The following is a 72,089-nucleotide window of genomic DNA, read 5'->3' as shown; positions in this document are numbered from 1 at the left end:
CCAGAAGATGGGTGGGCAAATATTTCCCCCAAGGGGTCTGAGACCTTCTTACTTGTGTGCTGCCAGCAGAAGGTCCCCTTGCTGATTGCTCCTTTCATGGGCAGGGTATGGAAGCCCAGTGACCAGACGATGCAGGAGAATGATAATGACTTGCAGTGAGGACAGAGCTCCTCATATCTCCTGTAAATGTCTGACTCCTGCCTGACAAAAACCTGAGCACGACCTGCCACTGAACAGGGTGATCTAGGGGCGATTAGACGCTGAATGGTACATCTTAGCTGCTATTGACTCCTCCAAGGTGGGTCTAACCTTTGGTGCGGGTGGACAGACTCGCATAAACTCCCGCTGATGGCTTCCACATGCTGAGAGAATGCTTCGACAGATAAAAGTCCTGACCGTTGGCCTCAGTTGGCGGTAGTAGGTGGGGAGGGGGGGTCTGCTGAATGGCTGCGTCATCACAATGGGAAGAGACATTCATTGAACATAGAACATAGAACATTACAGCGCAGTACAGGCCCTTCGGCCCTCGATGTTGCGCCGACCTGTGAAACCACTCTAAAGCCCATCTACACTATTCCCTTATCGTCCATATGTCTAGCCAATGACCATTTGAATACCCTTAGTGTTGGCGAGTCCACTACTGTTGCAGGCAGGGCATTCCACACCCTCACTACTCTTTGAGTAAAGAACCTACCTCTGACATCTGTCCTATATCTATCTCCCCTCAATTTAAAGCTATGTCCCCTCGTGCTAGACATCACCATCCGAGGAAAAAGGCTCTCACTGTCCACCCTATCCAATCCTCTGATCATCTTGTATGCCTCAATTAAGTCACCTCTTAACCTTCTTCTCTCTAACGAAAACAGCCTCAAGTCCTTCAGCCTTTCCTCATAAGATCTTCCCTCCATACCAGGCAACATTCTGGTAAATCTCCTCTGCACCCTTTCCAATGCTTCCACATTCTTCCTATAATGCGGTGACCAGAATTGCACGCAATACTCCAAATGCGGCCGCACCAGAGTTTTGTACAGCTGCAACATGACCTCATGGCTCCGAAACTCAATCTCTCTACCAATAAAAGCTAACACACCGTACGCCTTCTTAACAACCCTCTCAACCTGAGTGGCAACTTTCAGGGATCTATGTACATAGACACCGAGATCTCTCTGCTCATCCACACTGCCAAGAATCTTACCATTAGCCCAGTACTCTGTCATCCTGTTATTCCTTCCAAAATGAATCACCTCACACTTTTCTGCATTAAACTCCATTTGCCACCTCTCAGCCCAGCGCTGCAGCTTACCTATGTCCCTCTGTAACTCGTAACATCCTTCCGCACTGCCCACAACTCCACCGACTTTAGTGTCATCTGCAAATTTACTCACCCATCCTTCTACGCCCTCCTCCAGGTCATTTATAAAAATGACAAACAGCAGTGGTCCCAAAACAGATCCTTGTGGTACACCACTAGTAACTGGACTCCAGTCTGAACACTTCCCATCAACCACCACCCTTTGTCTTCTTCCAGCTAGCCAATTTCTGATCCAAACTGCTAAATCTCCCTGAATCCCATGCTTCCGTATTTTCTGCAGTAGCCTACCGTGGGGAACCTTATCAAACACTTTACTGAAATCCATATACACCACATCAACTGCTTTACCCTCATCCACCTGTTTAGTCACCTTCCACCTATTTGGTCACCTTGAGCTGCCATATTCTCCGAGAAGGTTGTGGATGCACCGGCGTTATGCTTCCAGTCAAAACATGGGGGTTGGCTTTGCATGCCGCAATGAAACAAGAGTGGGGAGGCACTTTTAGGGTGTGTAACTGAATTTTAAAAGATTAAAAAATTTAATTTTAAAATGCTGCTAACATTGGTGATTAATCTCATGCTTAACTCACCTATACCCACGCTGTGACTATAATCTATTAACCTTCCCAACCCCAATAGTGCATCAAGGTGTATCCCGAGGATCCACAGCTGAGGATGAGGCAGCCTGTTGACTGCCATGCTCTGTTTCCTAAGATGACCTTGGCGGGCATCTCCAGGAGTGCTGGGACCTCAAGGTTCCGGGCCTGCTTTCGGGCAGCATGGGTGTTGTGGTGTTACTCTCCTCGGTGTGCAAGGCTGGAGGTGTGTCAGTCACAGCAAGGAGGGGGGAGTCAGATGGGCTGGACATCCCCAGGGTCGCCTGGGTGGAAGGCCACAGACTATGTACCAATGATCTTCCTCCTTGTGCATGCCCGGTGGCCGTGGACTCCTCTATGGGATGGAGGGGCAGCTGGATTGAGATCCAGAAGCCCCGCTGTCCTCCTGCGCCGACACTCGTGGATTCCCACTACCACCTCCACCATGCAGTTGAAGCCCTCCACCATGGAACTCATACCCCCAGCCTTGAAGTGCATGACCTGAACCATGGAGTGGACATCTCCCGCCATGGAGTCCACTGATCTCTACTTGATGCAGTGGCATCAAGATCTCCACTGCGGACATCCCCCTCGCAGTGTTGCCCGGGTTGCCTCGGAGTGACGGCACCATTTCCTCGGATAAAAGGCGATGGGATTCCTCAAGTTGGCTTTGTAGTTCAAGGGCTGACATCCCTTACTGATGCTCGCGATTCTGCCTATGTAGTTCCAGCAGCTTTGGACAACCGGACCCAGGGGCACGACATCTGACCAGGGCTCAGCAGAGTTCTGAGCTCTGGGATCCCTCAGTGTTCAGATTCCGTGGGACTTCCGTGCCTCCGACTGCTGTGGATCGTCCGGTGTGGAGTGCTCACTCGTGAGTGACCCAGAGGCCTGACTACTAGTTATTCCCACCGAGGTGTGAGTATTTACGCTGGTGGAGGGTGGGGGTGACAGCTGTGCTGCCTCTTCGATACGCGTCTCCGAGATGTTTCCCTCAGAACTGCTCGAGTCCGTTGTTTCCAGAGGGCGATAGGATGGTCCCGGCTGGTCGACTGATTGACCTGCCAGGGAAGGGAGATGGCATTAGTGCATAACAGGGGCATAAAATCCCGCTGCCGGTCAACGGGTGGGCTGCCTCCCGCTGCCAAGAAGCTCCGTTGGGGGCCCAGAGAATCGCGCCAATATTCTTTAATTCTGCAAATATCCAATTAGGACCATTGAGCCATAACAACTGAATACATCGAACTCTGTCTTTATTCAGCAGTAAGAAGTCTTACAACACCAGGTTAAAGTCCAACAGATTTGTTTCGAATCACCAGCTTTCGGAGCGCAGCTCCTTCCTCAGGTGAATGCAGAGTTGGGTTCCAGAAACACATATATAGACAAAGTCAATGATGCAAGATGTAATTTTGAATGCGAGTCTTTGCAGGTAATTAAGTCTTTACAGGTTCTGATGGAGCGACCGGAGAGAGGGATAATCACAGTTTTTAAAAAATAAAAATTTAGAGTACCCAATGAATTGTTTCCAATTAAGGAGCAATTTAGCATGGACAATCCACCTACCCTGCACATCTTTGGGTTGTGGGGGTGAGACCCATGCAAACACGGGAGAATGTGCAAACTCCACACGGACAGTGACCCAGAGCCGGGTTCAAACCTGGGACCTCGGCGCCATGAGGCAACAATGCTAACCTCTGCAGCTCCATGCTGCCTAATCACAGGTTAAAGAGGTGTGAATTGTCTCAAGCCAGAACAGTTGGTAGGACTTTGCAAGCCCAGGCCAGATTGTGGAGGCTCGTTGGTCTAGGGATAAGATTCTCACTTCGGGTATTGTACACCGCAAATTTGTGAGAGGTCCTGGGTTCAAATTCCGGACAAGCCCTTTGATGTTGTTTCTTACTTTAACCTGGTGTTGTAAGACATCTTACTGTGCCATCCCAGTCCAATGCTGGCATCTCCACTTTATTCAGTAGGATAGTACAATTTCTACAAGCCATTTGGGGATCAGGTCCTGCCATTCGTCCCTTGCTCGACGAAAACAAAAGCAATGGACTCACTGATAAATCCCTCCTGCATTCCAGCCACTCACACCATCAATAGCATGAATCAGTTGATAATAAAGCGAAAGATTGTAAACTATATGCCACTCACTCCACTCAGGATACAGACTCCTGCAACATGGAGACTTCCAAACAAATGTTTTTTTGCTGAATATTATTGATTGTTTTACAAATGCTATATATATCCAAAAATAAAGCTGATACTCGGAAGAAATTCAGAATAATGGCATACAGCCAGAAATGTGATTTAAATACAAGTTCCTTTTGGTTTTTATCTCTTTTGCTCTCCTCTCTCATGGGTCAGCTTAGTTCAGTCAACAGTACCCCCAGCCCCTGAGTCAGAATATTTGGTCCATATTATTGTGGCCCAGGTTATCAACCAATACAACATCTGTTTCAAGGTGTTTCTGAAACTATTAAGACAGGTTGGAAATTTACGGATATTTCTGCCAGATATACGTTGCCTGTCTAATGAAAAAGGACAAAAACTAAGCACGTTTTAAAAACAGGCATTAGACCCTTTTGCATAAGTCTAGAATTTGTGGAATGCTTTTGAAGAAAGGGACTGTTTGGCCCATCGGATTTGTGCCAGCTCATTCAAAATGAAAACCAATCAGTATTCTTTCACTCTCCCTACGGGCGGGATTCTTCCTTTTGGGGACTAAGTCCCCTCGCCCGCCGGAAAACGGGCGAGAATCACTTCGGACTTTTTCCTCGAACTCCGCTTTTCAGGGGGCTTGCAGGACCCCGGCGTGTGTCCAGCCGCCCTGGCTGCCGGCGGGGCCCTGCTGTCCAGACCGCACGTGGTACCAGATGTAAGCCACGCCGGTGGGAGTTCGACCAGTCAACCGCGGAGAATCGCACGGGGGCCTGTTCCAATGGCCCCCGGCCAGCGCCGCGTCGACCCCCCGCGCGCGACTGGTGGGGCCGCGGAGAACCGCAGAAGCCCCGTCGTGCCGGATTTCCGGCGGGAATGGCTATTTTCCGCCCCCCACACCGGGCGTGATTCCGGCGCGGAGGGTCGGAGAATCCCGTCCTATATCTCTGCAATTTGCTTTGCCTCAGTTATTCATCCAATCCCCTTTTGAAGGTTACTGCTTTATCTATACCCACCACCCTATCAGGCAGCGCATTCCAAATCCTAACCAATCGGGGCATGCAAACGATTTTCCTCATGCCGCCTTGAGTTCCTTTGCCTGTCACCCTAAATCTCAAAGGTTTCTCTTCATTTATGCTATCAAAACCCTTCACGACTTTAAACACTTCTATCGGATCTCCCCTGAGCCTTCTCTGCTTCAAAGAGAATAATCCTTCTTTCTCCAGTATATTGCCATCCCTGAAACTGTGCTAGTAAATCTCAGCTGTACCCTCTCTGAAACCTTCAACCCGTTTCTTCGTCACGGGTACTACCGGCGTGACCCAATCACTTACATTAATTGGTTTGCCGGCCCCTGTCTTGACCAGCCTCTCCAATTCCGCTTCAGCCTGATAGCATACGGCACTGACCTTTAAGCATCTTGTTGAATTTCGTCTTTAATCTTTACCTTTACTGAGATCTCCTCCGTGCTTCCCACCTCTGCATTAAAGAGTATGGCATGTTTCTTTAAAATCTTCGGTAGACCTGCTTTAGACTCCGACGTGAGATTAACCTCAGCCCAGTTTAGCTTGATTCTCTCCAGCCAGTTTCTCCTCATTAAGGCTGGGTAGTTACCTTTAACAACATGCAAGGTCAAGTCTGTGATCTGTCCGTTTAGCTGCATACTTACATTGATAAAGCCCCTCAATAGAACCACTTCCCAGTATAGGGTTTTAGTATTGCCTTTGTGGTTCTTCGGTGAAATATCATAGTTTCTCTTGGTAAACAGTTTCTGGTCCCAACGAAACTGCTACTCCAGTGCCCAACCCCATTTTCACCGGTTGTCCATCCAGTAAAGGAGTAGTGGTTTGTTGTACTTGCAATGGCCAGTACTTTAACAACAGTTCGTCATCTGACTATGACTCTGTTCCTTTTTCGCACCATTTTTGTATCACCCGGATCTTTTTTCCTCCATTCGGTTTTACATTTGATAAACTTGGTACTTGCTTTTCACAGTTCTTGTTTGGATCTTGTGGTTTCTTTTCCAACACACACGTTTGATGTGCCCCTTTTTAACACTATTCCTACATTTTGCGTCTCTGCACCAGCAGTCTGCTGCTGCATGCCCAGTGTTTGCAAATCGGTGGCAATTTCGAACCTGTGTCTGTGTTCGGGTCTCAGCCGACATTTTATGGATTTTCATATTCAAACTTAATTATTGGGCTTCCTTAGTTGCTAATTCCTTATAGATCATGACTTCTCAACCCTTCTTTAGGTTTAAGTTGCTTTCTGTTAACGGTCTTTTTTGGATGGCTTCACTTCTGAACCCACACACTAGTCTGTCTCTAATGGTGTCGTTCAAGACATCTCCAAATCCACAGTATTCAGTTAATTTCTTCAAAGTAGCTCCAGACTGTGTGATTGACTCACCTTCTTGTTGGTTACATCTATGGAACCAGAACCCTCGGCGATGACCAAAAGTTTAGGTGAGAGGTAAGTGGCCCTGCAATATTGCCACAACCTCATCATAGATTTTCGAACCTGTTTTTTCTGGCTGCACCAGACTCCCTAGGAGGTTGAATGTTTCCCCCCACCATTGTAAGCAGGAAAGTTGGGATTGCTATATCTGCCACAATTTTATTCGCTTGGAGAAAATAATCAAATCTTTCAGTATTTGAGCTCCACTGCTCGGTGTTCTCATTGTAAGGTCCCATGGCGCCACAATCTCCTACCATTGTTATTATGGAAAGGGATTGCGTAAGTACGATGCGCCACAGGGTTTTCAGCAATACCTTGCTTCATTTTTTCAAACAAGGTATCCCTGAACTTAACCTATTTCATTATGAGTTTTGTAACACTCCCAGCTCTAAACTATTGTTGCAGAGTACTTGCTACTCTCAGTGCTCCCTGTACTGTTCCAGGTCTTTCCGGGCAGGGCACATGGCAAGCTTCTTTTAATTGTTGTTTCCTCCGCAATCCACATTTAAATTTTGGTTCTTTCAAGGCTGCTCTCGATATTTGGCATCCCTCCATCATCAGCTTTTGTGTAGCAAAGTTTTTAGCTTCTTAGTGCTTTTCAGATGCCTGCACATAGATCGACAATTTTTCTGTATTTTTTTGTTACGTCACCGAGAGTCTGAACGTGGTTCCAACCTCCGTGTCGCCAGCTTTCTTTGTAATAGCTTTAAAGGATAGGCTTGCAGGCCATGAAGTTTCAAACAAACAAGAGCTCATAGAATCATAGAATTTACAGTGCAGAGGAAGGCCATTCAGCCCATTGAGTCTGCACCGGCCCTTGGAAAGAGCACCCTACTCAAGCCCACGTCTCCATCCTATCCCCGTAACCCAGTAACCCCACTTAATCTTTATTGGAAAGATGTTTACTTCATAGACTGTAAAGATAGACTGCCCGTTTCCTCCCCACAAACGGCTGAGGAGTTCATCAATAAGTCAAAGGGCAGCACGGTAGCATGGTGGTTAGCACAATTGCTTCACAGCTCCAGGGTCCCAGGTTCGATTCCCGGCTTGGGTCACTGTCTGTGCGGAGTCTGCACGTTCTCCCCGTGTGTGTGTGGGTTTCCTCCGGGTGCTCCGGTTTCCTCCCACAGTCCAAAGATGTGCAGGTTAGGTGGATTGGCCATGCCAAATTGCCCTTAGTGTCCAAAATTGCCCTTAGTGTTGGGTGGAGTTACTGGGTTATGGAGATAGGGTGGAGGTGTGGGCTTGGGTAGGGTGCTCTTTCCAAGAGCCGGTGCAGACTCGATGGCCTCCTTCTGCACTGTAAATTCTATGATTCTATGATTCACGTCATCATACTCTTAAAGTGGCATTGTTCCAAGTCGGAGCAAACATGAATATACAACACTGGTAATATTACTTGATTCATATTCCAGAGGTCCAGGTAAAAGATTTGGGGATATGGGTTCAAATCCCACCACGACAGCCAGTATAAAAAGTTTGCTTCAGTAATCTTGACCATAAAACTATCATTGATTGGCATAAAAATATATTTGCTTCACTAGTGCTGCTCTGGCCTACATGTGGTTCCAGATCCAAAGCAATGCGGTTGACTCCTAACTGCCCTCTGAAGTGACCTTGTAAGCCAGTCAGTTCATGGGCAATTAGGGATGGGTAATAAAAGCTGGCCTTGCCAGTGACACTCGCATCCCAGGAAAGGAAATCATTTCAGGGAAAGAGGCTCTTTGGTCTGGCCTGAAACTTGTTGGCCTTCCAGTGCAGAGTTGTACATGACTGAGCGTTGCAGACTGGCACATCCCAAAGCCCAGAACAACGTACTGGGAGCACACTAAAATTTGGTCTGGCTGCTACAAAGATGCAATGGGGAAAGGTCAGTGAATAAGGTCTTCCCGTGTGGAATTTATTAATTCTCCCCGTGTTTGCGTGGGGTTTGTCCCCCAACCCAAAGATGTGCAGGGTAGGTGGATTGGCCATGCTAAATTGCCCCTTAATTGGGGGAAAAAATGAATTGGGCACTTTAAATTTATTAAAAAAACAATGCAGGATCAATTCCCGTACCAGATGAGGCTATTCACAAAGGCCCCGCCTTCTCAACCTTGCCCCTCGCCTGAGGTGTGGTGGTTCTCAGGTTAAATCACCACCAGCCAGCTCGCCCCCTCAAAGGGGAAAGCAGCCTATGGTCATCTGGGTGTAGAAACCAACTATTTTCTAATACACCTGATAGGTAAAAGATGGCTATTTAGTGTAAAATATTAAGCCCCAGTATTAAATACCCATTTTAAATTCACTCATAACCTCAGGTCATCTCAAAATATATAGCTTCAATAGAGACACAAAACAGCATGGCACAGCATAATTCACTTTTACTGAGCTCCATTGTTCTAGCAAATACATTTGCAAGACAGTGTGACATTAAAACACAAGCCGTACCAGATATCAATCCAAGGACAGGGCAGGCACCATAGCAACATTAAGGTGCTATTGTCTACACCGTGGCTTAACAGCTAAGTCAGCAGAAGTTCAGTTTAAACTGGTCGTGATAACAGCACAGAATTGCATTCCATAGCATGCACAAGTATTCAGACATGAAACATTTAAAGCTAATGTTGCACATTAAAGATTGACAGCTAACCGTCAAATCAAATTCATTTGATTCTAACCCAAACCAATTAGGATGACTTGGAGGTGTAGATAGATGGCTAAAGACTGATATGATTTCCTATAACCGTGAAGGTCTGTACGGCTATCTTTATCTGGATCATTCTATACTTTGATCTAAACTATTCGCTATCTCTATTTTTCACTTTTCAACTCTAACTCTTGAAGTAAATGCAAGCTGTTGTGCTGTGAGCAAGAAACCATTTCTGTATTATTTTTAAAGTTAAATTGTGTATAAGTTGCTTCTCTTTAAGTCCTTTTTGCTAGCCGGACTTATTAGAGAATAAGATTTAAGTGACTCTCAATTGTAATCAAATAGCGGCAATAAACGATTCTTGTTTGCATCCGAGAAGTTTTAACTCAAATTTCAACTGAGTTTTAGTGTCGCAAGTTCCTCACTAATTTCGCATGGTAGATCTCTTACAACTGGGACTACGGCAACTTTACTATATTGTAAGAAGCTGACCTCAATTGCACTTTATTGTTGAATTTGAACTGTTATGTAATGTGTCATAATGTGCACCCATGCACACCATGAGGTGAAAGCAGACAGTGACAGACACCCAGGTGAGCCAATCAACATACAGAACAGAACACGACCAATCACCAGACAGAACACCAGAGGGGGGCTTCCAACTATAAAACACACGAGGCATCAGCACTCTGCCTCTTTCCACTGGTGACAACTGTAGTGACAGTCAGGGTGTACAAATCATTCAACACCTTCTACACGTGGATCTGAGTTAGCCTGGTCTAGATAGTTAATGTTAGTTTACTTAGAGTAGTAGAGAGTCAACCCACAGGCAGCTGTGTGCTTCGTTACTGAAATTCAATAAATCTTATTGAACCAACGCCTACGTTTGGTGTCTGCTTGATCATTTAACTGCATCGTGTTGCAGTCCGTGTTACCCCAGGGTGAATAACACAACATAATGTACTTTTACAGGCTTTATGAATAAAATATATTTCTGGAAATGAAAATGATTCAATTTCATTGTTGCAAAAACGTGATTAGATTTAAAACTATCAGTAGCTGAGTCTTTCCTCATGGGTTCATACACGTGAGGGAGCAACCACTGGCGATTGCTGTAGATTCCTCAGGGCAACTGTTGATGCTTAACAGTTCTGCCCCAGTGGCCTGTTTACCAAAACTGCTTTTGCCCATTTTAGCTGAGGTGTGGCTCACTTCCTCAACAGATACAGAACTGAGCTGCAGTCTGCTTTGCATCCTGCCCGATCGGAGCATGCTCAAACCCTGCAGGCATCAGGTTTTTTAATTTTAAAAGATTATTTTTTGCTTAAAAATAAATTTAGAAGATGAAACTGAACTGCAGACAGCCTGCCAAAACAATCCAGCCTCTTTGTATCAACTGCATATTCTCAACACAGATAGTTCCTTCAACTGAACAAAATGGTTTCAGTTTAAATAACCTTTGTCAAGAGAATAGTAACATTATGCAGAGTAATGCCATAAATATCACAAAATATTGAAGGGCAGGGATGTGTCCCAGAGAAGCCCCTAGCCTCTGAAACAGGCTTTTAGTCGCCAAAATTACTTTATGTTCACACTTTAGGCTGATACTCCAGTGTAGGACTGAGGGAGAGCTGCACTGTCAGAGATGCCAATGGCCAATATCTACCCCTCAATCCAGATCACGACAAACAGATCATCTGATCATTATCACATTGTTGTTTGTGGGATCCTGTTGTGTACAGGTTAGCTGACCCTTTGCCTACATTATCATAGATTATCATAGAATTTACAGTGCAGAAGGAGGCCATTCGGCCCATCTAGTCTGCACCGGCTCTTGGAAAGAGCATCCTACCCAAGGTCAACACCTCCACCCTATTCCCATAACCCAGTAACCCCACCCAACACTAAGGGCAATTTTGGACACTAAGGGCAACTTATCATGGCCAACCCACCTAACCTGCACATCTTTGGACTGTGGGAGGAAACCGGAGCACCCGGAGGAAACCCACGCACACACGGGGAGGATGTGCAGACTCCACACAGACAGTGACCCAAGCCGGAATTGAACCTGGGACTCTGGAGCTGTGAAGCAATTGTGCTAACCACCATGCTACCGTGCTGCCCCGCGAGCAATTACAATCGTGACTACATGTCAAAGGCACTTAATTGACTGTATAGGGTTTTGGAACATCCTGAGGTTGGGTAAAGATGTGCAGGTTCGGTGGACTGGCCATGATCAATACGTGGGGTTATGGGGTTAGGGAATTGGAGTGGGTCCAGGTAGAGTGCTCTTTTGGAGGGCCAGTACACTTTGGATGGGCTGAATTACCTCCTTCTGTACTGTAGGGATTCTATGGATTCTAAGGCATGATAGGAATGGGCGTTTTTCTTAATACCTCAGTTTCTCCAGCTCATACATAAGTTGAAATGAATGATTTAGTTTTGTGCAATATCTAAATGGATAGAGTAGAGAGCATCAGCTAATAAGTATTTACAATGCAGCTGGTTAAAGATGATTTATCTCCCTCTAATTTTCATAGATCTAACAACAACCTTCCTTGATATAATGGTCTGTAACAAAGCAAAATGCCCCAATATACTCCACAGAGGATCGATCAAAAAAGTACAGCTGGATTCTCCCTTCCTGAGACTGTGTTAATGCCTAGGGAGGATTGGTGGAGTTCTACGACAGCAAAATTGGCTCTGCGCCTGGACCAATTCACCGTTCGTTGAGGGGCTAGCACCGGCGCCACGTGGAACATGATTGATTCCAATGGAAAGTGGTGTCGAATTCGCCGGGATCGGGATTGGCACTCAAGAGGCTGACAAGCTGCAGCCACATATGAGCACTCCACTCTCTACACACTCATTCCAGACAACACAATGGCACTGGTTGTGCTGAAGCATGCCTATCCCATTGATGAGTCGACTGGGGCCAGAGGGTACCTAGGAGGGGTGGCTTGTGGGAGCCCCCATACGGCCCGTGGCCCTAAGTTCACAGTGGGCAGCCAGTGGCATGCACATCCACATGGCTGCCTGGCAGGCTGCAGCAGTGGTGGTCCATGCCCGTCCACCCCAACCCCACAGTTCACCTCCAGGCCACCCCACAATACTCTTTGCAGCCACCTGGCCAGCAACACAACTGTCAGCACACTAAACGCTGCTTCATATTGTCAGCCTCACAATGGGATTCCTGACCTGAACGAATCAGACACCTGGGAATTCGGGACTCAGGTGGAACGTACGTGGGCAGCGTGCTGGCCCATTACCATACCATGTATCGCGCCTCACTGGCGCTGCCAGTGGCAACGCGGATATGTGCCAATTCTCTGCTGGCTCCAGCTTAGTATGTGTAACAGAGAATTGCGCCCAGCACCGTTCCCAATGACTAGATACCCCAGCCAATGAATTACTTTATTTTGGAAGTGTAATCGCTGTTGCAGGAACGGATATTAGATATTAGAAAAACTATTATATAACTATAATTTTCCATATCTCCCAATAACCCTCTTTCATTTTGACTTCATTTATTATAGGGTGGAATCCTCCCACCCAGGAGCTGAATCCGGTGGTGGGGACGGGGTTGGGGAGTGTTACCCGCTCTGGAGGCTGACGGGGAACCACACTATATCTTGTGTCCTTAACCTCATTAATTATGCATTCGGAGTTTAGCACCATATTTCTATGCGGGGCGGTCTCGGTTGCATGTGTCCTGCTATCATATCTGTGTGCCATACTTATAAAGCGCCCAGTGTGGTACCCTCAATAACGACGCTTAGAGTGTAAACAGTAAAGAAGGCTTTAATAAACTAAGAACTAGGCTAGAGCCGAGATGTGTGCTAACTGCTGTACTGCCCACAAGGCTGCCCCTTATATACGGCTCATAGATAGGTGGAGCCGGAGGCGGAGTTCCCCAGGGTTCCAAGCTCGGTCTTAAAGGGGGCATCAACTTACATGATGACAAGGGTACAGTGTTACAGTAACCGTTCATCACATTCACCCCCTGTTTAAAAAAGAGTCCGGCGGGGATGAATTGCCATCATTGGTCCACCCGTCTCGGTGGCCGGATCGTCCTCATCGACCTCCTCAGTTCGGACGGTGGTGCGGCTGCCGGTGGTGCGGCGGACACGGACGTCCTGGTTGAGGGTACATCCGGGAGCACGGCGGTCAGAGCTTCAGTCTGGGTCAGGGCAGGGGACCCAGGGCGCAGGGAGAATAGGCAGGGCTGAGGGTAGCGGTGCCGGCGCTGGCGGGGTGTGTAAAGGGGGGGCGCGCGGTAGGTGCTCACCAATGGGGGGTGGTGCTGGGAGGGGGTGTGTTGTAGGGGGTGCTAGGTCCTACAGGGGAGCGGCGCGGGAAGGGGCGTCTGTAGTGGGGAATCCAGCGGGTGCCAGATCCCGGAGAGAAACTGTATCTTGCCTGCCGTCAGGGTACTCAACGTAGGCGTAACTGGGGTTGGCGTGGAGTAATCGGACCTTTTCGACCAGGGGGCCGTTTTATGGCTCCTCGCGTGCCTCCGGAGCCGTCAGGCAAGGTGGAAGCGAGACCCCGGAGGTAGACTTCCTGGGGAAGAAAAACAATCGGTTGTGCGGGGTCTCATTCGTGGCCGTGCAGAGGTGCGACCTAATGGACTGGAGGGCATCGGGCAGGACCTCCTGCCAGCGGGTAGTTGGGAGACTTCTCGACCGTAGGGTCAGAAGGACAGCCTTCCACACTGTCGAGTTCTCCCTCTCCAGTTGCCCGTTTCCCCGCGGGTTATAACTGGTCATTCTGCTCGAGGCAATGCCTTTGCTGAGCAGATACTGACACAGTTCATCGCTCATGAACGATGTACCCCGGTCGCTGTGGATATAAGCGGGGAACAGAGTGAAGATGCTGTGCAGTGCCTTAATCACGGTGGCTGAGGTCATGTCGGGGCAGGGAATGGCGAATGGGAAACGGGAGAACTCATCGATAACGGTGAGGAAATAGGCATTACGATTGGTGGATGGGAGGGGCCCCTTGAAGTCCGCGCTCAGTCGCTCAAAGGGCCCCGAGGCCTTCACGAGACGAACCTTGTCTGGCCGGTAGAAGTGCGGTTTGCACTCCGCACAGATCTGGCAGGCCCTGATCATAGCCTTGACCTCCTTGGTTGAGTAAGGTAGGTTGGAGGACTTGATAAAATGGACGAGCCGGGTAACCCCCGGGTGGCAGAGGTCATTGTGGATGGCTTGCAGGCAGTCGTCCTGTGCGTTGGTGCATGTGCCACGGGACAGGGCATCTGGGGGCTCGTTGAACTCCCCTGGACGATACTTGATATCGTACGTGTAGGTGGAGAGTTCGATCCTCCACCTCAAAATTTTATCATTTTTTATTTTGCCCCGTTGCATGTTATCGAACATATAGGCAACTGACCGTTGGTCGGTGACAAGGGTGAACCTCCTACCGGCTAGGTAGTGCCTCCAGCGTCGCACAGCCTCCACAATGGCTTGTGCCTCCTTCTCGGCTGCACAGTGTCGAACCTCGGAGGCGGTGAGGGTCCGGGAGAAGAACGCTACTGGTCTGCCTGCCTGATTGAGGGTAGCAGCCAGGGCGATGTCTGATGCATCGCTCTCTACCTGGAAGAGGATAGTTTTGTCCACCACGCGTATAGCGGCCTTGACGATATCGGTCTTGATGCGGTTGAAGGCCAATTGAGCCTCAGCCGAGAGGGGAAAAGTGGTGGTCTTTAGGAGTGGGCGGGTTTTGTCCACATACTTGGGGACCCACTGGGCGTAGTAGGAGAAGAGCCCCAAGCACCGTTTGAGGGCCTTGAGGCTGCGGGGGAGGGGGAGTTCTGGCTATAATCCACGACCATCCGTTTCTTATCCCCGGACCGGACTACCACCACTTGTGCTCTCCAAGGGCTGTTGCTAGCCTCAATGACCCCCTCTCCCAGTAAACGCTGGACCTCTGACTTGATAAAAGTCATATCGTGGGCACTGTAGCGCCGGCTTCTGATGGCAACGGGCTTACAGTCGGGAGTGAGGTTCGCGAATAGCGAGGCGGTTGCGACTTTCAGTGTCGCAAGGCAGCATACCGTGAGGCGGGGGCAAGGGTCCGCCGAACTTCAGTGTCAGGCTTCGGTGGCTGCACTGGAAATCCAGTCCGAGCAGCGGGGGGGCACAGAGGTGGGGAAGGATATAAAATTTGAAACGGGTGTACTTGGTGCCCTGGATCGAGAGATCCGCGATACAGTACCCCTTGATTTGTACCGAGTGGGACCCGGATGCGAGGGCTATGGTTTGGGACGCGGGATGGGTGCGCAGGGAGCAGCGCCTCACTGTTTCAGGATGGATAAAGCTCTCCGTGCTCCCGGAGTCAAAGAGGCATGCAGCGTCGTGCCCGTTGATCTGGACCTGCATCATAGAGTTCTGCAGGGGTTTTGGCTGAGTTTGGTCGAGGGTGATCGCTCCCACTCGCGGGTAGTCTGAGTCCTCATCCGAGTCGGACTCATAAAATGGCCGCCGCAGGCTGCGCATGTCGGGTCGAGAAGATGGCCGCCGACAAGATGGCCGCTCCATGATTCACACGAGGCTGATGACGCATCAGAAGGGGGCGTGTCGGGTCGGTGCGCAGCCTCATTGCGAGGCCTGCGGGCCTGAGAGCCTGATTTTCGGGCCGGCTATTCTTTGTTCTTCTGGCCCCTGGGTCTAGCCCCTTCTTCTGCCGACAGGTAGAGAGCAGATGCCTGGCTTGCGGAGTAGCTCGACCGCCTCTTCATAAGTCGTTGCCTTTTCGAGCGTGGCAGAGATTCTGTGACTCACCCGGGAGTGGAGTAGGCGCAGCTTGCGTGGCTCCAGGATGGGAGTCTCTGAGGAGTCCAGGTAAGCCTCGAAGCATCGGAGCCAGTATTAAAACATTTCCTTTGCCTCCGGTGTCCGTGCTTCCAGGTTTAGCTTCTCTGGTCTTAGGCCTGCGTCCATCCTGAAGTAGTTTAGTTTATTAAATTGTGGTACCCTCAATAACGACGTTTAGAGTGTAAACAGTAAAGAAGGCTTTAATAAACTAAGAACTAGGCTAGAGCCGAGACGTGTGCTAAGTGCTGTACTGCCCACAAGGCGGCCCCTTATATACGGCTCACAGATGGGTGGAGCCGGAGGCGGAGTTCCCCAGGGTTCCAAGCCTGGTCTTAAAGGGGACATCACCTTACATGATGACAAGGGTGCAGTGTTACAGTAACCGTTCATCACACCCAGTATCACTGACCCCCCCCCCCCCCCCCCCCCGTTGAAGAGAGAAGATGGACCACCTGAAGAAAAAAGATAAATCTTGAGGAACACAATGCCCAGATCTTTCTATTTTTATTGCCCAGAGCATTAGCCCGGGCCTCTGAATTGCCAATCCAGTGATGGTAACACCGCATCTTCATCTCTCCAAGTGAGATCACAGGTGAAATATGGGTACATAGAAACACAGGAACAGGAGGAGGCCATTCAACCCCTCGGGCCTGTCCCACCATTCATTGAGATTATGGCTGATCTGTAGCCTAACTCCATACCTAGACTTGGCCCTTCATTGAAGTTTTAACAACAAGTTACTTTTGTGCACCATCATTAATGTATAAAAAAATTCCAAAGCATTTCACAGGAGCATTATAAATTGACACTAACCTATTCACCACCACCTCCCCCCACATGTAAGATTAGGGCAACAATTATCATAGAATCATAGAATCCCGACAATGCAGAATAAGGCCATTCGGCCCATCATGTCTGCACCAACCCTCTGAAAGAGCATCCTACCTAGGCCCAATCCTCCTCCCTATTTCCGTTACCCCATCTAACCTTTGGACACTAAGGTGCAATTTAGCACGGCCAATCCACCTAATCTTTGGACTGTGAGAGGAAACCGGAGCATCTGGAGGAAACCCACGCAGACACGGGGAGAACGTGGAAACTCCACACAGACTGTCACCCCAGGCCGGAATCGAACCCAGGTCCCTGGTGCTGTGAGGCAGCAGTGCTAACCACTGTGCCACTGTGCTGCCCCATTATTATGATATTATATTGGCTCCAGAAGCCTTTTCTTACTTCTCCAATTATCTAATACTCCTGTCGGTTTATATTCAGTTTTGTCCCACAAGTCTAACAAGTGTAACTGAGGTACTTATTTCTGTCCGTCTCCTACCCATTGTCACAAAAGATAAATATTAGGCTAGTGAAAAGAAATATTTCCTAAATGCTCGAATTCCAGACTAGCATCTTGAGAAATAAGCAATTTAGAGACAAGGAAACGCTTTTGAAATGTGGGAGGCGTGACAGGCAAGTTCCACACTGCAAATTCTCGTAAACAGCAATGCGATAATAACCAGAACAGGCATTTTTACTGCTGCTGGTTGAGGGATAAATATTGGCTCGGACTCGAGAGAGAAGACTTTTCTGCTTTTCTTTAAAATAATGCTGTGGGGTTTTCTTTGACCTCGCATGAAGGATACCGGGCCGGAGTTTTATGGGGCTGGAAGGAATCTGGAACTATTTAAAAATCATGGGAAGGACATGATTTTAAGATTTCTACCCCCATGCCTGGCGGACCCAGATTTCGCTGGTGTGCGAGCAAGCCTGGCCTGACCTGGCCAGCTCCATTCTGAGTGTAGGCATCTCCTCGGGCAATGAGTATGCATCATGAGGCTTGGCTGAGAGCCCAGACTCTCATAAAAGGATTATCTCTGTTTACACAACAGAACTTTGCTGGATTGACATTTATATAAGGTTGTAATAAGCTATTTTTCTGTGAATGGCTCAATGTATTGTTGCACAGAAGTTGAGAGACGTTAAGTGTTTAAAGCTTTTGTTATTGATACGTTAATGGTCGAGTTGATTGACAATTTTATACGCTTGTAGCAACAGCAGTTTTTGTTTTAAAGAATTATGAATGGGTTTTGTTTAGCATTTTATACACATGCCATAGTTATGTGAGGTTCATTGGTTCTGTACACAATGTATACTGGGTGAATGGGCCTATGAGTTGGCATGGAAGGTATGAGGAGTCATTTGGGATGGGTGGAGGGGCATGGGTTGGTATGGATGATAGGAGGGGCATTTGGGGTTTGGTGGAGGGGCATCCTTGTCATGGTGGTTTGAAGAGCCATTGGACTGGGTGGTAGAGCATGACATAGCATAGAGTTGGCATAGGGGTATAAGCGACCATGGAGATGAGGGTGGATCATGAGTTAGCAAGGAGCTAGCAAGGGAAGTGGGTGGGAGGTGGTGGATATGGGGTGGAGGGCCTAAAATGTAACCAAACAACTGGGATGAAGTCCCAGAGGACCAAGGCAGGGTTTTTAACAAGCCCAATTCTGCGCCCAGCTACCCTGTGAGGGCATTTTATCCACATGCGAGAGCGTCGGGCCAGAATGCACCCCACACTCACCTCCCCAGACCAAAACCAGACAAGTAGGAGAAGTTTAAACAGAAGGGACTCATATTCTATGGTGCGGGGCTTTCTTTTAAAAAATATATATATTTTATTCAAATTTTTCGGTCAAACAAAGACAGTACAAAATTTTCCCCTTTTGCAACTTTAAAACAATATAAATAATGATGATGACCGTTTTTTTAAAAGAATAAATAATATATTAACTAGACGGCAACTGCCAGCAACAAAAATAAAAACTAGCCAATATCCAAAATAATAAAGTCACAAAAACCAATATAAATAACTCATATACAAACACCTGTACAAAACCCCTGAGGGCCCGGATGGGCCCTTCCCTCCACCCCCCCCCCCCCCTCCCACCCTCCCCCCTGGGTTGCTGCTGCTACCTTTCCCATTTCCCTTATCATGCTGCGAGATAGTCGAGGAACGGTTGCCACCGCCTGGTGAACCCTTGAGCCGAACCTCTTAGTACGTATTTTATCCGCTGCAATTTTATAAACCGCGCCATGTCGTTTATCCAGGCCTCCACGCCTGTGGGTTTAGCTTCTTTCCACATAAGTAATATCCTTCGCCGGGCTACTAGGGACGCAAAGGCTAAAACATCAGCCTCTCTCGCCTCCTGCACTCCCGGCTCGTCCGCAACCCCAAATATCGCCAACCCCCAGCCTGGCTCGACCCATACCCCCACCACCCTTGAAAGCACATTCGCCACCCCCACCCAGAACCCATGCAGTACCGGGCATGACCAAAACATGTGGGTGTGGTTCGCTGGGCTTTCCGCGCATCTCCCGCACCTATCCTCCACTCCAAAAAATCTACTTAACCTTGCTCCAGTCATCTGCGCCCTATGTAGAACCTTGAATTGTATCAGGCTGAGCCTGGCGCATGAGGACGAAGAGTTTACCCTACTTAAGGCATCGGCCCACAGCCCCTCCTCAATCTCTTCCCCTAGCTCCTCTTCCCATTTTCCCTTCAGCTCCTCCACCATCGTCTCCCCCTCGTCTCTCATTTCTCTATATATATCTGACACCCTACCATCCCCCACCCATGCCCCCGAAATCACTCTGTCCTGAATCTCTTGCGCCAGGAGCCGCGGACATTCCCTCACCTGATGCCTCGCAAAAGCCCTCAGTTGCATATATCGAAATGCATTCCCCGGTGGCAACCCATATTTTTCTGTCAGTGCTCCCAGACTCGCAAACGTCCCGCCTAGGAACAAATCCTTCAATTTCACAATCCCTGCTCTCTGCCAAGCTTTAAATCCCCCATCTATCTTCCCCGGGACGAACCTGTGGTTGTTCCTTATCGGGGACCTCACCGAGGCACCCGTCACTCCCTTATGCCGTCTCCACTGCCCCCAAATTTTCAGCGTTGCCACCACCACTGGACTTGTGGTGTATTTCTTCGGGGAGAACGGTAAAGGCGCCGTCGCTAATGCTTTTAGGCTGGTTCCCCTACAGGACGCCATCTCTAGTCTTTTCCACGCCGCTCCCTCCCCTTCCCCCATCCACTTGCATACCATTGATATGTTGGCAGCCCAATAATAGTCACTTAAACTCGGCAGTGCCAGTCCCCCCCCTATCCCTACTACGCTGCAGGAACCCCCTCTTCACTCTTGGGGTCTTCCCAGCCCATACAAAACTCATCATGCTCTTATCCACTTTCTTGAAAAAGGCCTTTGTAATCATCACAGGGAGGCACTGGAACACAAAAAGAAACCGTGGAAGGACCACCATTTTAACCGCCTGCACCCTACCCGCCAGTGACAGGGGCACCATGTCCCATCTCCTAAAGTCCTCTTCCATCTGCTCCACCAATCTTACTAAATTTAGCTTATGCAAGGTTCCCCAGTTCCTGGCCAGCTGGATCCCTAGGTACCGAAAATCCCTTATTACTCTCCTCAACGGCAAATCATCTATTCCCCTGCCCTGTTCCCCAGGGTGCATCACAAACAGCTCACTCTTCCCCATATTCAATTTATATCCTGAAACTTCCCCAAACTCCCTGAGTGTCTGCATTATCTCGGGCATCCCCTCCACTGGGTCCGCGACATACAACAACAAATCATCCGCGTATAGTGATACCCGGTGCTCTTCTCCTCCCCTAAGTACTCCCCTCCACTTCCTAGAGCCTCTCAGCGCTATGGCCAGTGGCTCAATTGCCAACGCAAACAGTAACGGGGACAGAGGACATCCCTGTCTTGTCCCTCTGTATAGATGGAAGTGGTCAGATCTCTGCCTATTTGTAGTCACACTTGCCACCGGGGCCCTGTATAGAAGCTGAACCCATCAAATAAACCCCTCTCCAAATCCAAATCTCCTCAACACTTCCCACAGGTAATCCCACTCTACTCTATCAAATGCTTTCTCTGCATCCATCGCCACCACTATCTCCGCCTCCCCCTCCAGCATCATCACACCCAGCAGCCTCCGTATGTTAGTGTTCAATTGTCTCCCCTTAACAAACCCCGTTTGATCCTCGTGAACCACCCCCGGAACACAATCCTCCATCCTCGTCGCCATCACCTTGGCCAAAAGCTTGGCATCTACATTCAGGAGGGAAATAGGCCTGTATGACCCGCACTGCAGCGGGTCTTTGTCTCTTTTCAGGATCAGCGATATCGTCGCCTCCGACATCGTCGGGGGCAACATCCTCCTTTCCCTGGCCTCATTAAAGGTTCTCGTCAGAAGCGGGGCCAGCAGGTCCACGTATTTCCTATAAAATTCCACCGGGAACCCATCCGGTCCCGGGGCCTTCCCTGCCTGCATGCTCCCAATCCCTTTTACCACCTCCTCCATCTCAATCTGTGCTCCCAGTCCTGTCCTCTTCTGCTCCTCGACCTTCGGAAATTCCAACTGGTTTAGGAAGTGCATCATTCCCTCCTTCCCTTCCGGGGGCTGAGCCTTATACAGCCTCTCATAAAATGCCTTAAACACCCCATTCACCCTCTCCGCTCCCCGTTCCATCTCACCCTCCTCGTCCCTAACCCCTCCAATCTCCCTCGCCGCCCCCCTCTTCCTCAGTTGTTGGGCCAGTAACCGGCTCGCCTTCTCTCCGTACTCATACTGCACTCCCTGTGCCTTCCTCCATTGTGCCTCCGCCTTGCCCGTGGTCAACAAATCAAATTCCGTGTGCAACCTTCGTCTTTCCCTGTATAGTCCTTCATCCGGAGCCACCGCATACTGCCTATCCACCCTCAAAATTTCTCTCAACAATCTCTCCCTCTCTTTGCTCTCTTGTTTCCCCTTGTGGGCCCTTATGGAAATCAGTTCCCCTCTGACCACCACCTTCAGTGCTTCCCAGACCACTCCCACCTGAACCTCTCCGTCGTCATTAATCTCCAGATACCTTTCGATACATCTCCTTACCCTTACACACACATCCTCAACCGCCAACAATCCCATATCTAATCTCCACAGTGGGTGCTGTTCCTTTTCCTCTCCTACTTCCAGATCTACCCATGGGGCATGGTCCGAAATGGCTATAGCCGAGTACTCCGTCCCGGCCACCTTCGGGATCAGCGCCCTTCCCAGGAAAAAGAAGTCTATCCGAGAATACACCTTGTGGACATGGGAGAAGAAGGAGAACTCTTTACTCCTAGGCCTAGTAAATCTCCAAGGATCCACTCCTTCCATCTGCTCCATGAAGTCCTTAAGCGCCTTGGCCGCTGCCGGCCTCCTCCCGGTCCAAGACCTGGACCGGCCCAGCCCTGGATCCAGCACCGTGTTGAAGTCTCCCCCCATTGGTGCGGGGCTTTCTGACAAGCCGGTAAAGATGCAGGAATGCCACTTTGCTGAATTTAGCTGGTCCCAAAGTGATGGCAAAATTTCTGATCTGACGATAAGAAAGAAGATCCTGAGATAATCTCGAACAAATCCGAAGCCTTATACCTTCTGGTTAAGAGGCTCAGTCTCAATCGCCATATTTTTCATTCCACCAACCAAAACCCGTACGGGTTTATTGAATAGAACCATAGAATTCCTACAGTGCAGAAGGAAGTCATTTGGCCCATTGAGTCGGCACTGACTCTATGAAAGAGCACCACACCTAGGCCCACTCCCCCCCTCATCTCTGTAACCCCACAACCCCACCTCACCTACACATCCTTGGACACTAAGCGGCAATTTAGCACGATCAAGCTACCTAACCTGCACATCTTTGGACTGTGGGTGGAAACCCATGCAGAAACGGGGAGAACGTGCAAACTCCACAAGGCCATGATTGAACCATTGTTCCTGGTGCTGTGAGGCAGCAGTGCCAACCACCATGCCACACTATTATCTTATGTTCCGACTGGAAGTTTTCGGGCCATTAGGAAATTTTACAGATGAGTTTGTTAGGGATTGGTTGTTTTGCTGAGTAAACAGTGATGCGACTGCAAACAATTACTGCTGTTACAGTCAGCAGTGGAAATGTGCATGCTCAATGAACAGTGGGAGAAATCAAGCAGAGAAGTCAAACGGAAACGGCGCAGTTTGGGTGGGACAATGAGGTTTTTGCAGTGCAGGGGGTGCCTTGCACCAACTGCAGCGGTCAGCAACCTCCCCCCTGCCAAACAGAGCATTTGGAATAAACTGCAATCAATGCATTAAGTGGAACTACTTTGCCAAATGCTGCAGGGCAAAGAAACAACAGCCCCTTATTGTTAACAGCAGAAGGTCTGCGAAGTGATCTCTAATGGCGAGGCACATTAGTAAGATCAATGAATTATAATTTAACCCAAGTAGTACGGTCACGGAACTAACAGCAACTACATATTTTTTAAAAATTTCCAATCAAAGGGCAATTTTAGTGTGGCCAATCCGCCTACACGGCACATCTTTGGATTGTGGGGGTGAGGCCCATGCAGACACGGGGGGTCACTGTCTGTGCGGAGTCTGCACGTTCTCCCCGTGTGTGCGTAGGTTTCCTCAGGGTGCTCTGGTTTCCTCCCACAGTCCAAAGACGTGCAGGTTAGGTGGATTGGCCACGCTAAATTGCCCATAGTGTCCAAAAAGGTTAGGAGGGGTTATAGGGTTATGGGGATAGGGTGGAAGTGAGGGCCTAAGTGGGTCGGTGCAGACTCGATGGGCCGAATGGCCTCCTTCTGCACTGTATGTTCTATGTAATTTGCAACTCCACATGGTCAGTGACCTGGGGCTGGGATCGAACCTGGGTTGTCGGCGCCGTGAGGCAGCACTGCTAACCACTGTGCATCCTGCTGCCCTAACAGCAACTACATTAACCCCTACATTGACATACTGCGTAAGTGTGGTATCTGCTGTGGAAAAGGGCGAGATCTTCACTAGCCTACTCACTAGTAATGTCAGACTTAGAGTTAAAATTGATACTGGGGCGAAATACAATGTACTATCTAGCCACAAACTACGAGAGATAGACCTAGATTTTTTAAGATAAAGATAGATAGTTTTTTGAAGAATAAAGGGATTAAGGGTTATGGTGTTCGGGCTGGAAAGTGGAGCTGAGTTCACAAAAGATCAGCCATGATCTCATTGAATGGTGGAGCAGGCTCGAGGGGCCAGATGGCCTACTCCTGCTCCTAGTTCTTATGTTCTTATGATGCCAGATTCCAACCAACAGTCTGACCTTGTGGCTTATGGTGGACAGACAATCATGACCGAGGGTGTAACTACCCTTCATTGTGCACAAGGAGACTTCGATTTTCACATTGTGAATCAGAATGTAAAGCCATTATTAGGACTTTGAGATAGCATCACGCTCAGGCTCATTAAACTTGGTGCAGAGGTGCATGCTGTACAACTTCAGAGATGATAATGTACAGCAAGGTTTCCGATTGCCAGATCATCGGAAAATACCAGTCGTGTGTCACATGCGATTTAATGACTCAGTTCCATTGACCATCGACAGTTTGTGCTTCAAGAAGAGTCCCAGTAGCCATGAGGTAAAGAGTCACCAATGATCTGCATCACATTACAGCATTGGGCCTGTTCCCCCAGTAGAGGAGACCAGAGAATGGCTTTCAGCAATGGCAGCCATAGTAAAAAGGCACGGTCCGGTCAGGATATGCATCAACTCAATACATCTGAACAAAGCATTACTCACCCCATGAAGACAGTGGAGTTGGTGATATCAGACATTCCACATGCGAAGATATTCATCGTGCTTGATGCAAAATGAGGATTTTGGCAAATCCCGTCAGTTTTGGCATCTTCAAAACTGACTACACCCATCTCTCTGGGAGGCAGATACCATTTTCTGCGTATGCCGTATAGTCTCTCCACCGGCACTGAGGTCTTCAGCAGTGCATGGAGCAACAATTTGCAGATCAACTGTGCGAGATTATAGTCGATGATATCCTGCTTTGGGGTCGTACTGTGCAAGAGCATGATGCGCGCCTTCGCTGTGCTCAGGACAAAGTTAGGGATCTCCAATTGAAGCTCAACCCTGCAAAATGCAAATTCAGGGTAAATCAGATTACAAATGTAATCTTACTCATGGCCGATGATGTGAAACCTGATTCAGACAAGACTGCAGCCAGAAGACAAATGGCTAATCCTGTGGACAAGCACGCACTACAGCGCATTCTGGGCATGACAAACTATCTTTCCAAATTCATTCCGGGTTATAGTGAGGTCACTAGACCACTTCTTCAACTCCTCCTCCAGGACATCGAATGATGTCAGCAAGAACACCACACAGCATCTTTCAAGAGTGTCGAGTGAGCATTCGCAACCCCATCGGTACTACAATGTTTTGATGTTCAGACACCTGTCCTAATCTCGGCAGATGCCTCCCAGTGTGGACTCGGTGCAGCATGCATACAAAATGGCAGACCTTTGTCTCAAGGACATTCGCTGACACCGAGGCTCATTATGCACAAATCAAGAAGGAACTCCATAAGGACAAAGGAGCAGAAGTAGGCCATTCGGACCATCATTCAATGCGATCAGCACTTATTTGGTATGATAATCCTCAACTCCATTTTCCTGCCTTGTCCACAAAACCCTTGAATCCTTTACTGATGACAAATCTGTCCATCTCTTCAACATACTTAACGACCCAAACCCTGCAGCCCTCTGTGGTAATGAATTCCACACCACTACCCTCTGAGAGAAGAAATTCCTCCTCATCTCTGTCTTAAATGGGAGATTTCTAACTCTGAGATTATGTCCTCTGGTCCGAGACTCTCCCACAAGAGGAAACACCCTCTTCTCATCTACCCTGCAAAGCCCCCTGACAATCCTAGATGTGTCAATAAGGTCACATCTCATTCTTCTAAACTCCAATAATTACAGGCCCAACCTACTCAACCTCTCATCATAAGAAAATCCCTCCATACCCGGGATCAACCTAGTGAATCTTCTCTGGACTGCCTCCAATGTCTTTCTTTAGATAAGGGGACCAAAACTGTCCACAGTATTGCAGGTGTGGTCTAACTAGTGCCTTGTATAGTTTTAGTAGGACTTCCCTATTTTTATACTACATTCTCTTTGAAATAAAGGCCAACATTGCATTTTCCTTCCTAATTACCTACTGAACGTACATGCTAGCTTTTTGTGATATATGCACGGAGACCCCCAAACCCCTCTGTGCTGCAGCTTTCTGCATTCTTTCTACATTTAAACAATATTCAGCTCCTTTATTCTATTTACCAAAGTGCACAATTTCACATTTCCCAATATTGTATTCCATCTGTGAATTTTTTGCCCACTCACCTAACCTGACTATATCCCTCTGTAGACTATTTGTGTCATCTTCACCACTTGCCTTCCCATCGATTTTTATGCCATCCACAAATAGTGCATTCTCTTCCTTATTCCCAGTCATTCATGTATATTGTGAATAATTGTATTAAAAAAAAGTTTTTTAAAAAGTGGATAAATGTGACTCCAGCATGGACGACAGCACACTACTATTTACAGTTTGCCATCCTGAAAATGTCCCTTTTGTCCCAACTCTCTGTCTTCTATCAGTTACCCAATCCTCTATCCATGCTAATATAATACCTCCAGCACCATGGGTTCTTATCTTATTAAGTAGCCTTTTGTGCAGTACCTTATTAAATGCTTATATCTACTGATTCCCCCTCATCTATCCTGCTCATTGCCACCTCTCAGAATTCTCATAAATTTGTCAGGTATAATTTGCCCTTCATGAAGCCATGCTGACTCTGTTTGATTATATTTTGCATTTCTAAATGCTCTGCTATTATATCATAGAAACATAGAAAATAGAAGCAGGAGAAGGCCATTCGGCCCTTTGAGCCTGCTCCACCATTCATTTTGATCTTGGCTGATCATCAAGTTCAATACCCTGATCCCACCTTTGCCCCATATCCCTTGATTCCTTTAGCCCGAAGAGCTACATCTAATTCCTCCTTCAAATTACACGTTTTGGCCTCAACTACTTTCTGTAGCAAATTCCACAGACTCACCACTCTCTGGGTGAAGAAATCTCTCCTGATCTCAGTCCTAAATGGTTTACTCCTTATCCTCAAGCTATGAACCCTAGTTCTGGTCTCCCCCAATATCGGATACATTCTTTCTGAATCTACCCTGTCTAATCCTGTCAGAATTTTATACGTTTCTATGAGATCCTCTCTCACATTTCTAAACTCCAATGAATATATTCCTAACTGACTTAGTCTCTCCTCATATGACAGTCCCGCCATCCCAGGAATCAGCCTGGTAAACCTTTGCTGCACTCCCTCCATAGCAAGAACATCCTTCTTCAGATAAGGACACCAAACTGCACACAATAGTCCAGGTGTTGCCTCACCAATGCCCTATACAATTGCAGTAAAACATCTCTATTCCTATACTCAAATCCTCTCGCTCTGAAGGCCAACATACCATTAGCCTTCTTTACTGCCTGCTGTACCTGTATCCTTTATAATGGTCTCATAGACATTAAGCCGTACTGGCCTATAGTTACTTTATTTTTGTCTTCCTCCTTTTTGAATAAAGATATTACATTTCCCAATCCTCTGGGACTTTACCAGAATTTAAGGATTCTTGGAACATTACTACCAGTGCATCCACTATCTCTGTAGCTACTTCCTTTAATATCCTGGGATGCAACCCATCTGGTGCAGGGGACTTGTCAGCCTTTAGCCCCATTAGTTTCCCTAGTGCTTTTTCCCTCGTTATATTTATTGTATTTATTTCCTCCCCCCTCTTCTGCCCCTTGATTATTTAATATTTTGGGAATGTTATTAGTGTTTTCCACCATGAAGACTTATGCAAAGTAGTTGTTTAACTCCTCTGGCATTTCCTGGTTCCCGATTATTATTTTCTCAGTCTCATTCTCTAAGGGGGCAATGCTCACATTGGCCTGTCTCTTACTTTTTATATATATAAAAAAAAAATCCAGCATCGAATCCAATGCACAAGTGCAGTCTATGGGCGCCTGAGGAAGAGTGTTTGAAGATCGAGATCTCAAGTCCAGCATCAAGCTCATAGTCTACAGGGCAGCGATGATCCCCGCTCTCCTGCATGCAGCAGGAACATGGACAATGTACAGCACACACCTCAAATCCCTGGAGAGATATTATCAATGTTGCCTCTGCAAAGTCCTGCAAATCCACTGGCAGGATAGGCAACATATACCACATGAGCGTCCTCTCCCAGGCCAATATCCCCAGTATCGAGGCACTGGTCACGCTCGGCCAGATTTAATGGCAGGCCACATTGCCCGCATGTCCAACACAAGACTCCCGAAACAAGTGCTCTACCCTGAGCTCCGCAATGGCAGGCGATCACTAGGAGGGCAGAGGAAATGTCACAAGGACACTCTGAAAGCCTCCCGAAATAAACGCAATATTCCAATCGACACGTCGGAATCACTTGCTTTAGAGCGCACAAACTGGAGAAAAAGAATCTGCCGGGATACCAATCACCTCGAGCGTCGTGGGGTGGAGTACGTGGAGGCCAAGTGTAAACAGCGGAAGGAGAGTGCAGAATCCCACCCACCCATTTCATCAAATACCACCTGCCAAACCTCTGGCAGAGTCTGCGGGATCCAGGATTAGACTATTCGACCGCAAAATCCACCTTCCAGAGTGGAAGCAAATCATCCTCAACGCTGAGGACAGCTCAAGAAGAATATGCTTAAAGAAACTCTTGCTGTCTGTTTTTATATTTCTTGCTAGTTTACCATTATAGTTTAATTTCTCCTTTGTAAATTTCATTGGTCATCTTTTGTTGGCTTACCACTAATCTTTGCCACATTATATGTTTTTTCTTTCAGTTTAAGACTTCACTTCCTTGGTTAACCATGGTTAATTGGGCACAATGGTTAGCATTGCTGCCTAAGGCGCTGAGGACCCAGGTTCGAATCCCGGCCCTGGGTCACTGTCCGTGTGGAGATTGCACATTCTACCCGTGTCTGCATGGGTTTCACCCACACAACCTAAAGATGTACAGGTTAGGTGGATTGGCCACACTGCCCCTTAATTGGAAAAATAATAATAATTGGGTACTCTAAATTTATTTTTTTAAAAACATGGTTAATTAATCCCCTTCCGGGCAGCATGGTGGCGCGGTGGGTTAGCATTGTTGCCTCACGGCGCCGAGGTCCCAGGTTCGATCCCGGCTCTGGGTCACTGTCTGTGTGGAGTTTGCACATTCTCCCCGTGTTTGCGTGGGTTTCGCCCCCACAGCCCAAAAGATGTGGAGGCTAGGTGGATTGGCCATGCTAAATTGCCCCTTAATTGGAAAAAATAAATTGGGTACTCTAAGTTTATTTTTTTATTAAATTAATGCCCTTCCTTGAATCCTTCTTCCTCACTGGGAGATATTTTTGCTGAGTCATGAACTATTTTCAGAAACATCTGCCAATGCTGATCAACCAATCTTTCCTGCTAAACTCCTTTCCCAGTCCACTCCAGCCAATGCTGCACTCATTCCTTTATAATTACGTTTATTTAAGTGTAGTACAATTGGTTCTGATCCAAGTTTCTCACGCTCAAATTGAATGCTAAATTCTACCACGTTATGATCACTGCTTCCCAGGGGATCTTTTACTCTGAGATTGTTTATTAACCCTACCTCATTACACATTACCAAATCCAAAATAGTCTGATCCCTGGTTGGATCCACAACATATAGTTCTAGGAAACTGTCCCAAAGACATTGTATGAGTTCTTCCTCATGGCTACCTCTGCCAATTTGATTTTCCCAATCTACATGAAGATTAAAGTTACCCATGATGACAGTACTGCCTTTTTAACATGCCCTCATTATCTCCTTATTTATTCTCCATCCCACATTATAGCTACTGTTAGGAGGCCTATAGACTTCTCCCACCAGTATCTTCCTCCCCTTGTTATTTCTTACCCCACCCATCTGAATTCTGCATCTTCCGATTCAAGATCATTTCTTGCTATTGTACTTATTCTATCTCGTACTAACAAAGTTACTCCACCGCCCTTTCCTTCCTGCCTGTCCCTATGAAAAGTCACATACTCCTCAATATTTAGTTCCCAGTTTTGATCTCCCTGCAGTCACGTCTCTGTAATGGCTATAAGATACCCATTTGCATCGATTTGTGCCTTTAATTCATCTATTTTGTTCCAAATGCAGCGTGCATTTCAGTAAGGAGCTATTCATTTTACCCTGTAACCATCTTTTCCCTTTTTGACCCTATTTGTTGCTGATTTTTTTCCCTGTTTGCACGCTCTGTCCCTTCCTGTCACACACTGGGTATCATTACCTAAATAGCTGCCTTGTAATTCTGCCATATCGTTTTGCCTTACAAGCCTATATCCCCTCGACAGAACTGGCACCCCTCTATTTAGTTTGAGGCCCTCTCTACTCCCCTAGTTATGCGGTTTGCAGGAACACTGGTCTCAGCACGATTTAGATTTCGCCATCCCAACAGTACAGCCCCACTTTCCCTAGTACTGATGCCAATGCCCCACAAACCGAAACCCATTTCTCCCACACTAGTCCTTGAGCCATGTATTCATCTCTCTAATTTTATGTACCCTATGCACGTGGGTCAGGTAATAATCCAAAGATTACTTTGGAGGTTTTGTAGTTTAATTTAATGCCTAGCTCCTCAAACACTCTATACAGAACCTCTTTCCTCGTTCTTAGTTGGCACTGTGGCACAGTGGCTAGCACAGCTGCCTCGCAGCGCCAGAGATCCGGGTTCAATACAGGCCTTGGGTGACTGTCTACATGGCGTTTGCACGTTCTTCCTGTGTCTGCATGGGATTCCTCCGGCTGCTCTAGTTTCCTCCCACAGTCCAAAGATGTGCAGGTTAGGTGGGTTGGCCATGCTAAATTTGCCCCTTGATGTCCAAAGGTTAGACAGGGTTACAGGGTTATAGGGATAGGGCGGGGGAATAGGCCCAGGTGTGGTGCTTTTTCAGAGGATCGGTGCAGACTTAAAGGGCCAAATGGCCTCCTTCTGCACTGTAAGGATTATATGATTCTATTCTATGGTTCTACCTTTGTCATTGGTACCTACATGGACCACGACAAAGGGATCCTCCCCCTCCCAATCCAGCCCGGAGCAGATCCCAAACCCTGGCACTGGGCAGGCAACACAGCCTTCGGGGCTCTTGATTATGGCTACTTCTTGCCTTCGTTTTTGTAATTTCATGATTTTGTCCCATTACCATTGAAACAGACCGTCAACCACCCATTAGTGTCACAAGTAGCTTATGTTTACACTGCAATGAAGTTACTGTGAAAATCCCCTGGTCGCCACACACCAGTGCTTTTTCGGGTCCACTGAGGGAGAATTCAGAATGTCCAATTCACCTAACAAGCACATCTTTCAGGATTTGTGGGAGGAAACCGGAGCAACCGGAGGAAAGCCATGCAGACAAGGGGAAAACGTGCAGACTCCGCACAGCCAGTGACTCAAGCTGGGAATCGAACCTGGGTCCATGGAAAAATCTCTCCACACTATGTCTGCATGGCTGCAACGCATGATGTTGAAGTTGAAGCATTATAATTTCAGCATCGGATAGGAACTCTACCTGGCTGATGCCAGAGCCTTCCGGCCCACTGCAGACCAGGATGATCACAACTTGTACGTGGACATAATGGAAATAGAGATGTTGCCCTCTCCTCCTGTCCAGGAGCTCAAGCAGTCTCTACAAGCGGACATTACATGCATACGACGGCATGACATAATAATGAACAGTTGGCCAGAACCAACCAGGGAGCTTCCACACAAACTTTGTGTATTCTTTGCCTTCAGAGAAGAATTAACCATTCAAGATGGCCTAAGTCTGCATGGCCAATAATTTGATATTCCACCTGTCCTCCAGCGGTATTACACCCAACTGCTGCACCAAGGGCACCATGGGTTTGAAACAGTTAAAGAACCGCTGTCCTGGCCCTCTGTGTACACTGATATAGACAGTGAAGTCTCAAGATGCTCACCTTGTAATGCACTGAAGTCGCACCAAGTGAAGAAACCGCTACATCTGCATGAGGATCCTTCCTCCCGTGGGTATTCACAGTGGCTGATATTTTTCTGTGCAACGATAATCAGCACTTGGTCCTCGTTGACTCATATTCTGGGTGGTTCAATGTCGACAACCTTCCGAACATAACCTGCTGTTCACTGACCATAAAGCTCAAGAAACATTTAGCCACACAAGGGGCTGGATTCTCTGTTTGGGAGACTAAGTCCCCAAGCTGGCGTGGAAATGGTGGTGTTTTACGCCAGGCCACTGATTCCCCGTTTTGTTGGGGGTTAGCTGGGCGGCCATGCGTGCTTCATGGCGGACTCAGCCCACAGACCCCGACCGCAAAAGTAGTGCCCCCTTCGGCCGCTCTTGCATCCCGGACCGCCTGCCCACAGTGCCCCCAGCCCCGAATGAAGCCCTCCCTGCTCGCATATCGGCTCTACCCCGACTGTGGCGATGCCGGATTGAGTTCACATTGGATGAGACCACACGAGTCCCACGCCGTCGGGAACTCGGCCGGTTGGGGACAAAGCATCGCGGGGTGGGCCTTAGGCAATGGCCAGAGGCAGTGGATACATGGCACGGCGTACTCCTAGAGTACGCCGCTTTTCAGGGGAATCCGAAAACCGGTGCCGCCCCCGATATTGACATCAAAATGGATTCTCCGCCCCGTTGCTGAACGTGATTTCGCCATCGGGGAGCGGCGAATCCAGCCCATGGCATCCTGCGGAGACTCATGACAGACAATGCTCGACAGTTCACCTCTGAGCACCTGGGACTTTGAGCACATCTCGAGCAGCCCCCTCCACCCTCAGTCAAATGGACCAGCAGAAAGAGCGGTACATTTAGACAATCACCTCTTGGAAAAATGCGCACAGGACTACACAGATTATTATGCTGCGCTAATTAGCCTGCGGAATCTTCCGCGACAGCGTCTGCTCCGTCCACACAGTGGCTTTTTTCTAGGCGCACTGGGATCTTGATTCCTATGGAATCTGTTCCTCTGGAACAGTTGCAGCCCAAAGGTGAATCTAATGTGCCCTGTTGCAATGCAGACTCCACAACAAGGCACTTTATGATCAACATGCTCATAGCCTTAGCCCCCCAGCACCAGGCTAAATGGTCCAGATCAAGACCGCACATGGCTATGACCAGTTGGAGGTGACCAACAGCGAGACCCACAACCCAAAAGTCACGTGGTAGCTTCCAACGCCAATCAGTACGTAAGCATTCACCGTCACTTCCTGTGAGTATCAGAACCATCGCCAACAGCTGACGCTGCAACTCAACCATCTCGCCTTGACTGCAGGTCCTCCACACCCACGTTCATGCGGGTCCCATTGGAGTCCGATGCAGTGGGATCCACATTTGTACAATACACACACAACGTGTCACATGAGTCCAGCAAAAGGAGCACGGACCATACAACAGTCTCCACTCCACCTGTTGGTGTTATCACACCCCCTGGGCCTCTGAGCAGGCCCGGCACACTATATCGGGATTTTGTCAACACGTAGACTGATTGGACTGCTGAACGTTGTTTTGTTCAGTCTTCTCTGTTGTTCCCTCGCACCACAAGCTGAAAGAAGGGGGAGAAGTCGACACAATGGACTATACACCAGGTTGCTGGAGCCTAATTTGTGTTTCATTGTTCACACAAACCATTCTCCACTGTTGTATAGCTAATTACTTTTGTACACACATGTCTGCATATAGTTTTCACTGCGTACACAGTTATTCCTCATACCACCGGAGACCCAAACTAATCGGGGAGGATGTAGACCGGGTCATCACGTGACTACATGATGACGTGGCCACGTCTAGCGTTACATGGCGAGAATGTGTCAGATTTACCTGGGACCCCGGGCAGAGCACAAGTGTTTCTTACAGCTGCAGGGTTGGTTTAAGTAAACTCACTGTTGTACCCGTCCTTGTTGCAGTCAGTGTTACTGTGAACCACAGAAAAAATACATCGCCATTCTCAATCCTAATCTTTAAAGGGAAAGGAATTGTGAAAACAGTCATTTGACAAACCATTTTAAAAAATATTTGGGAAAGGACTAGAGCCACACAAAAAAGCTTCATCATAACTGTGTTGTATTTGTGCGCTGCCATGATGTGTTTTTGTACACGTAGCCATTGAGTGTCAACAAACCAAAAAAGGTTTGGCAGCTACTTTATGAAGACTGCTCACAGCATTTTCTCATATGGGGAGGAAGGGGAGGATCACATGACTCCACCCAAAATGTCTTTGAAAGGAATGGTTGTCATTGTTATTTTTCCTGGTTGGGCAGGCAACCAGCTTTTCTTTTGGGTTTGTTTTTCCTCTCCTTAAATGTCCAGGATAATTCCATCAGCAGGCTGTTGTGCCTTTTGAATGGCCCGTTACTTCAGAATGGCACAGTGACCTCAGTTTTAGACAGTCTCTGTGTGGATGTGCCTCGTTGTTCATCAGACTGCAACTGGAACATTACTGGGTTTGTTAATACACGTGTTGCACTCCAACAAAGATGGGCTGTGGTTGTTTGTCTATCAATGTGTTCTCCTAGATCACATTCTCCCTGATTTACGTAGCGAGACCGATGTCTTGCATTTGCACACTTCCAGAAATCTGGGCCAGAATTTTATGTTGATCGGGTGGGCACGCACCCGACCCAGAAATAGGTTAAATCGCGGGAGACAAAGTTGGGTGGGTGTCCCAATGTCATCGCACACTCCCGCAATATTGTGGTCAGCGGACGCACGCGATGTTGGAAGCCCGCCCGCCAAAAATCAATTCCCCCATTAAGGGCCGACTAACCATAATTTTAAGTGGCCCATCTGTTTTTACAGTTGCCGGGCAACCTGATTGACCAGATGGCCTTTACTTTTAGCTGCAACCTCGATCCCGGGCAGAGTGAACTGTCCAGGCTGAAATAAAATTAACAGATACGTCTGGGGGCTGAGGCCTGTTCTTGATTCTGCAGCTTAGATGCACATGGCATAGTTTTGACACCAATATTCATTTTCCACTGGTTCCTGAGACAGCTCCAAAGAGGCAGTGCGCCTGAGGGAACGCACTCAAAGTGCCAGCCCACGCCCTCCCTTTTCTTGGTGCCTGCCCTTTTCCCACCCTCCCTGGCAGCGTTCAGCCTTTCCCAGAGCGCCTGCCATGCTGGACGGCTCTTAATTGACCAGCCATTGTGAAATTGCGCTCTGGGGCTGACTGCTTCCAGGCCCATCGAGGGCACGTGGCCTGCAGGCAGAAAATCCAGGCCCTGGAATTACCTTCCCTGAATAGGCTGTGGATACAGGTGCAGAATCGATGCTTTCAATATTGACTTGCATTTGTCAGAGGTATCACGGGCAATGGAGCAAATAAAACAAGTAAATGGAGCTAAGGTACAGATCAAATATAATTGTATTGAATGGTTTTCTCACATTCTCAGGATATCCAAAAGCAAACAATGAATTAGTTTTGAAGTTAGTTAAGTAGAAAATATCCACACGTAAAAAAATACACAAATAAAATCAATAATTTGGTGTTGTTTGAAGGACAAATCTTGACCAGGACACCGGGGAATTCCTTGCTCTTTTACAAATAGTGACATGGGACCTTATCCCAAAGAATACATCAACAAAATATACGTCACTCAAAACTGCATCCAAGTGTCGTCCCAGAGCACAGCTGTTAAAGTCCTGAAGGCTATTTTTACCTCAATTGTCCCACAAGAATAATATGACCGGCCACCAGTTCTGTGAGCTACTTACCCTTCTGGGATTCATACCGAGAGGAAGTAGTGTCTGAGAGCATATTGAAATAATGTGGTCCCTTTAATTAGCTCTGTGGCTCACTGAGCTCTCGGGGTCTGGCTGAATTGGATTAAGTGGCCTGTTTTAGCGAGGCAGACAGATGTTTCAGCTGGAAATAGGGTTTGAGTAATCGTAAAGGTTTCAGGACATGTGATGATGGACGGTTTCGAAGGGGAGCTTTAATCTGAATAAAGAAATGTAAGACAGACCTGCAATTATAAAGCAAATGCCATGGCCTCATATCCCAAAGCGCTCGACTGCCAATTAGTTATTTTTAATGTATTCACTATTTTAATGTAGGAAACACTGCAGCCAATTTGTGCAAAGCAAGCTCTGAGAAACAGCAGCATGATGATTAAAAAATGACCATACAATCTCTTTGGGCAGCACGGTGGCACAGTGGTTAGCACTGCTACCTCATGGTTCAATCCCAGCACCATGTCACTGTCCGTGTGGAGTTTGCACATTCGCCCCGTATTTGTGTGGGTCTCACCCACACAACCCCAAAGGGATTGGGAGATCTGGGGCGCGATACTCCGACCCCCCACTGGGTCGGAGAATCGCTGGGGGCTGGCGTGAATCCCGCCCCCACCGTGTCCCGAATTCTCCGCCACCAGAGATTCGGCGGGGGCGGGAATCGCGGCGCGCCGGTCGGCGGGGGCGGGAATCGCGCGCGTCAGTCGGCGGGCCCACCCTCGGCGATTCTCCAGCCCGCGATGAGCCGAAGTCCCGCCGCTGTCAACCCTCTCCAGCCGGCGTGGATTAAACCACCTTTTGAATGGCGGGACAAGGCAGCGCGGGCGGGCTCCGGGGCCCTGGGGGGGGGTTGCAGGGCGATCTGGCCCCGGGGGGTGCCCCCACGGTGGCCTGGCCTGTGATCAGGGCCCACCGATCCGCGGGCGGGCCTGTGCCATGATGGCACTCTTTTTCTTCCACCTTCGCCATGGTCTTCACTGTGGTGGAGGCGGAAGAGACCCCCTCCCTTGTGCATATGCGGGGATGACGTCAACGGCCGCTGACACTCCCGCGCATGCGTCGCCCGGCGAAGACCTTTCGGTGACGGCTGGCGTGGTGTGAAAGTCCTTTCCCACCAGCCGGCGGAGCGAAAACCACTCCGGCGCGGGTCTAGCCCCTCAAGGTGAGGGCTTGGCCCCTAAAGGTGCGGAGAATTCCGCACCTTTGGGGCGGCCCGACGCCAGAGTGGTTCCCGCCACTCCATCCCGCCGGGACCCCCCGCCCCGCCGGGTAGGGGAGAATCCTGCCCCTGGAACTTCTCTTGATATAAGTCTTTTTGTTTGCTTGCCTGGACAACCAATAGAGACTAATATGTTAGTGCAAATTTTCATGCTATAGAGAGTTATAGGTTTCTCGCTGAGGATTCCTGATGGAGGATGAAACCAGAAAGGAGCACAGGATAAAAGAAGGCTAAGGGGTGACTTAATTGAGGTGTACACAATTATGAGGGGAAGAGATAGAGTGGACAGGATTAAATTGTTTCCCTTGGTGGAGAATTCTAGAACCGGGAGCATAAAGTCACGATAAATGGCAGAAGGCGTAGAGGAGACATGAGGAAGAACCTTTTTACGCAGAGGGCAGTGGGAGTCTGGAATTCCCTGCCCGAGTTGGTGTGGAGGCAGAGACCCTAAACTCTTTTAAAAAGTACCTGGATTTGCACCTTACGTGTTGTAAGCTACAGGGCTACGGACCGGGTGCAGGAAAATGGGATTAGAAGGGGCACCTGGCTGACCTCGGGATAGCATGGACAAGATGGCCAAATGGCCTCCTTCCGTGTTGTAACTTTTCTATGTTTCTAGGACAATAATGGATGGAAGAGGTTATTCTGCCCCATTATTATAGCCCCCACAAGATCCACCAGGATGACCCGATTCATCGCTCCACGGGGCTCGTGGAAACTTCCCCGCTGAGGGCGGGCCCAACGGCGTGCTTGTTAATTCCCCAAATTAAAACCAGCCCTGGAAAGAGACGACATCTCAGGATGCTCACGGTTGGGACTTGGGCTGTTGCTGAGTTGCTGTATGTCCTAGCTGTGAGTAGGGAACAAACTACTTCTTTACTCATCTTTTTGGGACTCCTCATTGGCGACAATACCTACAAGGAATCTCTAAATTCATTCCTATCAGGCAATTGGAGAGGAGCTCTGCCTTTTGAAGCTCAATTCACTAAGGAAGCCTTGGATGACCTCTGCCAGTTCCTATACATTGACCTGAAGCACATGTTAATTGCTAGTAAAGCTTTGCTGGTGGCTATTTTTGGCATGAGAGGGATGTAATGTGGATATGTCATTTTTCAGGAATGCATCCTGGCCTGTATTTCTGTGTTTTTTTTTAGATTTCCTGGCTCGGTGGGGTAGGAGCTATTGGAATTACGCCTGCTGGGCAGCTGTTGCTACGAAGTCATATTTATTTACACCAAGTGTAAGTGGAGTAAAAGTGGTGGTAACTGTTGTTTCAGGTCATCCCGTTCGTCGGCATTGCTGATGAAGAACAGAGGAAACTGCTCCCTCTGCACCTGGACTGGCTATTTCAAAAAGTCCAGAAAATAGCAGCAATCCAGTGGGACTGGGGACATTTCTTGGTCCTGCTGCCGTGGGAATGGACGGACAATCTGATGGACTGTTTAAAGGTCCCGGGTGGGAATTTCTAGTCTCGGGATTGGTGCGACTGGAAAATCCCACACTTAACCTAACCCAAAATCCACCCCTGAATACACTGGGCTGGATTTTCCGTCCTCGCTCGTTCCCCCGAGTTTGATGATGGCAGACGCGACCCGCCAATGGCCGGTAATGGGATCTTCCAGTCCTGCCGCTGTCAACGGGGTTGTCAGTTGTTTGCACTCTCGGCTGCCGGGGAACCCGCGGCGGTGGGGTCGCCATTGGTGAAAATGGCCAGAAAATCTCACCCATTCCATCCCTTTCCTGTTAAAAATAGCAAGGAAATTCAAGGCTTGAATATGTAGGTCCTGGACAAGGACTTCAAGCCATTCTGAGATCTATTTCATGATGGGCAATTGGACTGTCGAAATAAATCTATTTGACATTCTTTTATTCTTTTCTTACAAAACTTTCCATTAAGAATTAATGTGCGTCAAAATGTTAATTATTTGTTCTTTTTTTAAAGAAATGGTCCCTGTTGTGTATTACCACACTTGAGTAAATTGCAGACTGAATTATGCGTATTGAAGGCAATATGAACAACTGCAAACAAATGAAATTCTTATCAGCATGGTGAAGGTGATGCTAATCTCCTACATTTTGTAAGTTGACTCCCAAAGGAAAAGTGTTAGAATTGTATTGTATTTCATATTGTATTTGTATCCATGGCCAATCAGAAAGCTCCTTACTGGGAACAACCATAATTGTGAGTTTAACAGAATGTGAGCTAGCTATAAATTAAAATCTCAGGATTTTTTATATGGCCTCATTCCTACGCCACTGATCAGATTGTTTTCAACACCCATCAAAATTATTGTCATCCAGGGCAGCAGGGTGGCGCAGTGGGTTAGCCCTGCTGCCTCACGGCACCGACGTCTCAGGTTCGATCCCGGCCCTGGGTCACTGTCCGTGTGGAGTTTGCACATTCTCCCCGTGTTTGCATGGGTTTCGCCCCCCCCACACAGCCCAAAGATGTGCAGGGTAGATGGATTGGCCGCGCTAAATTGCCCCTTAATTGTAAAAATTTAATTGGGTACTCTACATTTATAAAAAAGAAATTATTGTCATCCATCTGTTTTTATAGATATAATGCACTTGACATGTCAATTACTTTTTTTGATTTTTAAACTCTAATCCTTGTTTTCAAATCCCTCATTGCCTTGCCTTCCCTATCTCTGTAATCTCCTCAAGCTCCACAATCCTCTGAGATGCGCTCCTCTAATTCAATATCCTTGATTTTAATCGCTCCACTATTGGTGGCCGTGCCTTCAGCAGCTTCAGCCCAAGCTCTGAAATCCCCTCGAACACCTCACTACACTTCTCCACCTCGCTTCCCTCTTCTAAAGATATGCCTTAAAAAAATCTGTCTCTTTAACCAAGATTTGGGACGCAATCGAATGGCCACATTCCGCCCGAAAAGCAGCGCGCTGCAGTGCAACATGGCCAATAGAAGCCGGGAGACCCCGCCACCGGGATCTACCTGGCATGCAACGCCTCGCGATATCTAACGTGATCTCGCGAGGCGTTGCAATTTAAATCCCGCCCATTGTGGGCAGGATCGCTTTTAGGCAAATCTGCATATTTTAAAAAATAAATTTAATGTATCCAATTCTGTTTTTCCAATTAAGGAGCAATTTAACTTCGCCAATCCACCTACTCTGCACATCTTTGGGTTGTGGGGGCGAAACCCACGCAAACACGGGGGAATGTGCAGACTCCACACGGACAGTGACCCAGAGCCGGGATCGAACCTGGGACCTCAGCGCCACGAGGCAGCAGGGCTAACCCACTGCGCAACCATGCTGCCTGGCAAATCTGCATATTAAAGTGAGACAGCTAGTCTCACTTTCATGTGCAGTTTCTGAAGTATCCGAGGCATTGGGATCTATCCCCTTCTCTTCGGAGACCTCGGGCACGGGCCATTCAGTACTGGTCTGCACAAATGGGGACCAGATGGGACGGCACTCGTGGGGATCTCCCAGGGGATTGGAAGGCAGGCCCAGGTGCATGCCATTAGGGCAGGGTGGTGCGGTGGCACTTCTGATGTCACCCAGGCACCCTGGCACTGCCAGACTGGTACCCTGGTAGTGCCACCTAGATGCAAACCTGGCACTGCCAGCATAATGTGGATAAATATGAGGTTATCCACTTTGGTAGCAGAAACAGGAAGGCGGATTGTTATGAGTGGCTATAAATTGAGAAAGGGGGATGTGCAATGAGTCCTTGTACACCAGTCGTTGAAAGTGAGCATGTAGGTGCCGCAGGCATAAAGAAGGCAAGTGGTATGTTCATCTTCATAATGAGAGGATTCGAGTACAGGAGCACGGATGTCTTGCTGCAATTATACAGGGCCTTGGCTGGGAAGCACGGTCGCGCAGTGGGTTAGCCCCACTGCCTCACGGCACCAAGGTCCCAGGTGTTGCTAACTTTTGGTTGGTTCAATTGGCTCTGTTTTATAACCTTTGCTCTCGAGTCGCCAGGTATCTTTATGATACCGCCACGAGGTTCAAGTTCAAGTAATGATCAATAACTCAAACCAATTAGTAAGATTCAAATCAAAGCACATTTATTTACACACAGTCAAATCTACTCATGTATAAACTCTACTTTCTAGGCTACTTCTACAACTAACAGGCCTATACTTAGCTTCGGACTGGCCCACCAGGTCAGGGGAACAAATGGCCTTTCGTTCGGGTTCTGAGTCTGCGGGATTCAAAGCTGGTATGGACTGGTAGCTAGGAGCGCCTATCTCGTAGCGAGCGTTGACTTGAGACTTACGGTCTTTTGGCGGCAGCTGAACCGGTCACTGTCAAGGGTTGGTTCGCGTTGCTGAGTGACCCTGTCAAGAAGGACGATTTGAACTTGGGGGCTTGACTTTATAGTCCCCAGGGGCTTCCCGCCTTTCGGGGCGGACCCTGTACCTGGTTCCAGGTGATTAGACTTCATTCCAATCGCTTGGTTCGATTTTTCCAATACTGGAGCGGTTCCCTGATCGATGGGCGGTCTTGAGGTGCCCGTTAACCTCTTTTGTGTTGGCTCCTGCTGGCGCCGGGGAGTCTGGCTTAGTTTTGTTTGTCCCAAATGTTGCGATTGTTCCCGGGGATTGCTCATTAGTATGTAGTTGGCTGCTACATTATTATGCTGATGGTCGCTGGTATCGATGCTGTCTGGGCTTTTGCAGAGTTAAATACACATCAAACTCTGAATTTACCTTCAGCCTTTGCCGTTCGCCATTTTAAATCGGGACTTGGCCCACCCAGGTGGCTACACTCGCTCCTTGTGATCCTAACGTGAAGCGTGAAGGATCACATAACTGCGTTGCTTTCCATTCCCTGACCCGGCGAGCACTCTTCTATGGCCTCGACACTGACCATAACTGTGCAAAAAAAATTTTAACTAACAATTCTGAGGGGCGCTCTGTCAAACAGGGACATGCATTACAAAACAAGAAAGTGGGAACCTCTAACTATCCTTAATAAACTACACTCACTCAAATATTTCATCACACTAACTTCCTAAACCATACAAACAAAATCATAGCAGTTTTATACGCATGTTCCTGGCTTGGCAGTCAAGCTCAGGATCGTACAATCGTTCATGAACATTTCTTTATTTACAACAAAACGCAAATGAATGCTCTTTATTATAGATCGCGGGGGTCTGGGGTCTGGGGAGTGAACCATTAACGGCTGGGGGAGTTGAGGGCAGGGCGTTCACTTTCGCGCGCAACCAAATGTCCATTATAACGATGAGCCACGCGGAGGATGTCCTCATGGTTCTTCTTCTTTCACTTCTCTTCTCTTCTCTTCCCCTCTCCGGTCCTGGAGCTTCTGGAGTTCTGTGTGATCAAGCATAGTGTCTGTTACTACCTTGTGTTAATATCTCGTACGGTAGCCTGTCTGTCCTTTAGTGCCAATTACTCCCTTTATAATTGGTCACTATGTGTGGCTCCCTCATTTTTTTTTTCCAAAAACCGAATTTCAGGACAAGACACACATACAGATAATGAACCAGTGCGAGCCGTCTCGCAGACTGTGCGGTTTACCATCCCAATGTTTCCGGTTGTAAATAGCAGAGGGTTGGCAACCTAAGGGTTGCCTGAAACAAAACAAAACTTTTTGAACCAGATTTTCCGAAATGAGGTGCGTATGGGCCGCGACGGGTACGATTTGGATGGAGTCCCCGGGTAGGACGGCGACCAATGCCGTGTGTGCCCTACCCAAGTGTAGCTGACCAGAGGGGTGTTCCCAGGCAGGGCGGGTCCCAAGCCGTTTCTCCAATGCCTGAGCAACCGACAAGAACGGGCAAGAAATGTAGTCATCGTGAGGGGCTGCCGCATTGGTTCCTTCCTCGAACCAGAAGAGCAGTTATGAACGGGGGTCTGTGTATCTGTCGACAGATGGGTTCCGCTGAACTGGCATCTGAGACATTTACAAGTCCCTGCGGGCAAATTCTCAGAGGTTTCGGCCGAAAATGCGCGGGGCCATGGAAATTTTTTTTTTCCGGTTTGACATACAACATTTAACACACTACAAACAACATAAAACATGTTGCAGGTTCCATCAGAAAGGACACCATTTCTCCCAAGCGGTTCCTTTTAAAACATCATCTGGACACCTCAGTTATCGGTTGCGAACAGGGTCGCAAAGGGGTTCTCGTTTTGGGAGTCAGACTCAAAGTCATCATCTTCTCCCGGATGCCAAACTCTCGTGTATCAGGGCTGATAGGGCTGCTTGGTGTGATTTGGGATCGCTCTCGTCATTCCGGACGAGTCTGTACGAATTATCTCTGTGCCAATAGGTGGTGTCTAGTTCTGTGGGGACGGAATCGGGGTCGTCATTGTAGGTCGGTGGTCGGTGGTGGGGTTTGTTTAGGAAAGTGATCATGAAGGGATCACTCGAATCATGGTCAACTTCGCTGGGTGTGGGTTCTGTTGCATGGGGATAGTAGGGAGCTGTGCTGTGGCTATTGTCCGAGTCACAGTCGCTGTCGCTGTTGCTGCTGTCTGTGGGCATTCCGGGGCGGAGTGTATCTTTCGGGGGTGGAGTCGAGGTTGAGTCCGTGGCTGGGCTGGACATGTTGGGGGATGGTAGGGTTACGTTGGCTGTGGGCGGGGTGTGGTGTGCTGCGTCGAGCATGACGTGGTGTGCGTGGTTAGACTGTGTTCCATATGCCTGCAGCTGGTTGATCTGGAACCACGCAGTCTTTCCATTGGGGTACTTTATTTTGTAGACGGCAGAGCTTACTTTGTCCGCAATGGAGTACGGACCCAAGTACTTTGGTGACAGGAATGTGCTGGGGTTGTATACGGAGAGCATGACTTGCTGTCCTACACTGAACTCAGTCGCATGCACTGTCTTATCGAAACAAGCCTTGCTCTGTTTCTTTCTGGTTCCCAATTTCACTGCGGCTGCTAGCTGAGCCGTTTTAACATTCGCCACCAATTGTTCTACTGCTTTCTCATGTGTGAGGGTCGTCACTTAGGGGCTGGTCAAATCTAAACCTAATAAAAATTCTGTGCCTTTCTTGGGGCGTCCGGTCATGAGAGTGTGTGGGGTGTAACCTGTAGAAGTTGAAACTGTATTTCGCAGAAATATCAGCGCAAAGGAGAGGACTGAGTCCCAAGTGGTGTTGTTTTGCTGGACCATTTTTCTGAGGGTAGATTTTAGGGTCCGATTCATGCGCTCCACGATACCACTTGACTGGGGGTGGTATGCGATGTGGAATTTTTGGGTAATGCCAAATATCGTGAGGACGTTCTTCAAGACACGTCCCGTAAAATGGGAACCTTGGTCGGATTCAATGCTGCGGGGGAGTCGCCATCTTGTAAAGATGTGGTGGGTTAGGATCTTGGCTGTGGTGTTTGCAGTGTTTCTTCTGGCTGGGAATTTCTTGTCCGAATGCTTCTTTTAAATTTGGAACAGGGGAGCTAAGGCGGTGCTGTAAATACGGGTACAGCTTGCGCTAATTTCCCAAGTACAAACTCCCGACAGTTTTGTCGGAACAAAAAATCTATCAGTTTACCTTATAGCCCTGTTAGTTACGCATACATACAGACACTTCCGAATTATGAGGACTGGTCAGAACTGCTTGAACACTTGTGGTTTTCTGTTCCCAATTGGATCTCTAATTCAAATTTTTGGGTTCTCCCGGAGTGGTTAAGCCACTTCTAGTTCGGGTCCCATCAGAATATCGCCAGTAATATGTTGCTAACTTTTGGTTGGTTCAATTCGCTCTGTTTTGTAACCTTTTCTCTCGAGTCGCCAGGTATTTTTATGATACCGCCACGAGGTTCAAGTTCAAGTAATGATCAATAACTCAAACCAATTAGTAAGATTCAAATCAAAGCACATTTATTTGCACTCAGTCAAATCTACTCATGTATAAACTCTACTTTCTAGGCTACTTCTACAACTAACAGGCTTATACTTAGCTTCGGACTGGCCCACCAGGTCAGGGGAACAAATGGCCTTTCGTTCGGGTTCTGAGTCTGCGGGATTCAAAGCTGGTATGGACTGGTAGCTAGGAGCACCTATCTCGTAGCGAGCGTTGACTTGAGACTTACAATCTTTTGGCGGCAGCTGAACAGGTCACTGTCAAGGGTTGGTTCGCGTTGCTGAGTGACCCTGTCAAGAAGGACGATTTGAACTTGGGGGCTTCACTTTATAGTCCCCAGGGGCTTCTCGCCTTTCGGGACGGACCCCGTACCTGGTTCCAGTTGATTGGACTTTGTTCCAATTGCTTGGTTCGATTTCTCCAATACTGGAGCGGTTCCTTGATCGATGGGCGGTCTTTAGGTGTCCATTAACCTCTTTTGTGTTGGCTCCTGCTGGAGCCGAGGAGTCTGGCTTGGCCTTGTTTATCTCAAATGTTTCGATTGTTCCCAGGGATCGCTCATTAGTATGTAGATGGCTGCTACATTATTATGCAGATGGCTGCTTGTATCGATGCTGTCTGGGCTTTTGCAGAGTTTAATACACAGTAAACTTGCACCTACTAGTTTCTGCCTGGGTTGACTGAATTTCCCTTCAGCCTTTGCTGTTCTCCATTTTACATTGGGAATTGGCCAACTCAGGTGGCTACACAGGTTCGAACCCGGCTTTGGGTCACTGACCGTGTGGAGATTTCACATCTTCCCGTGTTTACACGGGTTTTGCCCCCACAACCCAAAGATGTGCAGGCTAGGTGGATTAGCCACGCTAAATTGCCCCTTAATCGGAAAAAATGAACTGGGTACTCTAATTTTATTTTTTATTTATTTATTTATTGGTGAGGCCACACCTGGAATATTGTGCGCAATTTTGGTCTCCTTATCTGAGGAAGGATGTTCTTGCTACAGAGGGAGTGTAGAGAAGGTTTTCCAGACTGATTCCTGGGATGACAGCACTGATGTATGAGGAGAGAATTTATTCGCTGGAATGAAGAATGAGGGGGATCTCATCGAAACCTATAAAATTCTAACAACACTAGACAGGGTAGATGCAGGAAGGATGTTCCCAATGGTGCGGGTGTCCAGAACCAGGGGGTCACAGTCTGAGGATATGGGTAGATCATTTAGGACTCAGATGAGGAGAAATTTCTTCACCCAGAGAGTAGTCAGCCTGAAGAATTTGTTACCACAAAAAGCAGTTGAGGCCAAAAAATTGTTTGTTTTCAAGAAGCATTAGATATATAGCACTTAGGGCAAAGGGGATCAAAGGATATGGGGGAGGGAGAAGGCGGTATCAGGCCATTGAGTTAGATGATCAGCCATGATCATAATGAATGGCGGAGCAGGCTCAAAGGGCCGAAAATGTTCTATATTCAATATTAATATTCCAGTAGCTAGTTATCTGTAAATAGTTAAATAATTCTCAAGATCTATTAGCAGGACACTTCAACTGCAAATCAATATTTACCTCACTTTAATCACTGCCCTAGCAGCCAGACTGTCTGTATTCACCTTAACCCATCTTTTACTGATATTTCTGCAAAATATTCCGCCCTGACTTAAACAATTAGCAATGATTAAAGATTAGCACTCAAGTGGTAAATTTTATCTACAGAAAAAAGGAAGCAATGAAGGATAGCAGTGCAAAGGAAGTCTGGGGCTGGATATCATGGCCCCCACCAGCAGGTTTGAGGATGGGGGAACTCATAAAATCCAGCAGTAGGCCTTCCCACCTCTGACCTTTCTGAAATGTTACAAGGTGAGAGGAGTTGTCGGTTGGCCCTTCTGCCCTTGGGTCTTTTGTGGCCCTTAAGTGGTCCACTAGTGGCCATTTCGGGGCCACATCCCACCTCCGACCCCCGCCCCACCACTATTTTATCCGCTTTGGTGGAGGCCCAAGCCAAACGGGAAGCCTGGCAGCTTTACCTACACAGGCTGGTGTCAGGCAGAGGGTGGGGAGAAGCAACCTCCATCAGTAACAGTTACCCAGAAAAGGTCAGACAAATTAAAACCACTACTAACCCCATGGTAATTATAGTACTGACTCCCTACGGCACTCCTCCCACTCACCCTCCCTTCCCAATAGTCCTACCCGGCAAACATCCCCACCCGCACAACTAACCTTTCCCTTCAAACATTCAACCCTCCCCAATAAACCCCGCTCCCAACCTACAACACCAGAAACCCCCCCCCCATCCCCTCACTGACCACCTGACACCACTCCTGACTGACTCCAATCCCTACAATCCTGCCCACTTACCGCACTTTTGTACGGGCAACCAAGAGTCCACACCGAGTCGGTCAAAACAAAATCTTATTTTATTTTACAATAACCATTACAAACAGCTCCAGTAGTTCTCTACTGGGTGTTCTCTAGTCAGTGCCTTACAGATTGACTCTGTTTATACATAACCAGAGATTGTTTAGGGTTTCCCCTCCCCCTTATCAGGGGGAGCTCGTATTCCGCAAGATCCACAGGGCAGTTAACCATCCCCACCCCGTAAGAGCCTTGCAGGCTATAAAACTCACAAACCTACCTTCTTGGAAGTGGCTGGGCCTTTAAATACACCTGTTTTGTGGCAGCCAGTAAAAATGGGGGCGTGACCTCCTTGCAACTGACTGTGCAGCCCTCGACTGAAGGCCTCAGGTGTCTCCACTACAGTTCTAATCCTAACCTTAACCCTAACTCGGCCTAGGCACAAGGGTCAGGTGAGAAAGGATCACCTGGATTTCGAGGTAGGAAACTAGGAGCAGAGTGGCCACCTGGTTGATTGCTGCTCTGAGGAAGTTCTGGTTCTGTCAATTTGAGCGTGGAATGGTCTTGTAGCACCTGATTAATTCACATTCCTAAAAGGATATGTGTTGCTCGTTTCTAAAATAATTTGGAGTCTTTCCAGTTTACAGTCTCAGTTCCAAATCATTGGCGAATAACATTTTAGGATGTCCAACTCTCATTTTTCTTTTCTTAAATAAATTTAGAGTACCCAATTATTATTTCTTTCCAATTAAGGGGCTAAATCCATCTAACTGCTCATCTTTGGGTTGTGGGGGTGAAACCCACGCAGACACGGAGAGAATGTGCAAACACCTCACGGACAGTGGTGTAGGGCCGGGATTCGAACATGGGTCCTCAGCGCCGCAGTCCCAGTGCTAACCACTGCACCACTGCACTGCCCTGTTCAGCTCTCATTAATACTGCTTGAATGAACAGCGTTCACAGTGTGTGTTTTATATATTCATTGGTGCAGTGAAAAGTACTAAAGGAATGAAAGGAACACAGTGGAATAATTCATGAGGTGATTATAAAACAGCATTATGGATTGTCCACTTCTCCAGCACAACATTCGAGCACTGTTCCCTTGGAGGCAAATATTAAACTTACAGAGTTTATGTTTAACTGCTTTCAGATTTTAAAACATATCAAGACTCTATCTGTTCCCTCTGTTGGGCATAAAACATCCGATATCCTGGCCAATATTTATCGCTCAACCAATATCACAGAAAACAGATTTTCTGATCGTTACACTGTCGGAAACTAGTGCAGGAGACGGTTTGGGGGAACATAACCACATCACCAGGTTAGCCTAGATGTCTCCATTGGATGTACCTGCATTAAAGAGAGATATTAGGCTCTTTAAATGAGCAGGAGAGGAACCATGAAGAACCATAACCAATGAACCATATAATTATAATGGTAAGTGGGGAACTGCTGACAGAAAAAAAACACCCATTCAGAAATATTCTTTGGAAAGAAAGCGGCAACTCTATAGAAGTATCAGACAAACTATTAAAGTGTGAATAACAGAAGCTTCAAACACAACTCTTAATCATACCCAAAGGAACATTGTGGCATTGACAAAAGAGATCACAGAAAGAAAAAACTTATTCCAAGTTTGTCAACCAAGCAATGTCAGCAATTCACTTCACATGTCAAAACAGGTTCCCTAATGAGCTAATGTTTTTACCTGGGCGTTCAGCCAAGGATGCAGAATGAGAACCAAGCCATTTGGGTTTCCAGCTGTTCTAATTTTCTGAGCTACCCACCTCAGTTGCCCATAATATGGCCCGTCCATTCACAAATACACTCGCAAACATACATTCACAAACAGGCACACGGCACTCAAACATACTCACACAAATACACTCGCAAACATACATTCACAAACAGGCACACGGCACTCAAACATACTCACACAAATACACTCGTAAACATACAGGGCGGGATTCTCCGCCCCGCCATGCCACATTCCTGCCCCGAACCGCCGGCGGGATTCTCCGTTATGCTGGCCGGTCAATGGGGTTTCCCCATTGTGGGGCAGTCCCACGCCGTTAGGAAACACCCGGGCGCCGGCAAAACGGACAATCACGCCGGTGGAGAATCCCGCCCACATTCACAAACAGGTAAACAACACTCAAACATACTCACACAAATACGCTCGCAAACATACACACACATGCGCTTTGCTGGTTTAGAAGCACCATTACTAACAATTTTAAATCATGTTGTACAAATTTCCTAAATTGTTTCCCATCATCCTCTGAAAGCTGCCCATACACGATCAGGAGTGATGGGTGAAATATCCCATTCCCACCATCAGCAGAATTCCTGGCGGGCAGGTGCTGAAAATTCGAAATGAGGCTCAACGTCTGACTTCCGCCAATGGGAAAACGAGTCAGAATTTTCCCCTTCGCACTTTTGTGGTGGAATGGTGGGTGGGGGAGGGGTTGTTCGCTTGCCAACTGATCCAGATCGAGAACCCGATTTGCCGGTATTAGCATGTCACGAATACTCTTAAAAATATAAATCACTGGAATCACTTTCTCCCACCCAATTACGCACCATGCCTGCAGGAAATTAGCCCGGCCTGAATCAAGATCAAATATAAGTGGTGTGCAGCTGTCCACCTTCACCTCACTCGTGACTTTCAGGTGAGTGCAACATTCTAAACCGAGCTGCAACAGAGGAGGGTCATCTGCGATGACAAAACTGCTGTGTAGGCTAGGCTGGTGGGGATGTAGCTGGCTGCTCCATGGGTGCTTCGGCTTCTAGCCGCACTGCTCAGTGGATGCTACTGGTGTCTAGTCGGACTGTTCCTTGGATGCTTTGGGTGTCTCGCCGGGCTGCTCAGTGGGTGTTTCGGGTGTCTAGCCGGATTGCTCAGTGGGCGCCTCTGGTCTCTAGTTAGGTTGCACAGTGGGTGACTCTGGTGTCTAGCCGCACTGCTCAGTGGGTGCCTCTGGTGTCTAGCCAGATTGCTCAGTGGGTGCCTCTGGTGTCTCGCCGGGCTGCTCAGTGGGTGCCTCTGGTGTCCAGCCGGGCTGCTCAGTCGGTGCCTCTGGTGTCTAGCCGGGCTGCTCAGTGGGTGCCTCTGGTGTCCAGCCGGGCTGCTCAGTCGGTGCCTCTGGTGTCTAGCCGGGCTGCTCAGTGTATGCTTCGCCAGTCTAGCTGGGCTGCTCAGAGGGTGCTTTGAGTGTCTAGCCAGACTGCTCTGTAGGTGCTTTGGGTGTCTAGCTGGACTGATCAGTGGGAGCTTTGGATGTCTAGCTGGGTTGCTCAGTGGGTGTCTAGCTGGACTGCTAAGTGGGTGCTTCACCTGACCAGCCGGGCTGCTCAGTGGGGGCGTTGGGTGTCTAGCGGGGCTGCTGTTTTTATGCTTTGGATGTCTCGCCGGGCTGCTCAGTGGGTGCTTTGGACATCTAGCTAAACTGCTCAGGCGGTGCTTTGAGTGCCTAGCCGGGCTGCTCAGGGGTGCTTTGGATGTCTAACCGGGCTACTTAGTGGATGTCTAGCCGGGCTTCTCCGGGGGTGCTTTGGGTGTCTAGACGGGCTGCTCAGTGGATGTCTAGCCGGGCTTCTCCGGGGGTGCTTTGGGTGTCTAGCCGGGCTGCTCAGTGGATGTCTAGACAGGCTGCTCAGTGGGTGCCTCTGGTGTCTAGCTGGGCTGCCCACGGTGGGTGCTGTGGATCTCCAGCAGGGCTGCACTCGACCAACACAGACCAGCATGGGGAGCAGTGGGCGGGGTGGGCAGAAGGGAAGACAGGAGGGTTGGTGGGCGGGGAGAGGAGTGGAAAGATCGCAGGCAGAGGGATGTTTAGGAGTGGGGTAACTAGAGTGAATGCAGACATGACAGCGGGTGGGTGGGCTTCATATTGCATGAGTGGGAAAGGATGCTCACACTCTAGAGTAGGAAAGTGGGTGTGGGGTTAGTGTGTACAAGAGGGAAGTGTATCTGCACACCCATAACTGCGGGAGAGTGCAAGGCTTGCACAAAAACCAGGAAGAGAGCACGGCTGCAGGATATCTGAAGTTACCCCGTGAAGTGCATTGTCTAATTGGTATGTGTAGCTTGAGGGGCGTTAGGGTGTCTAATCTTTCCAAAGGTGCAAAGCAGGTTTAATCTCTAAACCAAATCAGGAAATCCCTCCAGTGAGAGTGAACATTGCATGGCTGTGCTCAAGCCTCTTCCATCCTCAATGGCATTGAGATGTCAGGTTGTTGGGGCGGCTTCCTTGGCACCCGTGATCTGTGATGGAGCAGCTCAGCTACAAGACTGGAACAAGGAACGGCGAGTAGTGCCGTCGCAGCTCTAGGATATGACAATGGCTTTCTGGTTGCAAGTGGAAAGGCTGCTAGAGTTGGTCAATCTACATTCATCTCTTGGATGTATCTGTCCACTAGGAAGAAGGAGGATTTAATAACAGAGACAGTGGAGGCTGTCCTCAATGCTACCTTATTGATGGAAGTGCTCAGATTGAGGAGAGGAAGGGCCAGCCGCCATCTAACTCAGCTTAAAGAGGAGCCCCGGCCTAAAGTACATGGTCTAGCGGAGCACCAGGAGAAAGCAAAGGCTGCAGAGGTCAACACATCCCATAGAGTTGACTGGCATGCACAAGGGGCTGCTAAAGACACCCTTCCTGTTTGGAGATGAGTGAGAGACGTCTACAATTGTTGGTGACAGGGGGCCACCTGTTAGATTTCTGGGATTTGCGGCAATCTGGATTTCCCAGAGTACAGGGTGTAATCAATTGTACACATGTGGCTTTGAGAGCTCCCTGGCAGCAGCCCTGATCTTCATTAACAGGAAAGGGTTCCACTCCATCAACATTAAGTTGGTGTGCGATCAACAGAGTCGCCCCCAGGTGCCACAGATATTTGAAGGGTGCACCGCTTACTGGGTTGACTGCTGGGTGACAAGGGGTACCGCAAAATAGAGACGGTTCATGACACTGGTGCATTTTCCTCAAAGTGCATCGGCGGAGAGGTACAATACAGCTGTACGACAAGGCCCATCATCGAGGCGACCATTGGCATCCCGAAGATGTGTTTCCGATATTTGGACCACTCAAGTGGGCCCCAGTTGTACTCTCCACAAAGGGTGTCACACAGCTCACCATCCCAAACCCTGCGTCAACTGCACATGATGCAGACATGGCCTCCTGAACAAGACACACTCGCAGCCACAGAGGTGCACAGTTGGTTAGAGAGACCACAATGGCTGCAGGTCTTGTGGTTTGGTACAAACTATAACAACAGCTCATTGTTGATGAAACAGCTTTACTTGCAACTTTCCAAGGCACATGCATACACACAGTTCTTTGGGGTGTTGTAAGGAATAAAAGTTCCAAACTCAATGTGCAGACAGTTTCAGGAAAGAGCTTGACACAGCTCCCCAACATTACACAAGGGATGAGTAACTAACATGAGTCTGTTAAACATCAGATTAATCTGAGGCTCACATGGCGATCTCAATGTTTCTTAATTTTTCTAACCCTACCGCTATGTCTTAGTGCATCCCCGACACCTGCACCAGAGGTTGAGGCAGCCTTCTGATAGCAACGCCCTGTTCTCTGCGATGATGGGGGGCTGGTACCATTAACTCTCCTTGGCCTGGGGACTTGGAGGTGATGGGGTCACAGGCAGAAAGGGTTGGTCGGACACACTCGGAGTCACCTTGGTAGATGGTCCCAGGTGTCCAGCTGACGGTCCTCCTGTGGGTGCCCGAGGGTGCCCTGCCGGATTCCCTGAGAAGTGGAACCTGGAGGGAGATCCAGGTGCCTCACCACTCTCTTGTCTAGCCACTGATCCCACCTATTCCTATCGCGAGTGAATGCAAGTCCGAGAGCAAATCCGGCAAGATCCGCTGGACCAAGGTCTCGAAGGTGATCGTCACCCTTCCCACGGAGCTCTCCCAGTGCTCTCACATCAGAGCCACAACATCAGACAGCATGCAAACACTCTCCTCCATACTTCACTCTCGTCTGCTGACAGCCTCTCACAATTCTACCTGATTTTCCACCTCCAGCATGTGTGACATGTCCACTTCCAGAGGCTCATCACCAGACTCAGATTCAGCAGGTGCCTGTTCTCCAACAATCCTCCGACTGCTGTGGAGGCGTATCTGTGAGGTATTCCTTGCATTGTGTTCCTGAGCATATTCTACAACTAGGGCCCCCCCGGTGAGTGTGTCTCTGAGGATGCAGGTGAATGAAGTGATAGCTATTTATAAGATGCATCCTCTGAAGTGTCCTATGGGCTGGGGCTCTGGTGATCTGTCTGGGGTTGCTGGTCCCTGTAAGACAGGGAAGATAGCTTTAGTTCATGAACAGGCTGAAAAGACATTAAACGTCACTCACTGTGAATGTCAGGATGTGACCAACTGATGGAAGGTTCACCGATACTGGCTAGCTGGGAGAGGCTGATCACATCTTCTCCTCAGGAGAGATCCCTGCCAACTGGGCCGCATCCTCCTCAAATTCACTAATCTCCAGGATGTCAACTGTCCCTCGTCCAGTCTGGAATCTCACGCTCCTATTGTGGGCAGGCTTTCGCTACGTGAAGACAAATGGATGGAACATGATGAGAAAGGATGGAGCAGACATTGGGAAGCTTGCACGCCTGCTGTTTCTGCCGAGCCCTCCCCAATGAGGGCTGAAGATGATATTTGTGCAGAATGATACATGAGATGCTAGGGATTTTATAGTGTCTGTCAGAAATTCAATGCTGTTATCTCCCCTGCTAAAATGAGAATGGGGGGGGGGCTCCCTTATGTGGTGGGGTATGAACCACATTGCATCATTGACGGGGAGGTGCGGGGGGGGGGGGGGGGAGGTGGTGAACAGGGACAATGTCTACAGGACCCACCGGTGTTTCAGCACAAAGGTATCGGGGGCTCACCCCCATCCACAGCACAATTATCAAGGGATCTCCCCTCCCATTCCACAACGATCACGGCAGTATCGCTAATGCCACCTCCCCTCACTGCCAGGTCCCTCCCCCGTCACTGCCAGGTCTCCCTGTCGATGCCTTCAAAGGCTTGATGCGCTTCCCCCCCCACCATACATAATGAGACCGTCCCAAATTGGGTTCCCCAAAGGTCCCACCCCTGGCACAACCCCCGGCACAGAATGGCATTACCAGTTTTGCACTTCTAGGTTGTCACAGGCTGGCAATGACAGGCTGGCAGTGCCAACCCATGCCAGGAGCACTGCCAGGCCACTGCCTGGGCAAGTCCCTCTCCCCCTAACTCCTGCCCATCCCAGGGAAATACTCACCTTGGCACCCCTGGCTGGATCCCGACTGCTTCCTGCCTTCCTAAAGCTGTTGTGAAGCTCACTGACATGAAGTTCCGTCGGCAAGGTTTGAATATGGTGAGGGGGGATCATGTGATGGATAGGCCCTTTAATAATGTTCAAATTCATAAAAATGTATTTAAGCAGCACGGTGGCGCAGTGGGTTAGCACTGCAGCCTCACGGCACCGAGGTTCGATCCCGGCTCTGGGTCACTGTCCATGTGGAGTTTGCACATTCTCCCCGTGTGTTTCACCCCCACAACCCAAAGATGTGCAGGGTTGGTGAATTGGCCACGCTAAATTGTCCCTTAATTGGAAGAAATGAATTGGGTACTCCAAAGTTATTTTTTTTAAATGTACTTAAATGATGGCGTCATCATTGGGGGATGGAGGAAATCGGGAAATGAGATCTCACTGGCGTGAACCCCGTTTCTGGAATCTCACAGCATTTTGTGTCCATGTCGCCGTTCTCACTGACAGCGAACACAGGTGCACAATTGCTCCAATGGGTGGGAGTTTCTACCTCGACACTGCCAGGCAATATTGCGGGCAGCACTGGAAGGCCTGGAAAGCGATTGACCTCTGCTGTCCAAATTTTATTTTTTATAAATTTAGAGTACCGGATTCTTTTTTTCCCAATAAAGGGACAATTTACCGTGGCCAATCCACCTAACCTGCATCTTTTGAGTTGTGGGCTGAAACCCGCGCAGACACGGGGAGAATGTGCAAACTCCACACAGACAGTGACCTGGGGCCGGGATCGAGCCCGGGTCCTCGGCGTCGTAGGCAGCAGTGCTAACCACTGCGCCACCGTGCCGGCCTTCTGCTGTCCAAATTTTCTCGTCTCGCCTGCAACAATGCCCGTCAGTGCAGGGGTAGAAAGTCTCTCTCTCTCTCTCAGCTCAGTGAGTGTGAATGTGATGTGGGAAAGCCAGCTCAGCCCAGGTCACCATGGCGATGTGGGGCCGACCAGTGCACTGTGATAACTTGCAAAACGCACACCCAATCCACATGTTACTTTACGGGGCATTTCCACCTTTCCACACGGGGGACGAGTTCACAGTACATTTTGGGGTCGGTGAAGGGTGTGGGTGCGGACGTGGCTGGTTTGAAGGTAGACTTTGGTTCTCCAACACAGCAGCCCAGCTCCCAACATCATTTAAAGGCCCCTAAACCTCACCCCCACCCCACTATGACATCTCATATTCCCCCATGCGACCCCATGCCACCTCAAAAAAAACCCCACCCCGGTTTCCCCCATAGCCACTCACCAAATGTGTACTATGTACGGTCTCAGGATCCATGCAGTAGCATTGGAAATGACTAGAAAACCATTAGACCTCTAACAATTTGAGAATATCCTGAATTTAAACTCACTGGATAGAATTTTACGTTTATTGCACTAATTTTCAACTCAAGGGAACATCCTAGCAATCACTGTACAGACTCTTCGGGGCAGCACATTGGCGCAGTGGTTAGCACTGGGACTGCGGCACCAAGGGCCTGGGTTTGAATCCCAGCCCTGGGTTACTGAACATGTGGAATTTGTTCATTCTCCCAGTGTCTGCGTGGGTTTCACCTCTACAACCCAAAAGATGTGCAGGTTAGGTGGATTGGCCACGCTAAATTGCCCCGTAATTGGACAAATAAATAATTGGGTACTCTAAATTTATTTTAGAAAAGTGTACAGACTCTTTATCCTATCCTCCGTCTCCTACCTGTCAACTGTTTTCCAATCAATGTCACAAGCTTAATGTTGATTTATTCCAAATGTGAAAGTAATTTTCTTAAGTCACCTTCTGCGAGAACTGTGAAACAGGGAGCAGGAACAGAACATATGCACAGGTTTCCCAATCTGGCTACAGCTTTAGCCTCATGTATTTGGGGATTTAGAGATATTTCCCTTACAAAACTGTGCAGCAATATGATGAAAGCAAGACAGAATCTTGGCTTCATTTCTCTTAAGTAGTTTCTTGCTATCATGAGGTTGGGACTGTACATAAGGTTTCCCTTTGTTCTTCTGTAACATCAACATTCAGATCAGATCCCCAGCTTCCTTTAAATGATTAGGCACCAGAATCATTAAAGTAGGGCTGGAATAAAGTAACAAGATTGTTTTGTTATCCACTGTATTGAGGGACAGGAAATCCTCCTGAGTTGTCCAAGATCTAGTCGTGTGGGGGCATGAGCTTTTCATTAAAAAAAAACCTGTATCCGAAGGTACTGGGAAGTTTCAGCGCTTTCAAAGTGACATCTTGTTCTGCAAAACCTCACTGCTGTCAAACAACTGAACAATGATTTTAGGATTATTGTGCAAGCTCAGGAAACCCTACCTTGTCATTGTGAGAGTTTTATCAGCAGTGGTAAATTAGCTGACAGCCCCTGGGGAAAGTGAAAGAGGTGACAGGCATCCTCAGAACAGTCCAGACCAGCACTGCAGTCTTTGCAGATCATTGGCAGGGCTGCCATTGGATTCAGAAAGGGAGATTTTGTTCCAATAATGTTCCAACCTGCAGGTGCCAAATCCCGAAGGGAGACTGTGTCCTGTCGCCCGTCGGTTTTGTGGCTCTTCGCATGCTTCCGGAGGATGGTGGGCCCTGGGACTGCCAGCCAGGACGGGAGCGAGATCCCGGAGGTGGACTTCCTGGGGAAAGCAAACATACGCTTGTGAGGGGTCTCGTTGGTGGTTGTACACAGGAGCGACTGGATGGAGTGGAGTGCATCGGAGAGGACCTCCTGCCAGCGGGGGACTGGGAGACTCCTGGACAGTAGGGCCAGGAGGACGGCCTTCCAGACCGTCGCGTTCTCCCTCCCCACCTGTCCGTTTCCCCGGGGGTTGTAGCTGGTCGTCCTGCTGGAGGCGATGCCCTTGCTGGGCAGGAACTGACGCAACTTGCGCTCATGAAGGAGGACACCCGATCACCATGGATGTAGGCGGGAAACCCGAACAGGGTGAAAAGACTGTGCAGGGCCTTGATGACGGTGGCAGAGGTCATGTCAGGGCATGGGATGGCGAAGAGGAATCTTGAGTACTCGTCAACAATGTTGAGGAAGTACACGTTACGATCAATGGAGGGGAGGGGCCCTTTGAAATCGATGCTGAGGCGCTCAAAGGGGCAAGAGGCCTTTACCAGGTGCGCTCTCTCTGGCCGATAGAAGTGCGGCTTGCACTCCGCGCGGACCTGGCAGTCCCTGGTCACGGTCCTGACCTCCTCGATGGAGTAAGGCAGGTTGCGAGCCTTGATGAAGTGAAAAAAACGGGTGACCCCCGGGTGACAGAGGTCATTGTGGGGGGCCCAGAGTCGGTCTGCTTGTGCGCTGGCACATGTACCGCGGGATAGGGCATCTGGGAGCTCATTGAGCTTCCCAGGTCGATACAAGATATTGTAGTTGTAGGTGGAGAGCTCGATCCTCCACCTCAGAATCTTGTCATTCTTGATTTTGCCCCGCTGTGTGTTATTGAACATGAAGGCAACCGACCGTTGGTCAGTGAGGAGAGTGAATCGCCTGCCAGCCAGGTAATGCCTCCAATGTCGCACAGCTTCTACGATGGCTTGGGCTTCCTTTTCGACAGAGGAGTGTCGAATTTCGGAGGCATGGAGGGTACGGGAGAAGAAAGCCACGGGCCTGCCTGCCTGGTTGAGTGTAGCGGCCAGAGCAAAGTCCGACGCATCGCTCTCCACCTGGAATGGGATGGACCCGTCCACAGCGTGCTCCCGGAGTTGAAAAGACAGGCCGTCTCGTGCCCGTTGATCCGGACGGTCATTGTAGACTTTGCGAGGTAGTGCGGCCGGGACTGGTCGAGCGTGGTGGTGGCGAGCTTCGGAAGGTGGTTGGTAGGCCAGTCGGAGGTAGCGGCGGCCAGCGAACGGTCGGGTGAGTCTGACTCCCGGGAGGCTGCAGAGTGGTCCCAAGATGGCGGCCCCCATGAGTCGCGCGTGGTGGGAGGCATCGGCGATGGCGTCCAAGATGGCGGCCCCCATAGGTCGCACATGGCGGGAGGCAGCGGCAATGGCGCCCAAGATGGCGGCCCCCATGGGTCGCACGTGGCAGCCAAAATTGAAGATGGCGGCAAAGATGGCGGCGCCCACGGGTCGCACATGGCGGGTGGCGCGGTTGCTGGGGGCGGCCCTGACAGGCAGCAGGCAATGCTGCTCGGCCTAGAAGTTTTAGGGGGAGATCGGGCCTGGCAGGCTTTTGCAAAGTGGCCCTTCCTCCCACACCCGTTGCAAGTTGCGTTCCGTGCAGGGCAGCGTTGTCTGGGCCACAAAAGTAGCACCTCGGACCTCCGGCACAGGCTTGCGTCGCACCCGGATGAAATGAATGAAATGAAAATCGCTTCTTGTCACAAGTAGGCTTCAATGAAGTTACTGTGAAAAGCCCCTAGTCGCCACATTCCGGCGCCTGTTCGGGGAGGCTGGTACGGGAATTGAACCATGCTGCTGGCCTGCTTGGTCTGCTTTAAAAGCCAGCGATTTAGTCCAGTGTGCTAAACCTGCCCCTGGAATCGGATGGTGATGGCGCCCATGAGGTCCACGAGGGTGCTACGCGGTTGGAGGTGTAGCCTCCATGTTCTGGGAGGCCACCTCCAGCGAGTTGGAGGGTTGCACTGTCTCTGGACGGCCGAGTGTACCTCCTTCTCGTAATTGCTGGCGGATATAGTTTGATTTCATGTCTGTGACATAAGCATCCCTGATCAGCAGCTCCGCGTGTTGGGTAGCCGATATCGCCCGGCAATCACAGTTCCGGCAGAGTACACGCAAAGCACGCAGGAATTCTGCAAGTGATTCCCCAGGGCGTTGCCGTCTCGTGGTGAGGGGGTGCCTAGCATACACCTCGTTAATGGACTTCACATATTGTCCTTTCAGCAGCACTATTACCTTCACAAATGAGGGGGCGTCCCTGATGAGAAGAAAGACTTGTGGGCTCACCCGTGCGTGGAGAATCTGCTTCTTCTGGAGGTCTGTGAAGTCTTCGGTGAAGAATCCGAGGTACGCTTCGAAGCAGCTTAGCCAGTGCTCGAATGTTACCGCGGTGTCGGCTGCCTGTGGGTCCAGCTGCAGGCGATCAGGCTTGAGTGAGGAGTTCATCTTAGAAGTTTAGTGTATTAAATTGATATGCCATCAATAAATACACGCCGAGTGAGGAACGTAACTGAGGCTTTAATACACTAATCAGCAAGCCTCCTGGCCTCTGGTCCCGAACTGGGTTGGAGGCAGAGACTAGCCACCTTTATACATGAGCCCGATGGGAGGAGCCACAGGCGGAGCCAGCCGGGAGAAGCCCAGGTATGTAACAACACAACACAATGCAATACAGTGGTATACCACAAGCAGTGAAAAGAAATTTGCGTATTGCATGAATTTCAGGAAAATAAATTGACACAGCAAATTCAAGCAGCTCGAGAGTTACAAAATACAACTGGCTGTGACAACACCTGCCTTATTGTGAGGGAGCTATTGGTATTTCAGGTGCTTTCATTCCCAAATTGGGAATGATATTCATCTTCATTAAATATTTGCAAATCCGGGGGCAGGGCGGTGGTGAGGTGGTTCGCATGCTGCCTCACGGCGTCGAGAACCTGGGTTCAGCCCAGGCCCTGGGCCACTGTCCGTGAGGAGTTTGCACATTCTCCCCTTGTCTGCATGGGTCTCACCCCCACAATCCAGAAAGATGTGCAGGATAGGTGGATTGGCCATGCTAATTTGCCCCTTAATTTGGGAAAAAAAAGAATTGGGTACACTAAATTTATTTTAAAATATATTTATAAATGAAGTAAGCCTGAAACAGATTTTGTGAAATGGAATGTATCTTTATTATTTGTTTTTGAAATGAGTGCAGTTCTTCATTATCAAAGCTTTATGCAGTTACTACTATGTGGTAAAAGAAGATAGGAAACAATGTTTAGTATTGCATTGATCAGTTGTAGCGGAGATGAAAATTGGTTTGCAATAAAAGCATGCTCAGTGTGGTGTCACATTTGGAGAGTCCACAGTTTTTTATCTTCAGGGTCACAATTGTGATGAGGTTCACTGTGAGGAAGGGAAATAAAGAACAAAATTATACATTAGCCTGGGAAAGACATTACAAGTATGGTCGACGTGGTGTTGACGAAGACAAATAAATATGTACTAATACACACACTCGCATACATAGAGACAGTAATACTCACACAGACACTAACACACACACACAAAGGCACTAATACACACATTCACAGACACTGAGAGACATTAATACACACACTCACTCACACACACATACACTAATACACACACTCACAGACACACAGAGACACTAATACACACATTCACTCACACACACAGATACACTAATACACACACTCACAGACACGAATACACACACTCACACACACAAATTCACTAATACACACATTCACAGACACACAGAGACGTGGTGTTGACGAAGACAAATAAATATGTACTAATACACACACTCGCACACATAGAGACAGTAATACACTCACACTGACACTAACACACACACACAAAGTCACTAATACACACATTCACAGACACACAGACACTAATACACACATTCACTCATACACACAGACACAAAAACACACACTCACAGCCCCACACAAACACTAATACACACACTCACATACACAGAGACACTAAAACACACACTCACACACAGATACACTAATACACACACTCACACACACAGAGACACTAGTACACACACTCACACACCCACCAATACACACACTCACAGACAGACAGAGACACTTAATACACACACTCAGATACACACAGACACACACAGACTCTAATAAACACTCACACACAGAGACACTAATGTACACACTCAGACACACAGAAACACTAATACACACACTCACATACACACAGACACTGATAAACACACTCACAGACACACAGAGACACTAATACACACATTCACTTACACACACAGATACACTAATACACACTCACACAGACACTAATACACACACACACACACAAATTCACTAATACACACATTCACTCATACACACAAAGACACAAAAACACACACTCACAGCCCCACACAAACACTAATACACACACTCACATACACAGAGACACTAAAACACACACTCACACACAGATACACTAATACACACTCACAGACACACAGATACACAAATACACACACTCACATACACACAGACACTGATAAACACACTCACAGACACACAGAGACACTAATACACACACACACAGACCCTAATACACACACACACAGACACTAATACACACACTCAGACACACAGAGACACTAACACACACTCACACAGAGACACTAATACACACACTCACACAAAGACACTAATACACACACTAAAAGACACACACAGGCACTAATACACACACACACACTAATACACAAACTCAGTGACACACACAGACACTAACACACACACTCAAAGACACTCACAGAGACACTAATACACACACTCACAAACACACAGCCACACAGATACACTAATACACACACACACAAAGACACAAATACACATACTCACGCACACACAGAGACACTAATACGCACTCACTGATACACAGATACACTAACACACACTCACAGACACACACACAGGCAAAGACACACTCACAAACGCACAAAGACACACACAGATACACTCAGACACTAATACACACACTCACACACAGAGACACTAATACATACACTCACAGACATACAGAGCCACTAATACACACACAGAAACACTAATACACACACTCACTGACACGCAGATACACTAATACACACACACACAGACACTAATACACACACTCAGACTAATACACACACACAGACACTAATACACACACTCACTGACACAGAGACACTAATATGCACACTCACAGACACACGGAGACTCTAATGCACACACTCACACACAGAGACTCTAATACACACACTCACAGACACACACAGACACTAATACACACTCACTGACACGCAGATACACTAATACACACACACACAGACACTAATACACACACTCAGACTAATACACACACACAGACACTAATACACACACTCACTGACACAGAGACACTAATATGCACACTCACAGACACACGGAGACTCTAATGCACACACTCACACACAGAGACTCTAATACACACACTCACAGACACACACATACACTAATACACACACACAGACACTAATACACACTCACAGCCACAGAGACGATAATACACACACTCACACAGAGATAGACAGTAATGCACACACTCACACACAGACACTAATACACACTCACAGACACATATACACAAATACACACACTCACAGACAAACAGACACTAATACCCGCACTCACAGGCACACACAGGCACTAAAACACACACTCACACACAAAGACACTAATACACACACCCACACACAAAGGATATGGGGGAAAGCGGATTTAGGCTATTGGGTTGGATGATCAGCCATGATCATAATGAATGGCGGAATAGGCTCAAAGGGCCGAATGGCCTCCTCCTGCTCTTATTTTGTCTATGTTTCAATGAAGGAGAAAACTGAAGCGGGTAACTAAATCTGAAGTTGCTGAGGTCAATGTTCATTCCTAAATACATGCGCCAAAACCTCCACCCAGATTAGGAAACGTGTGCATATTTTCTGTTCCTGCTCCTTGTTTTCACTCTTCTGGCTGAACAAAGCTATCGTGACTTGAATCGCTGGCAATTTTCTTGTGAAATTGATTGCTAAGTCCAATGGCTTGACCGGTGAGATGCAAAGTACTCTTTGGTGTCTACCTATGTTCACTTACCTTTAATTGGGTCCTAATTGAAAGTGATGCTGTTCCGTGCTTTCCTGTTGCAAGTTGCATCTCAGAGATAGGTGCTGCTATGGCACTGTTGTCCACAGCACGGCCTGTCTTAGAGAAACTACAATCTGACCTGTGAACCACTGAGGACTTCGGCCCAATCCCTTCCTGTGGCCACCTCTCACGGTGACAGTTTCCCTCCTCCTGTGAAGGCCCCTCAACAGATGCTGCCTATCATTCTACCCTTCCCCTCCACCCCCTGTTCCTGGACCTCTCATCCAAGTTACAATGCCCCACCATCACCCATCAACTACCCCAACTTAGAGCACTCATGGAGCATAGAGGAAAGGGAACGTGTGACAGCAGGTAGAAATTGTTTCTCCATAGGGAATCATTACTTATTTGTTAAAATAAATATATTCAGCAGTATGTTAAGTAATACATGTTAACCCAATCTCAAAGTGATGCCGGGGGTTATTTAGCATAAAACTGTGTAATAACCCTCACGAGACCCACGGGTACGACCCGATTCATCTCCCTTGGGGCTCATGGAATACGAGGTCCCCCACAGATGGGCAGAGGTCCATCAGCTGTAGCTCTTAGAATCAACCATTAAAAGCCGGCCCGGATTTGGACCGGCATAATCGGTAGTGCCGCATGGGAACCATGTGTTGTACGTCGAGTTGCGGCTTTTTCCTTTGGTTGGAAATAAAGCACCATTTTGATTCACCTTTTCAGTCCTCCTGAGCTTTTATACTGGCGACGAAGAGAATCTACTGCTGCGATTCTGGATGTCCCGACCAGATTTGAATTCCTCAGCCTGAGAGAAAGTATACCAAACAGATGCGGTATTTCTTCTAAGCGAATGGTATTTTTTGTAGATCACAAATGAGTCCGAACCGAGTAGATGAAAGAAAACTTGCTTTATAATATCCATCAGATCCCAGCCGGGTCTATGCTGTTGGCACCATACCTGGCCAACTTTATACAGAACTTAACCAATGGCTGATTTAGGGCTCAAGGAATTCTTGATGTGCCTTCGCAAACTGACCGGCAAATGCTATGTACGTTATAGTCCATGGAGTAATGTCGCCCAAGAGCAAGGGCCGGGGGACCCAGTCGCAACCTGAGCAATATTGTGGTCTGTTGATTGGAAAAAAGCGCCATTTTGATTCATCTTGTTCGGTCTCCTGAGCGCTATACACTGTAAACCCTTCAAATGAGCAATGGCTTGGGAGATCCACTGCTATTAAATGTTCATTGTATTCTTAGCAACATATGGTCAGCAGTTTCTATAGGCTCTATAGGCTAAGTGTGATGCAAACAGAATAAGCGATGTGTTTCCCACTGGGTTGTGTGGCTGATTATCATGCCCGATTTAACGCTTGGGAGTTCATTAATTATGCATCAGCGAGCATCACTGTGAATCACATGGCGGGTGGGCACTGGTCCGTCCGCCGCACCGTCACCTGTTGGGGTCAAAGTTCCTGGCACGGTATTTAAATACCCAATGAACAAAAAGAATATTGCACCGAGGTTTAGCCACAGCTTCCTGGGGACTTTAATCAGAGGTGCCGCCAGAGCCCTCTATCCGAAGGGTGGATCCAGGACGGCCACCAACCTCACCCTGCCAGCCTGGGCGACAATTGCAGTGGGGGTCACCTCAGCGGGCAACTGTCAGAGAAACGCAACCCTGTGCAGGAAGTACAGAGCCGGTTTGAGGTTTGTTAGTGCCCCGGGAAAATTGAATTTCAGCCCCTTCAAGACCTTTTGCCATTTTATAATGACTTCATATTGACAAAAAAAACCCTACAAATATAACAATGTAAAATTTATTACAGATAAGTGAAAAAAAAATCAAACACAACAGACATTCAAATACGTACATTATCCTAACTGAAACTTCAAGACCATTACAATTTGAAGGATTTTCTCGTGATAACAAAATTGAATGGTAAAAGAAAACTTAAGTTGTCACACTGAACAAATAAGTTTAAAAAAAGAAAAGAAAAACCATTTGACTTTTAGACCTACAAATCTATTCACAGCACTTTCCATATTTATATTTCTGACACGGCTGTAGTGATATGCATCACTGTAAATACACAAGGGGTTAATGTAAATACACTACGACTAAGTAAACACTAGAGGGAGCACCAGAGAGGCCATGACTTGCAGACATACAGCTAATGAACACACAGGAATAGACATGACCAGTGGGCGGTCAGGACACCCAGAGGTGACACTACCACAAGGGGGCATTACACAACCCATATATAAGGACGGGGCACACATGCTCTGTCTCTTTTAACAGGCGACACAGAGGGTAGGACAGGGGCAGATCAGAAGCATCACACCCACCACATGGCTTAGAACAGACTGGTTAGTTAGGCTGAGTTACTATAGCAAGATTAGCAGGAGGGTCAAACTCATAGAGAACTGAGCTAATTGTTCAATAAATCACATTGAACTTTCTTCAAAGTCTGGAGTATCTTTTGGTCAAAGCTGCATCGAGTTGCAGCCTGTGTTGTCCCTGAGTACATAATACAACATGGTACCAGGAGTGCCTGTTGAATCGATATAGTTCAACTCAGCAAGATCCGTGACTACCAGCAACAGCACCCAGGCAAGATGGTCGAGATTCCGGTTCCTCAGCAGCTCAGGTACCATGGCAATCTCAGAGCCAAATGGCGTGCATTCAAGCAGAGATTTGAGATTTACATGGTAGCATCCGACCTGGATGGCGTGGCCGATGCTGAGAAGATAGATCTTCTACTCACCATTGCGGGTGAAAGTGCAACAGAAATCTTCAACTCCTTCAAGTACTCCAAAGGGAGCATCGACAAACCAAAGATGATTCAAGTGAACCAGACATGACTCCAGGTGGGGAGCGCCGAGGAATCAGAGACGGCACGCTCAATGAAACAGCAGATGCCACAAAGGCCACTGACACAAGTAACTTTTGTGAAGGACTCAAATTCTCCACTCGGTGTGGTCATTGAGCGCAACAAACACAACAACAAGCACGTCAATAACAACAATGACAACAACAATAGAACAACTACTGGTACGACATGGTACAACTCTGCCCATGAAGGACAATGTTACTGCTCAGCTCAGCCAATGGCGAGAGTGCAAACATACCATGGCATGTCAACGCATCTTACCAATTTACGTTTGCTACACTACGGACAAGCAAACCAGCTTTCAGGAAAGATGTCATCAAGAATTTTATGACCACAATCATAAAACAAAAAGAGTCCACTTCAGACATTGAAGTGATTTGACCATTTGAACACCTCCTGATGACTTCTTGGTTACGTAAACACTAGGACACTGACAGCATTCACAAGGGAATGACAACATCAACATCGACACATTCATAACAGCACAAGAAAGCCACTCGACCATGTAAATTAATGAACTTTGGACTCATAGCTATTTTTTGGTATTGTATAATCCTCAACGTCATCATAACTATTATTTGGTATTGTATAATCCTCAATGTCATCATAACTATTCTTTGATCTTGTATAGTCATCACAGCCATCATAACTTGTACATGTCATCACTTATTTACCTGTTTTTGTTCAATTTTTCTTTAACATTGTACAGAAAATATGTAACATGAAAAAAGGGGGATGTGGTGATATGCATCACTGTAAATACACAAGGGGCTAATGTAAATACACTGCGACTAAATAAACACTAGAGGGAGCACCAGAGACGTCATGACATGCAGACATACAGCTAATGAACACATAGGATAGGACACGACCAGTGGGCGGTCAGGACACCCAGAGGTGACACAACCACAGGAGGGCATTACACAACCCATATATAAGGACGGGGCACACATGCTCTGTCTCTTTCCACAGGCGACACGTAGAGAGTAGGACAGGGGCAGATCAGAAGCATCACACCCACCACGTGGCTTAGAGCAGACTGGTTAGTTAGACTGAGTTACTATAGCAAGATTTGCAGGAGAGTCGAACTCATAGAGAACTGTGCTATTAGTTCAATAAATCACATTGAAATTTCTTCAAAGTCTGGAGTATATTTTGGTCAAAGCTGCATCGAGTTGCAGCCTGTGTTGTCCCAGTGTACATAACACAACAACGGTCATTTTCTATTGACAAATTTGCAAGTGGATCAAATTTTTCTCGTGTCAATGAAGATCTTAAGTATACCTTTATCAATTTTGGCCAAGCTTCTTTTCCCATGGCCACACTTACTGGAATTGGAAGCACAATCCTGAATGCAACCCACAGATCTGACATAACATCCGACAACTTGTTAGTATTGATAAACTTAACTGCTTGTGTTGGGACTTTACAGTTTGGGGAAATGTCGCATTTTCAATTTCTAATTCACTCAGTGATGCGACCATCAATTCACTCGAGACAAGAGTAGAAATAAACTGTGGCTTTAATCAACTAGAACAGTGCCTGCCTGCGACTGATCTAACACTGATAGCCGCCTACGGGTCGACTGCTCTTTATATCTCCCTTCAAGGGGAGGAGCCATGGGTGCAGCCCATACAGACCCAACATGTTACCTTATGGATAATGCCATACAATGGCCCATAGGTGGAACCCACAAGGGCAACAGCATAGCACAGATACAAATGGTGGATTATTAATATAATATATTCACCACATTCACCCCCTGTTAAAAAATGAAGTCCGGCGGGGATGACGGGTTCATAAGTTCAGCCAGGCCAGCAACAACGCCAGTGCTTCGGCGATCACAGAATTGCGTGCTGTGATCACCGAAGCGCTGGCGTTGTTGCTGGCCCGGGTGTCAAACTTGTCCGTGCTGGCATCGGTAGTGAGGGCGCCGGTGCGTGTACAGATGTGGGCTCTGAGAGCATCTCTTCTAGAGCTTCATTCCTGTGGATCGGTGAAGGGGGGATGGCGGGCGGGAGGGGGTGCGGGAGCTATATAGGGGTGGGGCGCTGGTTATGGTAGTTTGGGCGGGATAGGGTGGAGCGGCGGTGGTGGAACTGGCGGGCGCCAAGTCCCGGAGGGAGACCCTATCCCGCCGGCCATCTGGGTGTTCAATGTATGCGTACTGGGGGTTGGAGTGTAGGAGCTGGACCCTCTCAACCAGGGGGTCAGACTTACGGCACCTGACGTGTTTTCTGAGTAGGACGAGCCCCGGTGTCTTCAGCCAGGACGGAAGCGAGGCCCCTGAGGTGGATTTCCTGGGGAAAATGAATAGGCGTCATGAGGCATCTCGTTTATGGCCGTGCAAAGTAGGGACCTAATAGAGTGGAGCGCATCGGGGAGGACTTCCTGCCAGTGGGAAACTGGGAGATTCCTAGACCGTAGGGTCAGTAGGACGGTCTTCCAGACCATTGCGTTCTCCCTCTCCACCTGCCCGTTTCCTCTGGGTTTATAACTGGTAGTCCTGCTCGAGGCGATGCCCTTACTGAGCAGGTAATCGCTCATGAACAACGAGCCCCGGTCACTGTGGACATAATTGGGGAAACCAAACAGGGTGAAGACACTATGTAGGGCTTTAATGACGGTGGACGTGGTCATGTTGGGGCAAGGGATTGCAAAGGGGAAGCGGGAGAATTCATCGATAATGTTGAGAAAATATGTATTGCGGTTGGTGGAGGGGAGGGGCCCTTTGAAATCGATACTGAGGCGCTCAAAGGGCCGGGATGCCTTCACCAGTTGGGCCTATCTGGTAGATAGAAGTGCGGCTTACATTCCGCACAGATTTGGCAGTCCCTGGTCGTAGCTGACCTCTTCGGTGGAGTAGGGCAGGTTGCGGGCCTTGATGTAGTGGATAAGCCGGCTGACCTGGTGGGTGGCAGAGGTCATCGTGGATAGCACGTAGTCGGTCATCTTGCGCGCTGGCGCATGTGCCATGGGACAGGGCATCTGGGGGTTTGTTGTGCTTACCAGGGCGATATACTATATCGTAATTATAGGTGGAGAGTTCGATCCTCCACCTCAAGGTCTTATCGTTCTTGATTTTGCCCCACTGCGTTTTATCGAACATGAAGGCTACCGATCATTGGTCGGTGACAAGGGTAAACCTCCTACCAGCGAGGTAGTGCCTCCAGCGCCGTACGGCTTCCACGATGGCTTGGGCCTCCTTTTTGACTGAGTGCCGAATTTCGGAGGTGGTGAGGGTGTGCGTAAAAAATGCTCCCAGTCTGCCTGCTTGATTGAGGGTAGCGATGAGAGCGACCTCTGATGCGTCGCTCTCCACCTGGAAGGGGACGGACTCATCCACCGCGAGCATCGCGGCTTTGGCGATGTCCGCCTTGATGCAACTGAAGGCCTGGTGGGCCTCAGCCGCCAGTGGGAAGATGGTGGCCTTGATTAGTGGGCGGGCTTTGTCCGCATAGTTGGGGACCTACTGGGCATAATATGAAAAGAACCCGAGGCACCTTTTCAGGGCCTTCGGGCAGTGGGGAAGGGGGAGTTGCAGGAGGGGGCGCATACGGTCAGGGTCGGGTCCTAGAACCCCGTTTTCCATGACGTAGCCGAGGATGGCTAGTCTGGTTGTGCGGAAAACGCATTTCTCCTTGTTGTCGGTGAGATTGAGGGTTTAGGCGGTTTGGAGAAATCGGTGGAGGTTGGCATCATGTTCCTGCTGATCATGGCCGCAGATGGTGACAGTGTCCAAGTACAGAAATGTGGCCCACAGCCCGTACTGGTCCACCATTCGGTCCATTGTTCTTTGGAACACCGAGGCCCCTTTCGTGACGCCAAAGGGTACCCGGAGGAAGTGTAAAAGGAAGCCATCTGCCTCAAAAGCCGTGTAGTGGCGGTCCTCCGGGTGAATTGGGAGCTGGTGGTATGCAGTCTTCACGACCTACACCTGAGCTCTCCAGGGGCTATTGCTGGCCTCGATGACTCCCTCCCGCAAGAGTCGCTGGACCGTGGACCTGATGAAAGTCCTGTCCTGCATGCTATACCGCCAGCTTCTGGTGGCGACTGGTTTACAATCGGCGTTGGAGGTTTGTGAAGAGTGGGGGAGGGTCGACCTTTAGGGTCGCGAGGCTACATACGGTGAGTGGGGGTAGGGCCCCCCCGAATTTCAGGGTTAGGCTCCTGAGGTTGCATTGGAAATCTCGTCCCAATAGGAGAGGAGCGCGGAGGTCTGGGAGTACGTATAATTTAAAATTGGCGTACTCAGCGCCCTGTATTGCTAGGGTTGCAGTAGTGCACCCTCGGATTTGCACCGAGTGTGACCCAGAGGCGAGGAAGATGTTTTGGTGCGCCGGGAAAATTGGGAGCGAGCAGCGTCTTACCATGTCCGGGTGAATGAAGCTCTCTGTGCTCCCGGAGTCGAAGAGGCAAGGTGTCTCGTGCCCCTTTACCCGGACGGTCATCATGAAACTCCGGAGGTGTTTGGGTTGCGACTGGTCCAGAGTGACCGTGCTGAGTTGCGGGTAGCCGGCATGGTCGGAGGCGCTGGGGCGGTTCCACGATGGCTGCCTTTGTTGGTCGCATGTGTCAAGCGGCGTAGCAGATGGCGGCCAAGGTGGTGGCCCCCGTTGGTCGGGCGTGTCGGGCGGTGAGGATGATGGCGTCCAAGATGGCGGCCCCCCATGGATCGCACGTGGCCGGCCGCGTGGGGGAGGATGGCCAAGATGGCGGCCCCGTGGGTCGCACGTGCTGTGTGGGCTGGAAGATGGCTGCCCCCACGGATAGCACGAGGCTGCTGACGCACCTACACAGGGGGCGGAGTCGGCAGACAAGCTGCCACACTGCGGGGTCTGCGGGCCTGTGAGTCTGAGGGTCAGGCCTGTGGTTTAGAGTTCTTGGACCTGGCAAGGCAAACTTTGGCGGAATGTCCTTTTCTACCGCAGCTGCTGTAGTTCGCGTTACGGGCCGGGCAGTGCTGCCGGGGGTGTTGGGACTGGCCGCAGAAATAGCAGGGTAGGCAGGCAGCCACGCGGCACAGGCCTGGGGTAGTCTTTGGTCGGATGTCCACGAGGGGGTCGCGTGGTTAACCGGGAACGCGTTAAGGCTTTGGAACGCTACTTCCAGAGAGGAGGCTAATTTTACCGTCTGATCCAGGTCTAGGGCCCCTTTTTCGAGTAGGCGCTGTCTCACGTAGTTGGACCGGACTCCCGCCACGTAGACGTCTCGGACGGCGAGGTCCATATGTTGAGTGGCCATAACGGCCTGGTAGTTGCAGCTGCGTGTGAGGACTTTGAGGTTGTGTAGGTAGTCTTCTAGCGATTCCCCGGGACGCTGGTGGAGAGTGGTGAGGATGTGTCGCGCGTATACCTCATTCACGGGCCATACATAGAGGCGTTCGAGCATTGTGAGGGCGTCTGCATAGGAGGAGGCCTCCTCGAGTTCATCAGAGATTCGATGGCTCACCTGTGCGTGAAGGAGGCTCAGCTTCTGTTCGTCAGTGACGGAAGGCGTGGAGGAGGCGGCAAGATAGGCGTTGAAGCAACGGAGCCAGTGCGAAAAAATTTATTTCGCCTCCGCGGCCTGCGGATCGAGTTTCAGTCGGTCAGGTTTGAGGGCCGATTCCATAGTTGCGTTGTAGTTGATTAAATTGATGCGACCATCAATTCACTCGAGACAAGAGTGAAATAAACTGTGGCTTTAATCAACTAGAACAGTGCCTGCCTGCGACTGATCTAATACTGCGAGCTGCCTACAGGTCGACTGCTCTTTATACCTCCCTTCAAGGGGAGCCATGGGCGGAGCCCATACAGGCCCCAACATGTTACCTTATGGATAATACCATACAATGGCCCATAGATGGAGCCCACAAGGGCAACAGCATAGCACAGTTACAAATGGTGGATTATTCATATTAATAATTTATAATCACTTATTGTCACAAGTAGGCTTCAATAAAGTTACTGCAAAAAGCCCCTAGTCACCACATTCCAGCGCCTGT

The 72,089-nt window shown here is 48.6% G+C and overlaps 1 long non-coding RNA gene across 1 annotated transcript; it reads left to right on the top strand.

Annotated features, from left to right (window-relative positions):
* Window positions 1-15,852: 15,852 nt before the first annotated feature.
* Window positions 15,853-39,006, top strand: LOC140387184 (uncharacterized). The gene is made up of 3 exons (XR_011933773.1): window positions 15,853-15,999; window positions 38,082-38,167; window positions 38,870-39,006. It is a non-coding gene; the product is annotated as an uncharacterized lncRNA (long non-coding RNA).
* Window positions 39,007-72,089: the final 33,083 nt, after the last annotated feature.

This window comes from Scyliorhinus torazame, chromosome 12 (assembly GCF_047496885.1).
Source record: "Scyliorhinus torazame isolate Kashiwa2021f chromosome 12, sScyTor2.1, whole genome shotgun sequence".
Lineage (NCBI taxonomy): Eukaryota > Metazoa > Chordata > Chondrichthyes > Carcharhiniformes > Scyliorhinidae > Scyliorhinus > Scyliorhinus torazame.
This window is presented reverse-complemented; position numbering and strand designations above follow the sequence as displayed.